Source organism: Heterocephalus glaber, unplaced genomic scaffold, assembly GCF_053883595.1.
Source record: "Heterocephalus glaber isolate CG9 unplaced genomic scaffold, H.glaber_assembly_v1.0 deba00001509, whole genome shotgun sequence".
NCBI classification, from domain to species: domain Eukaryota; kingdom Metazoa; phylum Chordata; class Mammalia; order Rodentia; family Bathyergidae; genus Heterocephalus; species Heterocephalus glaber.
The window spans coordinates 49230099-49302187 of NW_028258325.1; the positions used below are offsets into that span (position 1 = coordinate 49230099).

Consider the following 72089-nt stretch of genomic DNA (forward strand, 5'->3'; position numbering starts at 1 on the left):
TCTAGACCTATAGCCATAACTGGGGTTTTGAGAGCCCTAGCCAGAGCTTCTGTATTCTGGCTTTGACGTGTCAATTCAAAGGTCAAATGTTCCATGTTAAGCTTTTAATTGCCTCATGTCCTACTCTCTTAATAGGAAGAGGTTTACTAGTAAAACTGGGGAAGGGTCTCCAATGGTGTCAGATAACTTAGAAATAAAATACACTCTCCATTCCCCATGAAGCCCTCAATCCTAAAGAAAGGTTAAAAGAGCCAACCAGTCCCTCAAATGAACTCTGAGAAACTTTACCTAGAGGCTTCTGAATCTTGGCTCTGATTGTTACCAATAGCCCTCAGGAGAATTCAAAACAACACCCAAACTGGGTAAATATAAGTCCACTTGAGATGTTATATTATATTGCAGGCCTTTTCTATCTTCTGATATGCTGGTGGCCAGGTCTTCATGATTTTGACAGATTGCACCCAGTTGTTGAACTGGTTTTGCCCCAGCTCTATTTTCCTCCTCAATTTTTAGTAGTCTTTCATCTCACAATCATAATGCCTAGATTCTTGACTCCACTTGTATTTTCTTAAAGTGTTTAATGAGAAAAGGTCTCTGAGGATAACCTACTTTTATGAAAGAAAGATGATTTTATTTTCTGGTTTTCCCTTCATCTAACTAGGGAGGACAGCTAGAAATATTTCTTCTTATGACAGACATTCCTATGTAAGAGGAATTTATCTAAACTATTTTACTTAACAGGAATGTTAGCAAGTCAATATCAGAGGGATTCAGCTTTATGTTTTCAACAGTGATTTGTTTATCACATTGAAATTTCTTTGATTTCAGGGTCAAAAAACCTACTTATCCATATAAACCTGTGCTCATTTTACATATCCATAGTATATACACTATATTTAATGAACAAAAAAGATACTGTTTGGTTGATCTGTGTTCTAAGTGTACATTTTACTTGGACAATCTTTCCCAGTCTTACATTCCTGCTACCTGCTCAATCTCAGTGTCTGTTAATCTTATTTTCTTCAACATCTTAACAGCATAAGACAATGTTTGGCCTGTATATGTCTGTGTATATGCTATAATGTTTGAAACACTCTTAAAACAGCAATTAGTAACTGACAACCCAAAAAGGGACAAACACAGCATGTATCCAGGTACAACAAATACATTTATATCTACCATATATCTACCATAAACAGCCTCGGAGGCAGGGCTGAGTAACATTATTTAGAGGCTTTCTGTGCACAATAACAATAGAGATGGCCATTGTAGAACAACAACTTTATAGAGGTATAACAAAAGCTGTCAGTTCAAGTGACTTTATTTTATATATTGAAGGAAGATACAGTAGTGATTAAATGAACTAAGACTACATTTTCTCTTAATGTTCGATAGTCTACTTAAAAAAACTCTCAGAAAGTTTATATATAGAATATATTCAGCTGAAAAAATGCTGTAAAAATTATTTTAATACAATGATAAAACTACTTGTAGAGGAATTAGAAAACATTTAATTACCCACAAATTATTACTTTATAGTAATGAAAATGTCTATTATAGCTAAAAGCCTTCTCAGTAGCAAATATTAACAATGAGAATGTGAGCTCTGACAGCAACAAACACAGCCCATGTTTTTAAAAAGATGTGTTTTACAGAAAACTAAGCATGTTTTTGAGAAAGGAAACATGGAAAGAAATCATCATTTAAAATATTTATTCTCATGTCTTATAAATAATGAGTATATTTGACAATGTGAGTTGATTTATTAAGATCATTGGTAAATATAAAACTAGGAGATTTAATGTAAAAGATATTTTTTCCATTCTTTTCACTTTTTCTGCTAAGAATTTAAATCCCATGAAAATAATTTTATTAATATAAATATTCAGATATAGAAGAGAAAGAAAAAAATCTTTGCCCTTTACTTATGAAAGTTCATGATTTAAAAATATATTATTTAATAATTGGTTGAATTTCTTTTGTTAACTTCAGTACAAAAATTGCAGAACTTAATTTTTGGAATTTTAGGTTAGCTAATTCTGGCAACTTTACAAGCCTATTGAAAATACATTCAGTGCTAGTAAATGTATTACTACTGGTTGTATATGTTCCTTCTAGATATTTTTCCTTCTCTTTGACAAGGCTTTTTAGCTACAGGACAAGGATTTATGTCATCACAGTGATTGCTAGTCTGATTGTGACAATTTCAGAAATTACAATATTTTTCCCAAAATGGAAGAGTAAGTCAGTGAAAGAAGATACTTTGGTGATATATGAAAAATTCAAAAGAAGAGCCTACAAGATACGATTTGCCAACTCTAATTTTCCACAATAAAAACATAAATTTTTGCTAGAAAGTCTGTTTTCCCAGTTGATTAATACTATAAAGATTATCTAAAATCTAACCATTGAAATTGAATTGACATTTATTTGTAAAAAGAAAATTATAGTTATAATGGAAGCTTTAACAAAATGGTATTAAAGTTTGTTTTGTTTTCTAACTTATTTCTTGGGACTGCTTTAAAAAATGAATGAGTAGTTTTTCCTGCAGAGAGACTATTACTTTGACTACTTTTATTTAATAAAAACGCAATTTAACAAATAGATTACATCTGAAATAATAATGTAAATGTATAGGTTAGGTAAATTACCTCTAAAATTATCAAGTCCATTTAACCTATCTAAATATCTGAGTAGAAGTTTTTGCATTAGAAGAAAGAAAATATTACTGGCAGTGGTGAATAACTTTATTAGCCTGGTCTTATGGCTTGTGTTTAGATGTTCCCCCAAAGCCTCATGCTTTTCCAGAGGTGGTTCAATCTAGAGTGTGATTGATTTATGGTGGGGTTAGGCCCAAGGGCACTAGGATTAAGGGTGTGTTTTTAATAAACCACTACACATGAGTGATTGGTTTGGCATTGCCCTACTCCTGGTAATCTGAATAAGATAAAAGGAGCAGAAAGACACTATTAAGGCCCCTTGTTGCCTTTGCTACCTGTGCACACCATGTTGTTTCTCTTCTGTGATGCCTGCTTGCCATTCCTGCCTTGGAGCCAGCCAATTCTGGACTGAAACCTCTACAAACTTTGAGCTAAATAAACTCTTTCCCCTTTATCTCTTGGTGCTGGGCATTTTGTTTCAGCAGTGAGAGAAAAATAACTAACATACCTGGAACTAGAACTTGAGATAATGGAACCTATTTTATCTGGAGCTTATAAACATATTTCACATGTCTCCAAAGGAAGAAAATTGAATACTTTTTACATTTGAATATTAAAACATTTTATACATATTTAGTTTATGGCTTTTTTACAATATATATAGCTTTTTCATTTCAGTGAACTCTATACTTTAAATTTATCTGCTTTTCATAAAATTTGCCTGCATTTTAACAAAAAGACATGAGCATTCCCATCCTCAAGTAAAAATATTAAAAAAACTGCTCTACCTGTTTTCAGAGTTTACAGTTACTGGTGAATATTATATACTTAATAAGGATCTGTGAAAGAAAATCAGTGTGAGAGAAAGGATGTGGTTACCAAGGAAATTTACATTAAACAATGAAATAGAAAAACTCACACAGCAATGGACACACAATATACATTTAGGAAAAATATTACATTTCTGAAATAGAATGTGAAGTGTGAAAATAATAGATAAAATCTCCCACACAATATTGAAATCCTTTTGATTTAATTGTTGTTTCATAGTAAAACTGCTTATTTTATATTCAAGCTCTTTGGTATAGTGTTCATATAGAATTATTATAAGGAAAAGTAATTGCCTTCCTTTTAAGTGATACACTACAATGCTCCTCTACATTTGAAAAGTATGTATATTTAATATAATTTGTGCCTTCAAAAAATTAGCTTTCTATGGAAATATATAGTTTCCCAAAAGGTAGATTACTAATTTTACATATATGCAGGTTATTTTTTCTGAGCATCCAAGTTTTTATTATACCTGCTTTGTTTTATGACTGTGATTTATTTATCCATCTGAGTACTTAGTAATCTGATTTAAAATCAGTCCAGTGATTTTATTCAGAAGAGAAAGAGGTCTTTCCTTTTGGGAAAACTTGGGAAAATTTGTCCTTGAGTATGGTGATAATATGTAGTCTATATTTTTTCCAATCATGTTTTTATTCACTTATTTGTTTTTCTAATATTTTTACCAACAGAAATAAGTTATACATAAAATCATACATAAGATCAAATATTTGAAATCATTTGTAAAGATGATAAAATTGTGAACTTTTGATATCAAAAAAACTTTTACATGAAAAAACACAATTTTCTTACTCTTTACTATGACAATTTTTACTTTTGCTGTTACATTTGGTTATGCTACTGAGTTAATGTTTGTACACATCATCAATTTTTTCTGGGAAATTGTATGCCCGTAAAATGTAAAATGATTTGATTGTTTCATTAGAAGTTCTCATTGTGTATTTCCCCCAGTGGGAATATGGTAAAGAGATATAGATACTGAGTAAGTAAATGTAAAAGTACATGACAGTAATACCTTAGCCATTGAAAAATAAATAAAACCCAAACACAATTTTATGAATTTTTGCTGTATTGAAACTATCATATTATGAAATAATATGAAATAAAAATTAAATAATAGTTGCATTCATTGCCACTGTGTTTGGTGTGTGTTTGTGTGTCTGAGAGAGACTATAATGTGATAAAGTTTAATGCCATAACCTAAGGTTCAAAGACTGCCTAATGGAGCTCCACAAAAGTCTGCAGTGAAATGAATTAAAGAGAAGAAGACAAACAGTGAGGCAGCAGGTAGCAATTCTCTCACCTGAGAAAACAGACAAGCAAAATGTATATCCAACTGTGATGGCTTTAGCAATCATGGGTTCTTTGATCTAAAGAAACAGAAAAGAAAGTAGAAATGAGGAATTTGGATAGTAGTGAGGCTCACAAACCTGTGAATATGTGATATTTGCCTGGAAATTGCTTTCCATACAAAGAAAGAAGTCTGGAATTAAATCCTTCTTCCAAGAACATTCTGACTGGCACTATGCAAATGATCAGCCCTTTTAGCTGATATGTTCAAGCTGGAGATGGGAAAAGACAGCAGCCCGATTCCATTCAGGAGTGCTGGCTCAGGTCATCTCTTCATTCTGTGGCTGTAAATACTGTTACACTATTTGTCTCTGTGTGTGTTTTTTTATGTGCTTGCATGCACAAGCATGCCTTTGTAAAGATTAGATTATTTGGATTTGCTAAACCTAATTAGTTTTCAAAAGTCTTCCATAAAGAAGTATTTTTTTTTTTTTTGAAGTATATAGGAAAACAAACCTATGGTAGTTTTCAGCTGGAGTGGTGTAAGTTTGGCATTGTCTTAATTGAAAACATAATAGTATCGGTAATTTGAACTCTCAGGGCAATGCCTTTTCATTTTAGATATGTACCCATTTTTGACAGATACTTTGAACTTTTCTTATCAGAGATTTTATGACCATCCATGATTAAGAAACAAACAAAAATTGCCAGAACCTTCTAGTACCTTTCATGTGCCTCAACAAATATGTCAAGTTCTAAGTCACCAGAATCCCTGATTTGAAAATATTATTTCATTAGTTTACATTTTCTAAAGTAAAATAAAAAAGAAAAGAAACATATTAAGAGCACATAAGTAAATTGAAAACACTGAAATAAATATCAGATCATTCTCATAATTAAAGGATTTAAGCTCACAATTCATTTCTATAACTAAAAATAATTTAGAACAAAGATAAAATTAAAAGAGCAAGTCAGTTAAATTAGCTCTTATCTTGTGATAAACCCATATATTACCTAAATATTTTTGAGTTGTTGTGAGGTAGATAACATGTTTATCCTTATTTTTACACTGGAAAAGATCTGTTTCAAGCATATAATACTTCTAAATTTGATACCTGAAAGAGAAAAATACATAGTTCCAGATTTTCAAATAAACATATTTTACATAAATAATAATGATATGGTACAGCACCTCTTTTCAATTATATTATTAAAATTTCTTATTCTACTGTTATAGAGATGAAACAGATTTGATGTGTTCTTCAACAGAGCTTCCAACAGTTTGCGCCCATTTCAGGGAAGACAGGCAAATAAATAAGGACAAGCATAGAGAGAAACTGAACTTTCCTTTATCTCACTGAAAATGGAAGGCATTTTAGAAGATGGAGATTCTAATAAAAGATAAAAATAACCAATTAAAAATGTTTAACTGTGTGAAACCTAGAAGAAGACTTATATTTCATTTCCCTGAATTTACTAGCTGGGTTTTTTTGACCAAGTTGATTAGAACATGTGTGCTTCAATTCCCTTATGAGTGAAAAAGGGATTTCTTGCAGTTTTGTTTTTAGATTTAAATTTATTTACATAAGCATTTTACTTAAAACATTGCCTGCTGTAGAGTAATAATCACCAAAGTAGTTTCTATTATTATTATTGTCACAGATATTGTTCCAGACATGACGTGCACTAAATACTTACCATCAAAAGCATTGAGTGAAGTCAAGGGAGAAAGATATGCCATGAAATGTTTATGGAGCCCTAAAAAATGCAGGCAGACATACCATGACTAAAGTCACAGTGATAAAGGCCCAAGTCATAAATGTAACCCTCTAGGACTTTAGCTTTGTAATGAACACTGAAGAATCCGAAAATCTAATATGGGAAGATTTTATACTTTTACACATTGCTGTGGGTTAAGATGGTTGAGCTGACTATAAGACAACCAGAGGCACAATATTTGGTTAGATGTCAAGATTAGAAATAATGAAGACTTAAATCTATGCAGTGGCATTACTTACAGAGAAAAAGGGAAGCAAGTCATACATGGTGATGAATGCCTGTGATCTCAGCTATTGGGAAGACTAGCAGGAGGTTTCCAAGTTAGGGGTTATCCTGGGAAACTGAGTGAGATTCCAACTCAAAATAAATAATAAGACAGTGCTAGATTTGAAAATATAAATTTAAATACTTTGGTGGCATGTGAAGGAAAGAGAGAAACAGAATTCCTGTAAGCTTTTAATAACATTAGCTAAAAGGAATAATAGAAAAAAAGAATAAGAATATGCAATGCAAATCAAATTGGTTTAATGTGTAATGAGACTGAAATTCCAACATAGAACTGCTACTGGCTGAGAGGGTTCCCTTGGGTTTCTTTCCAGATTGTTGGTGCCCTGAACAAGGAATAGAACAAGACACATAGAAAAGGCCTCAAAGGTGGATATTTGTTGAAGGTGAATAAGAGATGTACTCTGTATGGCAAGAACAGACCAGTAAAAAGACTCACAGTGCCACAAGGCTAGGGGGAAAGGAATCTCACTTGGTTTTCTATCAAAACTCACTTGATTTCCTACTAAATGAAGGGTCAGAAACATGCTTTGATTGGCTGGGCCCACATATACATGAAAGACTGAACATAGCATCTTCTAATTGGTTTTGGGAACAGCACCAGATTAAAATGAAGAGTTGAGAATATTGCTTTCTAATTGGTTCCATGTACAGTGTTCAGGAGTGTGGAGTCATTTTTAATCCTGTGTTCTGCATATGTCCTCTGTTTTGAGAAAACATTTCACTCAATTACCATCAGGTTTTGAAAATTCTGCCTAATTATCTCGTAATTCAAGTTAAGAAATAATTTCAATATCCACTTGGATAACAGACACCACCCTGAAGCTGTCTTTTTTGAGTTATTTATAGGGGTCTAGATTTATGCTTCATGGTTTGTTACTTATAAGTGCAAGAAAAAAAAACCCTTATAAGTGCAAAAGTACTTTTAAGGCTGCATATATATTCTTTTATATTTTTTTCAATTATTGATAATATGATTAAGTGCCAAATTCTATATTATGAAAACTCTTGTTGTTTAATGAAAATAAACAAAAAGCATGCAAATAGTGCTTCAGAATAAATATTTTGCCTACATAGTTGACTGAACTTTTAAGAAATGTGCTTTTCCTCTACTCAATTTAGGAACAGACAAAAAACAGGCATAAAAGTTTTCTGAGTCTGCTCATACAAGAATTCTTTTTTCCAGTTGAAAATTCCTCTAACTTCTCATTCCATTTTAGTAAAACAAGTATTCAACCCTTCTGGTATGAAGCACATTTTAAAAAAATTTTTTTATTCTTTTCACAACTAATAAAAAATGGAAACTTTGCATCTATGTTTTGGTTACTACTTGCTGCAATTTACATTTTGTGATCATTTCATGATTCAACTTGATATCAAAGAATGCAAATGAAATGAATAAAACAGCATCACTTTAATAGCTCTGTCTTTTTGTTGTTGTTGGTGGTGGTTTATTTCTTTCATTGTAATCAACTTTTACTTACAGAATTTGGCCAGAATTAAAAGTGCTCTAGTGTGTTCTTTTGATCTTTTATGTATTAAAATCCCTGGCTTCAGATTAATTAACTTTGCAAATCCTTATCATTGTTTTACCTGGCTTGGAACTGGAACTTCAAACACATTGATAAATGAATCAGAAAGTTTTCTGGCTTCTCCAAACTTCATGAAATTACTTTGTCCCTTACTGAAATAATATCTTGCAATTTTCTGCTAGTACGTCCCTAGGGAAACTACAACTGTTATTTCTATGAATTCCATTTCTGCAGCAATAGCTCTATTTCCCTTTGCTCTCTGTTAGTAGAGATACATTGTTGTCAAATAGTTATAATACTCTGAAGCACAAATTTTTGTATTTCATGCTATAAGATTATGCATTACTGATGAAAATTAAAACAAAAGGTGAATTGATTTGTTGGTAATCATTGAGACATTGTCAGGAAATAACTCTTTGCAGATACTGCAGTTCTAATCACACGTCCTTGTGGAGACTCCATTTATCCTAACATCTCTTTCGCTATGTTTGACTTCCACAGTGCTGAGGTAGGAGATTAGGGCTGGGCAAACTGGTCAAAGAACTGGGAGGAAACTTTCCAAGTCACGGAAGTCCAGTGGACAGAATCCAGGATGACTCTGCAAATCCTGAGCCCTGTACATAGAACCAGTCTTCAAATCTTCATTTACATCTAGAGGAAAGCCAAGAGAATCTTTTCAGAGGTAAGTTTAAATCTTTTGCCAGGCCAAGTGAGATTTTGGTAGGACAACAGTCCATCCCAATTCTTTACTTGCTGGCGGGAGAAACAAATCAAGGAATTCCAGATACAAGGCTCCTTTCTCTTATCCTTGTCATGCAATGGGTCTGTTAACCAGGCTTCTCTTGCTTTGCAGAGAATATTTCTTTTTTAACTTCAATGAGTGCACAGCCTTGCCACCTTTTTTGTGTGTCTTTTTCAATTCTTTATTCAGTAGAGCAAGAACTTGGAAAGAATCTTCCCAGTACTCCTCATTTAGCAACAGTTACATGGATCTAGGTTTCTATAAGAATATTTGGTCTTGGGTAAAAACCTCTCTGTTCAATCAGTATAAAATAAAAAGCCTTAGTTTAGCTTTAAATCATACTTTTAAAAACTATGAATGCTATTGATGACATGTTGCAGTTGAACAGGGTGAGATGACAATAGGTGACGCCTTCTGTAGAGTAACACTGACCCAAGATAAAGTTGAAAATATTGTAGACAGCTAAGTTAATTAGAAATATTAGAGGCAGGCAGGCAGGGCTGGGCCCTCAAAGAAGTCAGTATAGAGGACAACTGTGGCTAGAGGCACATTCACTGTAGCCCAAGCTTCAAGAAAATGAGGTCCAAATATACTCACATACTTCCCCTAGAGATGGAGAGCAGTGATTGATTTTTAAATAGTTATAAACCTAAACCCATCCCTTCCAGGAAAGGTCCCTGACCCATCCCTTCCAGGAAATCCTTGTTCCTTCCATATGCACTTGCTACATGACTTGCTTCCCATTTAATCATTCTTGTTGTGATCTTATTGTAATCTTATTGTTGGCAATAGTTTTAATCTTGTAATCTTATTGGTTGTAATCTTATTGGTTGGCAATAGTTTTGTCCCACCCCACATCCACCTTGTGATTTCCTAATGGATCAATATTAGCTAAGTGATTATACTTTTAATTTTGTTCTTTGACTATGGTTTGTCCCACCTTGAACCTGTCTCATCTTGTGGCTTTGCTCAAAAAAACACCCTAGAGAAGCAGGGTCGGTAGGCAATCTGCTTTCTGGACCCATTTCTGCCTCTCTTAGTCAAAAGCTATCTTTCTCTCAATAAATTCCCCCTACTTTTAATCTCCATTGTCCCTAGAATTAATTCTTTGATTTTGGAGTACAAGAACTTGGCATGTTGAATATCTAGCAGGTTGGAAGTTACAATATTTCCCTTATATTATTTGGAGGTCCATATATCATACAATCTATATCAAAATGTTGAGTTGAATGGGTGAATATACGGATTTTTCTAGCAAATCTACTAAATCCACTGGTTGGTTGGCTTCAATAACAAATAGAGGCTTTGTACAAATATTGCCTGTTTCATTCCATTGGAAATTCTACCACTCACATTGCTGTACTCTTTCATTCAATAGATATTTACTGAGAAGCCACAAATCAACCCATGCTTCTCTAACCCTTGGAGATTCAGCATTTAACAGAAATGTAGAAAACCCCATATCTCCCTGGAATTGTATTCTAGTGAAATGAAAGTCAATGAACAACAAATAATTAAACATAAGTGCTAAACAAATCAGCCTATGGAGCAGAGAATGACAAGAATTTATTACTTCAAATGGACTAGTGAGAGAGTATCTCTGACTTGGTTACATTTAAAGCTGAAACATTCTGAAAAGAACAAATCCTGTAGATAACCTGGAAGAATAATGCTTTAGGGAGAATTAAACCAAATTACAAAGGCTTTGAGGCCAAACTGGAGGAATAATTGGTACATTCCAGGAGCATCAAGAAGAGCCTGGGTCAAGGATTTAGCTCAGTGGTGCCATCGCCTGCCTTGCAAATGAACGGTCCTGAGTTTGATCCTGGGTACTAAAAAAATAAAAAATAAAAGAGCATGAGGTGTAAGTTAAGAGGAGAGTAGCAGTAGGAGAATAAGGAAAACCAGATCATGCAGTGATTGGTGGCCAAGAGCAAGACTTAGGCTGAGGGTTAGAAGGGGAATCTACTGAAGGGCTTTGAGTAAAATGACATGTCTTTAAAGGATCACTGACTACTGCTGAAAGAAGCAAAACTACAATTTCAAGTTTAGCTTTGGTTTGTATATAGGATTTTTCCAGATACCAAGATGAATTATTTTTTAAATTTACTTTGTAATTTCTATTTTTATTATCTAGAATTAGAATTACAGTTTAAGATTTTAAACTAGATAAAAAGACATTAATTGTATCCTCATGGACTATAATGTCTGTGTATCTACACAGCAGATCATTTCTCAGTTGGGGCCACAATTTTCTGGGTCTTGTTTATGGGATATCCTAGAAAATCCACAATGAGGAAATGCTTGAGCCCCTTGACAATCACATTTAATTTAACTTAATTATTTTACTTCCAAATTAGAGTAAAACCAATTTTTTTTTACACTTAAGTAACTAGTGTAATAGAATTGTAGAAAAGCAGGGGGGAAAAAGTAGAGAATATATAAAAGTTTCTTATAAGGACCAAATTGCTATAATTGTAAGTCATCCTTTATGTTTTCTTTCTATGAAATAATAGTTGGGAAACTTCTCAACAGACTCCACAATGAGTTCAAATGTTATAATATGTATTGTTATGGCTCAGAATCTCTGTCCCAGTGTAAGCCATAGGAAAGAAACTCACACTCCTTCTTTATCAAATCCCACATCTCAGCACCATTTCCTCCATCTGAAAGTATATTGAATGTTTCCATAGAAGCCTCAAATTACCATTCAGGGAAGACTAGTTCATGAGTATCAGATATTACCTTCAATAGAACATTAGAATTATTATGATAGAAATTGTATGTTGTCTCCATTTTGTTTGTAAAAGATACAGATTAGAGCTTGGCACATGATACATGTCCTAAGCATGTAAAGACTACATTCTTCAAAGAGCTAGTGTGGCCACATAAAGGGCTGGATAATGTGATGTGATGCACACTGATGAATAAAAATTTCAAATACTTCTTTTAAAAGAGCAGGCACACTAAGCTTTCCTTTTCTCTCAATTTTCTTGTGAGTGCAGGTGTGACAATGAATCCTCTCAGACCATACATATAAAAGGGGATTATGGTTGGGGAAGGCAAAGCTCCAAAGTATAGTCACTCTTCCCTGACACCATGATACTAGCCCATCATTGTTGGATGGAGGACTCTCCTAACACTCTATTAGAAAGAAATAAACTTACGTTTTACTTAAGCCACTTTTATGCAGGGCCTTTATTGTAGGATCATGTTTATAACATCTTTAAAATGAAAACCAGTGGAATTTCTTTAAAAAAGTGCATTCATTCTTTCAATAAAAACAACTACTATGAAAGACAAACCAACCTTAAGTACAAAAAGTTCATAACACTTTTTCAACTTTAAAATGAAGGTTAAGAAAATGTTATTACTTTCTTAGTACCAGGAGACCACTTCTGCAAGGTAAGAAGCATTCTTGGGTTATCTACGGTGTAGCCATACTTTAAAAAAACTTATGATACTATACCGACATTAGAGTCTATGAAGTCAAAATTATACATACGAATAAGTTTTAAGCAGTTGTGTATTTCCCCTCATTGATTCACCTTTGGGACTTGAACTTGCCTCAGACATTTGACTTTGGTTAGACTCAAAACTTTTTTAAAAAGTTTAATCAATAATTCTTGATCAAGAAGAATTCTTTTTCCTATTTAATCTTTTAAGCATGGACCTAATTTTTAGCAGAATGAAAGTACTTTAAAAATATTCATTTAAAAATGTTTCAAAACTTTCTGAATGTAATGCCATTATTCCAGTTTACTGGGCACAACTCAACTCCCCTACGATTTGTGCCAGTGAAAAGTATATGTAATATATTGCATTGATCTCAATTTCATTTTCAGTTATGAGGACCTGACAGCAATTTATAACCTGTGGATTTCTTTCTTGTCCTAATTAACACCTCAGAAGGCTCTCTGTTTCTGTCTCATTCATACACACACACACACACACACACACACACACACACAGAAATACAGATGAACAGATTTTATAGTTCTATCTACACACCTGTATGTAGGCTTGTACTTGTGTGTGTGCATGCCCACACCTACACGTGTGTGCATTTAGGCCTGTGAGAATGGAGGAGCTTGTATTTTGATCCCCTCCCCCATCCCATCACACTCACTGTAGTACTTGAGAGTAAATCACAATAAACAATTTTCAAATTTAATATAATTACATTTCAAATCCTTAGTTAAAAAAGCTCACAAACTATTTTGGCTAAATTTAGGAACAATGCTTAAGCAGATGAAATTCATTTTATGTATTAAAATCACTGTTCATACACAAAAGTATGAAAAACTAAGTTATTCTTATGTGAAGATGCTATCATCGGGAACAATTTTCCTGAATTAGTTTTAAGAACCCAGTTATTCTGTTAACTTGTCTAGCTCTGCTAAATAGTGTTCCCTAAGAGAGAATAAGTTCTTTCATATGATAACTTTAAGGGAATTCTGTGAAGTTTCATTCCTGATTTTTAAGTATCCTTCATAAAACTACATATATATATATATATATACTGACACAGGGGAAGGAGAATTGACATGAAGTAATTTCTTGAAAAATAATAATTATTTGCTCATAATTATATACTTTCATGTATAAGCAACATAGACTTCATTATTTAGGAGAATAGAGTAATATTCACTTTTAATGATATTAACAAAGAAATTGAGATGTAGAAAAATTTATTGATTGTCCAAGAACAAATATGCACTTGAGAAGACAGCAAGAAATTAATCAAGTAAACCAAAACAAAGCATAAACAATTGTCATTTATTAAGCATACACTATAGTCCAGGTAGCATGTCAAATACTTTATAAGGAAACACTAAACCTTTATCCTGGCCTTCCCATCTCAATGCATGACACTGCAACAGTTAATCTTTTTCTCTCAGCTGCCTCCTCCATAGATTTCATATTAATATTTTATTTAGTGAATTATTGCTGGCATTGACTAAGTGAACACATGATATACTTAATGTTAAGCATATTATCTGTTACTCATATTACCAGTTATTTGATTCAAATAGGTATCATTTAATGTTAAAAGCAATAATTGAATATATTATTTCAAAATATAAAAATACTGAGGCTATGAAACACTAACATGGTTAAAAGCACAAAATGTATATGTGTTTCAGCTGGAAAGTAAATGCTGTTTTAGCTCCAATGCTTTTTTATAGAAAAGAATCAATCTGCTAATTTGTGCTCTCTTTACCTCAGGCTATTTTCATGAAAGTGTCCTTTGATCTGAATTATGTAATTAATAGATTTATTTTCATGGAAAACAGTTTACAATAGTCGAACATGATAATAAAATATGATACTGAACACCCATATTTCTCAAACTGCTGAAAATAATCTTATGCATTTAAGTATTTTGTTTTCTTTGAGGCAAAATATTAAAAGGAACTTTCAGTTTATTCTTGTTCATTTGTTTTTAATTACACTGAAGTTTTCTTCTGATAACCAAATGTTCTATAGCTAATACAGAGATATTTTGCTATTAGAATTAATATTATGCTGACAAATTTTTTGTTAAAATTATCTGATTTACCTTTTGTAATTTATCAGCATTCATTCAGTAACTTTCTTAAGTCAATACAACTTTGATGATTTGAGAACCATTTACTGACAACAATTGCCTGATCACTAAGTAGGAAACATACATGAAAATAAAATAAAGTGACTACACAATATATATTAACAAAGAATCAAGTCGTTACAAATAAATTCTCCTTGTGGATCAGTATGACAGTTATTGCTAACTTTTTATGTTTATCAAATAAAGCTTCTTAAGAATAATTTAGAACAAAGAGGAGGTAATATCCTGTTGGCATAATTTTAATAATTCAAGACAGTTCATGAAGTTTCACCTAATTTTATTGGAGTCATTGTATGTAAATACAGGCATTATTTAGAGACACAGCTTCATAAGTGAAGCAATGGAGTGTAATGAGAAATTCATCAGAATGATCCCAAGATCCCTTTCAGAGAAAACAGGAAGAATCAATCATCTCTGGGATTTTATCATTCATAAAATTAAGAGCAAACTAGATGCTACTTCTAAGTCTTTTCCTTGATAAGCCAGGAGAAATTTAATCAATCAAATTGGAGTAATTGCATATTAAAATGTTTAAAATTAGCTTGTTTTTCTCAATTTCATCTTTTTAATATTTGACCAAAAGTTATAGCAATTTTCATATTTAAATTCAGGAGGTCAGTCTGAAACATGTATTTTACTTTTTTCCAATTCATTATATTATTAGTAATAAAAGTAAGTAAATTTTTGAAGTTTTAAATGGTATGTTTTTGAAGAACATTTGAGACATGATAATGGGAAAGTTGATATTTAAAATCAAGTGTATTGATCAAATTTTTGACATATATACCTGGGGATTTCACATAGATTAGTAACAGTAAGTACATTCTAGCCCCCTCAGCTAAATCTAAAATTTTAAATAGACTTATTATTACCATAAGAATATGTCCCTTTTCTAGAACATTAATACACAAAATGTTTTGTAAACACTCAAAAATGAGGAAGGTAAAAATAGCTAAAGAAAATATGTGGGATGGTGCTTTATTTTGTAATAGGGCTTCTCGGGACATTCTAGATTGAAAGATGAACTATTATGTGAAAAGTATAAATTACTCTAGGTTTCAAGGTCATTAATGAAATAATTCCAGGTTTTTATCTAACTGTCTCCTCAGTCCTCAGTAAGCCTCCTTTGGTTGCCCAGTTTATTCAGCTTCTTTGCCATCTCACAGAGAGCTATGTGCTGAGGTACAATGGAGAATGGATTTAAAATCCCAGGATTGCCTTCCCAATCCTTGGAATTGTAAAAGTTACCATATAGGGGAAAAAAAGGTATTTGTAGATATGCGTAAATGAAAGGAGTGGACTGGAATTACCTAACTGCAGCCATGTGTGCATACAAGGAGTGGACCAAGGAGCACTGACACAGGAAGGTCAGGTAACCAGGAGGCAGACTTGGAGGGGCAAACCCAGGAATGCCAGTAGCATGGGAAGCTAAGAAGAAGCAGCTTATTCCCTCCAGCCTTCAGGAGGAGGGCAGTCCTGCTCAAAGCTTTTGGCCCACAGATATTAATTTTGGACTTCTGACATGAGAAGAGATAATAAATTTCTGATGTTTTGAGCCAGAAGTTTGTGGTAATCTGTAACAGAGAAATTAATACATACATACATGCATACATACGTACATACATACATACATACATACATATACCCTCAGTCTCATTCCTGTTTCTTCTTTTCACTGAAGCCACCTGTTTCTCTTTGACAACATCAAATTGTGTGTGTTCTACAAGACTCATTCATCCTGGATGCACACTGGCATTGGGGATCTGCCATTAGTCATCTTCAATTATTTCACCATCTCTCATTTTTGGAAAATACTTGTTTTGCCACACAAATGGCACAATCTTGTAATTCAGGGAATTACATTAAACAAATATTTCTCAAATTTTATTAAGCTTGCCTTCAGCTTATAATGTGTATGTTTTTCCATGCAGTTTATGCTTTCTACACTGTTAACCATATACAAGGTATTCAATATATTACATCTCAATCAAAAGGCTTTCCACTTTACGCCATTCTTCCAATCTTTTCTCTTTATGCCTTTTTCCTTTTTTATGATTGCACATTTTCCTCTTCATCCTATCCTCTTATCTTCTATTTTAAATGACAATCTTATTTTTCTTTTTTGATAAATAATGCTTTTGTGGGTTGTGAATTACATAACTGAATCTGAATTCTCAACACTGGCAAACTAGTCAGTAATGGAGAGGTTATGCATATTCAAGAGAATGCAAATTTGGATGGAAACCCACTCTGCTTTGATTGCAAACATATAGCTGGCATTGGGAGACTGTCTAAATCTGCGGCCACACAACAGTACTATTTGTAAGTGAGCTACATGTTTTAATCTTAATTGGCTTATTTAGGTAGAAAGACTTAGCAAGAAACAAAAGGATCACTTTGAGCATTGCTCCATACACATTTTTTCTGGTTAAACGAAGGAATCAGACCTCTCAACCACTTCAAAACATCAGTTTCTATGATAAATACACCAATTGACATGGAATGTAGATGTTCATGAAGTGCAATGATTCCAGATAAAGGAAGCTAATCTTTTAGGAGAATAAAAAATTAATCTGATATTTGAGATAAAACAGCCAAGCTCTTTGAATAAATTTCATTGTTTCAATAGGTCAATAGTTAAGAAAGAAGGAAAAAAAACCATGATTTGGCCAACTGCCATCACTCTGACTCTACATATTATATAGTCAGTACATTTGGTATATTTTCTACACATGCAATCATGAACTTAGTATTATGTAGTTTGTTTCATTTATATTATTAGTTTCCCTTAGTTCTTTGAAAAGAAACTTTTGTGCTATTATCTACAACTCTTTTTTTGGTAAGAGAGTTTTCTGTCTGATTTGTAGTTGGAATAACTACTTTGAAGATAATGATACAAAGTATATTAACTGTACTTATTCTTCTAATATTTTGCTCTGAAATTCCATTTTACTTTCACATAAAATAAAAAATATACAATAAATACACAAACATGTGTTTACTCTTCACACACCTACCCACATATAGCACAAACAAATAATATGCAATTTTTGCAGCTTATAAAGAAATAATGAAATAAACTAATATATAGAACTTAAATACTTGTAGGTAAGGAAGAAAGTTTTTGCTTTGTTCTTGTGTAATTATCCATCATTTTTCTAACTAAAAAGTATTTAACATCTTAAGCATAACAGAAAAGAAAGGAAGACTCAAAACAAATTTTGTAGAAATGTCAAAAAACCATCAGACAGAGAATCGTGCAGAATGGGGCACTATGTGACATATACAAATAAAAAAACTGAGAAAAAAAATCTCACTTCACTTAGAGCAAATGTGTACACAAACATATCGTGGTAATGAGGAAAAGTCAGATTTGCAGAGAAATATTTTCAGACACCAGCAGGACCAATGATGCACATGTTACAAAATTAATGTTTCTCTCCACAAAAGTTATTTTGATACCTCCCAACCAAAATCCTTTTACCTTACTTCATCAGGTTTTTTTTTTAGTATTTCTCATCTGTTCTTTTTCTATTTATGAATCTTTTGCAATTTTCTGCTACAACAGCTTTACCCATGATGTTAAAAGATAAAATGTAATTTCTGAAATTTTATATGTATAAATGTACATTAACTGTTGATTTAAAATTCATTACACAGCAACCAGAAAATATAATTTAGCACACTATGGTGTTCTGACTTCAGAAATAATTTTTCTGTGATTAGTCTATCCCCTCCGTTTCCTTTTGTGATTGCTGCAAATGCACATAAACTTCTTGGTTATTTGGTTCAGAAGTTTGGACATTCTGGTTGTCTGTAGCTGACCCATCTCTTCCACTTTTGTAGATGAGCACCTCATCTATAAGCATGTTCACATCATTATTTATGTTTCATTGAACAGACGCACAAATCTCTCAGACCCTGAGTTCTTTCTTGAATCATTATGTTGCCTCTGCTAAGCAATATTTATGTTATCACTCCTAATTCAGACAAATTGCTTCTGCACATCATGACCTAAAATTCATCTTATCGGAGGTGTCAAAAAGGGAGAGGAAAATGTAGTTTCAAAACATAATTTTCATTTTTAAATGAAATGCAGGAGGTTGGCCTTGCTGGTCATAGGAAAACAAAATCACTCTCTTGAGTCATATAAGACATCCCCTGTAAGAAATCTCCAGTCAAACTTTGCATGTGTGGATGAGAACTTTGTGGAGTCTTAGATGAGATGTAGGAATTTATGGTAATAACAGTGCTATCTTATCAACTCTAAAGTAACTTTCATTTTACAGATTATTCAGAGGATAAATTGAAGCCATGAAAGGGAGAAAACTTTAAGCTGTCACCTTCTCTGTGTCTAAGTGAAATCTCTGTGCAATAGAAAATCTTTTCTGGTAGTAACTGCCGACTTGTCTAGCTTATGTGGGAATAGTAAGGAGACACTGAGCCCTGTAGGAGTGAGGTATCTATTCTTTACTGACACCTCAGGGTATTCATGAGTTTATGTGATGCCTCAGTGTGTTTCTGTTAACCACAGTGTAAGCTTTAGGCTAGATTTTCCTTGTTTACCCACCATAAAGAAAAATTTAGAGTGACTTACTGCCTTGTTCTAACCCCTCCCACAACTCTTTCAACTGTCACAAGGACACCCAGTGTCTGCCTGGAAAGGGGTAAAGAAGGAGACAGAGCAATGATCAGAATCTTAGCAGATTGCTGAGGAGGAGACAAGAAGAACATTTCTACTCTGCAATGTCTCATCTTGAGTGTCCTTACCAGATATCTCCGTCCACGTCTCAATTCTGTACTGCTCAATTTTCTGGCTAATCTTGTTACATTTGTCACACTTCACCTTGTCAACTCTACAAACTTCAATATTTCTTTTTCTTTCTCACTTTACTTTGGCAATTTTTTAAACAATCAGATATATTTATTTTTTATTGATTGATTGATTTTGATACTAAGGATTGAATCCAGGTCCTCGCACACGTAATTAAGGTAAGCACTCTACTACTGAGCTCTTCCTAGTTTTTATTTTGAGGTAGGATTTCTCTAAATTGCTCAGGCTGACTTTGAACTTGGAATATTCCTGCCTCAGCCTCCCAAGATGACAAATGTATGCCACAGTGCCTGAATATTTATACTCACTTCTATCTGTGGTCAGATATTTCCATTTTACAATTTCCAATGCCTACTTAACTTTGTCTTTAAATGAAGCAGAAAGTTTTGCTCAAAATTGAGACATTAACCAGGTAGAATATATTATTTTCATTTAAGGAAGTGTTATTTTTATTGTTATTATTTTTTCATCTTTGTCATTGAAGATAAAAAGAAAGTGGCAATTGGAAGAGAAGTAGAATTTAGTCTAAACAGAACTAATGTAGCTTTTAACATAACCTTGGGCTCAGGTTCACTGAGCCCGAAGAGTTTCTTTGTTCTAGTAGGAATAAACACTGAATATATGTAAAGGAGAAGAAAGACACTTATATATGTGTTATGAAGGCAGTTGGCAATACAGCTTTACTGAATTTTGAGTTTTCCTGTATAAATTTTGTGAAGCATTTTTTATGGGATTAATTTGAACCTATTCAAATCATGTAAAAGATTTAAGTCACTGCAGAGATGAATGAAATGAAAGCTGAGAAAGGTAAATGTGTTACACTATTAAATGTAGATAAATTCACCCAGTAGAAAAAGTAAGTGTGAAGTAAAGCCACCTCAGGGTAATGCTTTATAAATTTAATTTTGAATGTTTTAGCTTTAGACAATTAGACAATTCTAATCATTACAATCTACTCATTAAAGATTATAATACATGTTTATTCTTTTCAAATTGAATTATTGATCACTTAGTTTTAATCATTTATTATTTATAATTAAAAATTATTTGCAATTGACTTTCCATTTTCCTGTAAGAGAAGCATTAACCATGGGCATGGATCAGTTTCAATTTGAACTGAGTGAACTTTATGTGTGGATATGAAATAGTTAATTTTCATGGAATCTGTTATCATTGGATAAAATTGTTGAAGATTCTACGATTGTTAAATTTTCTGTTTCTATTGGTAGCTGGCTAAAAAATAAACTGTATATAATACCTGATACCATCCATGTTTACACACACACACACGTATCCATGCACATTTTCCATACATCAGTGGCAATTTAAATTTTATTAACTAAGCTGGAAAGAAATTACATGGAAAAAATCCCAAATGAGGCATCTATTAAACTACAGATGTATTTAAAGTAGTATTCTCAAAAGCTTTATCTCTACATTAAAACAATAAAACAATCTCTAGGTAAAAACACAAAGAAGAAACAAGTCTGGCATTGAGATTTCCCAGGTTTCTCTGAAGTAGAAGTGAAATTCGTTGCTCTAACACTGAGTTATTGTTTATCTGTTCCAAAGCTTTATAATTTTCTTTTTATTAAAAGCCAAAAGGGAGATGTTGAAGAAAGCATTTTAAATGATGCTGAAATTTTAATTCAAAAGACTCATAGGGATGTATGGGCATGAAAACTCAACCTTAATTATCTACTTGTAAGATAATTGGAAAATTAAATAAAACTTAAAAATAGATCACAGTCTCTAGGAGACAGGAATCCTTTTTGAAAAACAATTCGCAGCATGATCATTTTATATCATCACCATATAACGTTTCGCACTGCTCTGTGCTTCTTTGAACATTCCTGACAACTGTGTGCCGCGTGGCCAAGCGACTGCAGCATAAAACTGGTACTTTAGAACAATTTCATACGCAAAGTTGTCTCTTGGTAACCTTTTATTAACCTATTCATTAAAAAGTCTTCATAGTCAGAGACAATTTGTTCCAGCTTCGGGGGATTTCTTACAATCTTTAGAGCTACGAGGATTTTTGAACTACCATGGTTCTTTGTGTTACATTTTTATATAAATCCTCATATTTTCATATTCAGCTATAAGTTAATGAAGGATTAGTATATCCTCTCTTGTTGCTGTTTAATTCTCCAAGTGGATTTGAAAAGCATATTCGATTATTTTCTCCAAAAAATAGAAAATATTTTATCCTCGGTAGAAAGAAAAAAAAATGGTTGTTTTATTACTTTACTCTGTAGTTTTTCCTGAACCTTTTATTATAATTTTATCTAAAAATGTGAGGTAATTAGAATTTTAGCTGATACATCTGTCTGACCAAGATTTATTCAAGAAACACCTAAAATTAAATAAAAACATCATGAAAAGAGTTATGTTTACAAATGAAAACATAGTTGCAATGTTCAACATATTTTATTTTAATATCTCTTACATAGGTTAATGCATTAATAAGATTCTTACATCAATTTTATTTATATATGATAAACTGGACAAGTTTCATACCAAGAGTGATCAATTTTTAAAGTTGTATATATCATACACATTGAAATTTAAAACATACAGGAAAATGTAACCCATACATCAATTATCTGCAAAGTTCTGTTTTATCCCATAGTCAACGCATCCCTGTCTTCCCTCGGAGTAAACCACAGACACAAATTCTATTGCCTTCATTTAACTTTCCTGTTCTAGAACTCCTGTGAATGAAATTATGCAGTAGGTATTTATTTGTGTTTCTCTTGTTTAATGTGTTTTGAGATTTATCTATGTTATTATGTGCATGTGTGGTCTGCTGAGTAGTTTTCTACATTTGAATACATCATAGATTATTTATCCATTCTTTTGATAGGTATTTGAATTGTTCCAGTTTTAGATACTGGAAATAAAAGTGCTTTAAACATATTTCTACACAAGGCTTTTTAATTAAGAAATATATTGACTTGTCATGGACAAACTTCTGAGTATGAAACTGTGGGTCTTAGAATAGTTTTATATATAATTTTGTTATTTGAAACTATGACATTTTTTTTCAAAATGTTTTTACTTTTCTAAACTCCCACCAGCTGTAGGTAGACGTCCCGCATTCTCTACATTCTTCCCAATGGTTGGTATTATTTCAGCCTTTTCCATGTACTTGAATGATACTTCATGGTAGTTTTAGTGCCTCAATGATAATTGAGCAAAAATTTATATGCATATTGGGCATTCTTCTACATTTTTTGTGAGATCTATCTCAAGTTTTTGTCCATATTTTTTAATTGGAATAAGTATTATCTGGTTTCCAAAAATAATTCCCAGTGAATACCTTTCCTGATGTTCATGCCCTGAATAGAGGCCATGTACAATGAAGTCTGTAATATATTTTAACCAATCTAGTGTGCCAAAACTAATGTTCTTCCATTTAACCTAAGGAAGACCTGACCTAAGGAAGGCCTGAAATCTACTCTGTTGCTCTGGGATTCCAAGGGCAATGTGGAAAGAGAGGTCTGAAGGGCAGGATGTCATCCTTAGGGGCACTAAGGATCAGACTTGAGTTTGAGCTCTTTCTGGCGTTCAAACACAGTTGATTTCTATGGTGACTGAAGCTCCTGCTGCTAAGGCATGGAGAGCTTCCCATTTGATTACAGTCCCACCACAGGTTTGAGAAATAATTAAGCAATCATTGTTTTAAGTCCTCAGGCTTCAGGATTTTTTTTTACATAGAAAATTAAGTTATTATTTTTATCATAGAGATATAATTATTCTTTATATATTCTTGGTATAAGTCCTTTGTCAAATATAATTACTGTGAATATTTCAGCCAGTGGTGGCTTGCTTTTTTATTTTCTCACTGGGAACTATAGATAAGGAAATTTTCAATACTGATGAAGTACAATTTATTATTCTTAACAAATGGTCACACTTTTTGTATCAGAGAAAACTTTACCTTTCTCTCCACAACAGTAAGGTAAAAATAATACATATATATTTTCTTCTGATATTTTATTTTGCTAAATTCTTAATGTCTGAACTAAAACACTCTTATTATTAGGTTTTTGAGAAACTGATAATAACATTTCTATGTATAATATGTGATAGAAATTGAAGTTTATTTCTTCAACTAAAGATACTGTAGCAGGGAAATAGAGACTTCCACTATGGAAATCAGTATGGAGATTCCTCAAAATACTAAAAATAGAAATTTCGTTTGACCCAGTTTTCACCTTCTAAGTATCTTCCCAAAAGTAATGAAGACATTATACCACAATGAGGTATGCATACCCATGTTTATAACAACACAATTCATAAGAGTTAAATCTTGGAAACAGCTTGTATGTCCATCAACACATGAATGGATAAATAAAATTCAGTATGTATAAACAATGGAATACTACTCTGCCATAAAGAAAGATAAACTTCAGTCATTTATAGGAAAAACCATGAGACCATAATGTTGAAAAATGGTATTGTAATCAAACCCGATGTATCTAAAAATGTACCTTAAATTAGTACAATTATCTTACATGTTTTATATGTTTTCTGACCTATTAGTCTGGTTTTCTCTCTGTTTATATAATAATTAACTTATAAGTTCTTATGAAACAAATAAATGATCTGATGCAAGAAAAATGGAAGGGGGTAGAGGGAAGGGGAAAAAAGAATTGAAATGTGTTATGTAAAAGTATCAACTCATCAAGATAAATGTAATCACTACATACTCCAAACATATATTAATAAAAGCAAAGAAAGTATACATTCTGTAAAAAAAGAGAAAAAGACCTGGGGAGAAATGAACATTGTGGGAAGATGAGATTTTTCAGAGTGACACTGGTCCATGAGGGAAGGAAAGTGAGGGGAGAGTTTTAGTCTCCCATCTAAGTACTATCCAGGCCCAACCCTGGTTTGCTTGTTAGATCAGGCATAGTCAGTGTGTTATGGCCATAGATGAGGAGAACATTTTGGCAAAAGAATGTTCAGTAGTCAGGACAGGCAGCCAGGGAGAAGCCAGGCCAAAGTGGGAGTCCAAAAGATTCAGCAAGGGACAAGATGACCTGCACCAGGACTCAACTAATAAAGGTCTCATTGGATTGGCACGATTTTCTTGCCCAGAGATAAGAGAGACAACTCGTACCATGAAATCTCTGTCCATACCTCTCAGAAGAGTGCCTTTGTTCTCCCAATTTTAAAAATGTTGCAATTAATGGTGCTTGCAAAAGTATGCTTGATTTATTCCCTGAATTCCTAGAGGCCCACTTCTAAGTCAAACTTTCCTACTTGTCACCCCATTGGCTGAACTTAACTTGGCTGAGATGTAGAATAAAACCCCTTAGGCAAAGAGCTCCTGTGACAGCTCACTCAGGTCACCTCCCAGGTTCATCGCACAGGGGCTTTCTGCTTTCTCTTTAAGACAAATATTGCTTTTTGCTCTTGCTCTACACTAAATACCTTTGTGCATCCCTCTGTTGGCTCTCTACCTTGTAATTCTTTCGGGGTTGAAAGAAGAACCCACCAGCCAGAAGGTAACAGATATGATGTGTGTTAGCACTGTTCTTTTAAAGCTTTGTAATATCTTCATTAAAATAACTTTAGATTTTGATAAAATGTTATCTAACCCCCTTTTTACAGAGCATATATTTTATGGCTTTCTGTTGGTCTAGTTTCTCAGAGTTTTCATATTTCTTAAAAGATCTTTATTTTTCAGTTTCTTTGGTATGCATGTTTCCATTGGATAAAAATTATGAAATGAGAGTTTCTTTTTTAAGTTTTGCTTATGTGAAGTTAACTTTCAGTCTTACTATTATACACTCTATTCATATTTATTTTGTATATATGTATGTCTTTTGCCTAAACATTTTGTTTTTTATTTTGACTTTTTCAACATCATCATATTTAGTGTGCGTGTATGTGTGTGTATGCAGTAATAGAAACTTTTAAAAAAGTAAGGATTGTTATGGGCTAAAAATGCATCCTTTTAGCTATAAATGTCTCTAGTTTCTCATTCTTTATGGCTGAGTAGTATTCCATTTTATAAAAAAACCACATCTTCTTCATCCAATTTCCAGTTGATGGGCACTTGGGCTGTTCCCAAGCTTTAGCTATTACAAACTGTGACACTATAAACATGGGTGCACATATATGGCTGTGGTACGATTCTTTTAATTTTGGGGGAAGATACCCAGCAAGGGAATAGCTGGGTCAAATGGGACCACTAGCCCTAGTTCTTTGAGGTATCTCCATTCTGATTTCCCCAGTGGTTGCACCAGTCTGCACTCCTACCAACAATGGAGAAGGATTCCTTTCTCCCCACACCCCAACCAGCATTTGTTATTGGTTGATTTCTTGATAGTAGCCATTCTTTCTGGGGTGAGGTGGAATCTCAGTATTGTTTCACCTGCATCTCTCAAATGACCAGTGACGTTGAACATTTTTTCATATATTTATTTGCTGCTTTTACTTCTTTGAGAAATGTCTGTTCATTTCAGATGGCCAATTTTGAATTGGGTCTTTGAATTTGGGGGGGTCTGATTTTTTTCAATTCTTTATATAATATAGATAGTAAACCTTTGTCTGAGGTACAGGTGCTAAAAATTTCTTCCTACATTTAGGTTGTCAGCTCTGTTGGTGGTTTCTCTTGCAATGCAGAAGCTTTTTAATATGATGAGATCCCAGTTGTTGATTCTTTGTGCTAGTTCCTGTGCTACTGAGGTTTAGTTTATAAAGTCTTTTCCTATGCCAATGTCTTCAAGAGTTCTACCTAACTTATCTTCTGAAAAGTTAAGTGTTTCTGTCTTAATGTTTAGATCTTTAATCCACTTTGATCTAAATGGATTCGTATTGAGGCCATACTCTTAAATGAAATAAATAGGACACACATGTGTAAATACCGAACAGTTTCTCTAGTGTGAGAAAACGAAAGTGTAAATAAGGATTCAAATGATTAAAATGAATAATTGATAATTTGAAATAGGAAAAGATCCAAAGGTATAAGGGTGGTGGGAGGGGAAGGGGAAAGGAAAGAAGGGAAAGGAAAAATTATGAGAAAAGAAAAAAAATGGAAATGAAATCTATGTAAATACGGAAGGTTGGAGGAGATGAAGGGCACACCGATAATGGGGAAAAAAAATAAGAATCAAGATATATCATGTACGGGTACAAGCACCCAATTATAAAGGTAAATGTATCATCTACCTAAAATGTACCAATTAAATAATTAAAAAATAAAAAGGTAAGGATTGTTATTTTGCACTATTTACTTCTATCAGATTATCCTTTATTTTCAGTGCTCTATCCAATGCATATTTTGACAATTAAGTCAGGTTGCCAATTTGATTGGCGTGATAGCTACCTAGCAGGTTAACAAAGCTCACTTCTTGTGGTGTCTCGGCGGGTCCCTGATCTGTCACCCTGGATGCTGTCACTGGCCCCTGGCACTGTTGTTTCTGAGACTGTCCCCCTGCTCTGTGTCCTTGGCTCCATGAGCCAGCTTTTTCCTACCACACCCTTCTGTCACGATATTCCTGCTTGGAGCTACCTGAGATTGGACTGAAAGCTCTGAATCTGGGAGCTCAATAAGCTATTTTCTCCTTTAACTTGCAAGTGTCAGATATTTTATCTCAGCAAACAGAGAGCTAACCAATATAAATATATTGAAAATTTTAAATTGTCATTTAGGTCATTGAAATTGGTTCAAGTTTTAGCATCAATTTTCCTCTATATTTTCTTCAGTTGGGTAATTTTTATTGACCAATATTTAAGTTCATTGACTCTTTCTCTATAGTACCAATTTTGGTGTTGAGCCAGTCAATGTTTTTTTATTTTGTTTTGTTTTTCTTCAGATATTGTACTTTCAGTTCTGAAACATGCGTTACATTTTAAAAAATATTTTATATCACCTAATCATTCTTTTTGGTGTCTTTTCTATAAGGGATATAATGAAATTTTTTTTCTTATATGTTAGTCTTATATTTGAAAATATCCAAGCAAATAAGGCTGGCTTTCTGTTGATATCATTAAATTTAGTGTCCAGTTTATTTTTATGTAATTTAAAACATATTTTATACTTTTCGTTGAAGAAAAGTTAAACTTGAAAATTGTTTTCTATATTATGTATTGCATTGAACACAATTTCTTTCACGTATGCACCAGTTACTTGAGCAAGTAATTGCTCACTCCAACTGTATCAGTTTGAGTTGATTTTAAATGAGGTGTTACTGTGCCAGGGATTTAGCTCAGTGGTTCCGCCGCCTGCCTCACAAGCACAAGGTCCCAAGTTTGATCCCTGGTACCATAAAAATAAAAAAATTTAAAAATGAGGTGTTACTGAGTTTCCCTTTGGATAGCCCACTCCTAAACTCATGCAGAACTCAAGGAAATTTGTTGATTTATTCAATATTGGCAAATGTTGTACTCAATCAATCAATCACATTGTATTCATTCATTCAAATCACTAAGTAGTTAGAAGTGGTCATTATGTGCTGAACATTGGGAATTTAAGAATGAATGGAAAAGATGAAGGTGTTTCTCTCTTCAGGGAGTTTATATTTTAGTGAAAACATGAACACAATCATTCTAGATACTGTAGTATTAAGGGTGTGATACGACATATAGAACAATGTCTTCCTTTATGTTTCTAAATCTTTCTTATATCAAATGATCTCAACTCCTTTCTTTTCATTTTAAAGAATAAATATGCTTTCATCTATTTGCATCTGCTCTTTATCTTTGCATTATTGGTTATTCACCTTTGTAGCATTTATCATTACTTTCCTGGGGTCCTTCAGAAATGTCTATACACATTTTCCAAGTTCCCTTACATTAAACAAAAACAAACAAACAAAACTTACATGGAATCTCTTTTCCAATCTATTGAGTATTTCATATTTCTTAATATTTTCAGACCCAAGGGACTTGAAAGAAACGGCCTAGTTTCTATTTCTTTACTTCTTAAATATATTCTTTTATGCTTCAGTAGAACTTCTGCCCACAGGAATTAAACTACTCCCCCAAAAGTCACCAACAACATGTATATTATTACCTATCCAAGTGCAACCTTTCAGGTTCATTTACCTAATCTTTCTTTAAAGTATAGAACTCCTAGTGCCTTATTCTTTGAAATTCTTCTCCCTTGGGGATGTCAGAAATTCATTCTCTTCTATTCCTTTATTCTAGTTCCTTTGTTGGTTCCTACTCTACTGCTGGCTTGCTGATAGCCAGTACAGTATTAATTCCCATCATTGGTTTCAGTGGATCTCATTGTAATACTTACCTTCACATCTTACTCTGTTTTTCAGATTTCCTTTCTCAGTTCAAAACTATATCAAAACACACACTGGACATTGTCATTTGGATAACACATGCCATTTCTTATCTCTTCAGTTGGATAAATCTATTGTCACTTATAATAAATCATACTTCTAAATCATACTTCTATGAACTGACCGATATTCCTCTTTCAATTAGGACATTCTCTCCTGAAATCTGACATTTAACTCTTTTAAAACTTAGAGATTATTTCCTTAATTTTTTGCTATTGTAGTTCTTTCTTCTTTCTTTCTTTCTTTCTTTCTTTCTTTCTTTCTTTTTCTTTCTTTCTTCCTTCCTTCCTTCCTTCCTTCTTTCTTTCTTTCTTTCTTTCTTTCTTTCTTTCTTTCTTTCTTTCTTTCTTTCTTTCTTTCTTTCTTTCTTTCTTCACAACTATTGAAACAGGCCAAGAAGTTAGACTTTAAGTTATAGAATAAACCATACTTTTATCACTCCAGTCTTTGCTTCTTTATAACATGGTACATCCCTAAATGTTTCTGTGTCAAGTTATCTTTGATTAGCTATCTTGTAAGGACACTGGTTAATGGATTTAAGGTATACTCTAATCCAATATGACCATGTCTTAATTTTATTCTACCAGATATTTTATTTCCAAATAATATCACATTCACAGTTAACAGCACTTAAAACTTTAACTTCTCTTTCTTGAAAACTCAATACAACTAATAACATATAAATAAAACAAAATTCTCTAATTATATAATTAACATAGTTTTTTATCAAATAAAAAGTCATATAAATGTTTTCACTTTAGAGATGTATTTTTAACACTGCTGACACTTTACAGTCAATGTGCCACCTCCAATCCCTAGCTCCTACCCATCATTTATTTGTTGTTGGTATACATTTGCCTATTCTTAAATGTCACCTTACTGGGATTGCATGATATACAATAGTTTATGTCTGGATTTCTTTATTTAACACAATGAATTTAAGACTCATCAATGTTGTTGTTTATATCCGAAACAAATGTTACTAAGTTTTCATGATAAAAATCCACCACAATATGGCTTTCTGTTTTAGGTAAAAATTATACAGCCTACATCCCGGGGAAGATCTCTATGGAAATTTTGGACTGAGGGACAGTGGTGACATTATGAAGTGCATGTTACCTTTTTTAGTGTAATAACATCTTTTTGCTTTGTTCTAGAAATCTTGTATTTTCAACAAGTAAGTTTGGAACAGTGACAAGCTATTAGTTTGTAAACAGGGTATAAACAGTTTCTTTTAAAACTCCTTTGTTAATTTGTATTCCACTGTCTGATTTCCCAAAATGAAATCATACAGGATTTATTTTTGGCTTTATGTTTTTGCTGTTTTTTTATATACTGTTGACTTTACATGAAATGTTTTGGTAACTATTGTTACACAAATAACTTTGAAGTGTTTAGACTGAGTTTAGATATTATTCTTTAATTCTAAATCTGAGTAGTATATAATGTACTGGACTCCAACTCTATTTTATCAAAAAAAAAGAAAGAAAGAACAGTAACCACAATTAAATTTATTATTTATTCTACATTCCATGGTCCAGAACCTAAAAATTCCACTGGCTATTTCTGCACGTATTTATTTAAAGGTTTTGTTACTGAAGTTACTTCTAATTATTCTCATAACTTCTTTATAATTAATATCTTTTTATTTCATGCTTTTTTAATCCTCTATTTTAACAAAATAATGTCCAATGTTGTTGTGATACAAAGAATAGGGAATTTGATAGAAAAATTGATATTTGGAGAATTATGGGGGATAAGCTTCATTGTGTCAGGTTGATTAGCTTGGAAGCCACCCAGAGAATTTGGGGCACACTATGGTGTGTCTATATGTGGCCACAAAGTTAAGAGAATCCATGCACTAGAGATCCCAAGGATCCAGTTGTTGGTCCGCCCCAGAAGCTAGAAGTTGTAGAACAAGGAGGGCCAAAGATACAACACCTGTCTGACCAACGTCCTGGAATCTTCCTGTTCAATCACTGTTATGCATCTGTGTTAGAAGGCCGAAGAAATGAGTCTGAGTTTCACAGGTGAAGGCAGCAAAAGATGTACTCACTCAAACAGAATGGAGCTGTTTGAAATGCATGCCAACTTTATTTTTCCTCTTTGGACTGCTCCTCCTCTTCTTCCTTCTCCCCCTTCTCCTTCCCCTTTATTCCATCTTAGCTATAAATTTATTGGTTGGTACCACCCAAAACTGGGGTAAGTCTTCCCCCTAAGTTTGCTGGTTTTGATGCCCATCTTTTTTAGAAAAACCCTCCAGACACAGTCATTTGCTTTATGAATCTGCTAGGGATTTATTAATCTCCTAGTCAAGGTGACATATTACAATTGATCACAGGAATAAATTAATATTCTGTTATCAGAGGATAAAGAATCAGAGAAGGAGGAAGGGAAAAAAGGAGTAAAAAAGAAAGAGGAATTTGAGATTACTACATGTCTGCTAGAAATGATGGAGATGGGCTAGAAGATAAAAGAAATAAAAGAAATTGTTATAAGGTTCTCTTTATAATATATAAGGAATGATGGGTCATATAAGGAAATGCATGCTATTTCCTGGTTTTTTATACTCATTTTTTCATTTACTTCTGATCATAAAAGTACAGCCTGTCACAGTGGTGAAAGTCTATAATACCAGCATGCTATAGAGGAGGCTGAGGCAGAAGTACTCCAACTTCAAGTCCAGTCTGGGCAATTTCACAACGTAGCCTATCCTTTTCTCAACTAAAAGGAAAATGAGAAGGGCTAGGGATATAAGTCAGTATAAAGGACCTGGTTTCAGTCTCCAGCGCTGCCCAAACACACACACACACACAGACACACACAGACACATGCACACACACATGGTAGCATCAATCTTGCTGTGCTCCATTGGTGGAAAACAAAATTCAAGTTATGCATCCAAAGTCACATGAATATTAAGTAATAAAATTGGAAAAAAGGTCTAGATGATTCAAAAGTTTATATTCTTTCATCTCATTATATCTTTAAAAATAAAAATCAATGTCTTCAAAAGAAATTATTAATTCACATTATATCACATTTTAGAAAAATAATTTTAAAAAATCATATAGAAATAAGGTGAAACTATAGTAATTCATTGTATGTTTTCATGAAAACAATTTTTAAAATTGTTAGTGAATTGCATTATATTATATGCAAATTCTAGGTGTGTTTTATCATGCTTTAAAATCAATACAATAAAAATAAAATATTTTAAAAGATTAATTGAAATACCACCTTTTATATCAATGTTATGTTGTTTAATAATAATTTCTTTTTATTGCTTCATAATATTCTATTGTTTTCATTTGCAGAAATCTCTCTAATTTACTCTTGGTGGATATTTCAATAATTTTGAATTTCTGACTACAGGACTATTCCCATGAATATTTAGTTATAAGAATCTTGGAATATTTGGACATGCTATCAGCTGTGTATATATGTAAATGAACTTGTTGATTTATAGAGTGTTGTCCTCTTCCTCTTTGCTAGATAATGCCAAGTAATTTGTAAAATGATGTTTTACACTTGATCTTAGCCAAAAGGCCGAGAAGCGATGTAAAATGATGTTTTAAATATTTACATTCCTTCATGCACTATATAGAAGTTCTCACTGCTTCATATCTTCATCAGAGTTTTATTAGGATTTTACCTTCCTTCCTTCCTTCCTTTCTTTCATTATATCTTCCAATATTGGCCATTCTTTTAAGTATTCACTGGCATTGCGTGGTATATTTTGGAATCTAGATAATTTGACTACAGAGTCAATAATTTTTCCCTACTTATAAGCTCTTTAGAAACATTTGTTATGAAGAGACAGTCTTTTAGCCTTTTTAAAATTTGGTTTTTGATATTTGTCTTCCTTTAAAGAATGCTTTGTATAATAAAAGATTATAATAAAAGATTGTAGTTTATTTGGGTTTAAACCAATGTATTTTCTACAATTGATTAAGTTACATATTTACTTTCATTTATGTATTGGTGAAATATACCCCCTAATTTTATCTAGTTAAATTTAGGAATATTTTAAATAAATATCAATTATATTTACTGTTTTTCATGTATACCATAATTATCTTACTATATTTGAATTACTAATACTGTCTTAGACTATTCACCTCAGTGTTCTTGAGTATATTAGTGTGTATATCACTAATGAGTAAGTGTTTTGTCTCTAATGTTTTTATCCATATTTGGTGACAAATTTATTTGAACCTCATTGAATGATTTGTGGAAGGCTCTTTTTTTTTTGTTCTAGAAGACTTTGCAAAATTGGCAGAACTTGTTATTAAATATTTATGATTCAAGGGTAAAGCCAGATACAAAAATAGATTTAAAATTAGGGATGAAAATGCTAAAACTGAAATTTATGGCAATTTAATCCCTTCATAGAATTGGTTTTTTTGTTTTTTTTTTTCTTTTGTACCCAGGATCGAACTCCAGACCTTGCACTTGTGAGGCAGGCTGCGGCACCACTGAGCTAAATCCCCGGTCCTCTTCATAGTATTTTTTCATTCAAGCATTTTCTAGGAATTTGTCAACTTCACCAGGTATTTCAATGTATTGTCATATAATTGTTCATAATTGTCATTTACATATGTACTCCTTTGCTTCCTGCTCTTTTATTCCTTTGCTGTCTGGTTCTATATTTGAATATATGAATATAACTGATTTCTACTATTGTTGCTTTGGTGTGACTCCTTTTTAAATATTCCTACTCTGGTTCAGTATAGGCAAACTAACTTTAATGGAAAGGATTTGCTGACTATGATCTCATCTACCTGTGAACATAGGCTTTTCATGACTCTGACATTCCATGAACATATACTATACCATCATATTTACAGTATTTTATTACAGATTTATGTATTCATCATATATCTATAATTAAATAAATATCTAATTCTTCACCTTATTTATCTTATTAAAATTTTCCATCACATAACTTACATAACTGTGTAAAAATATTGACATAACAGTGGAACTGATAATAAAATATTCAATTTTAATTTCAGTCATTCTAATCATTAATATAAAACTTACTGACAGGAGAGGGCTTGGTGTATAAAAAAGATAAATACATAAAAATGAATCACATTTCCCTGCCTTTATTCCCTGCTATTTCCCACTTTGTAACAACCACTATTGTCATGCAATAGTTTAAAAGCTAGTGAGGAGGGATTCAACATGGCTGCATAGAGAAGGAGCCATGTTGGAGCTACTCAGAGAAAAATCAACTAAAAACACAGGTAATTAGAAGAAAGAGAGGGACATAAATGATGCCAAAATCAATCTGAAATAAGAGATTTGTATATCAAACAAAACATAGACATAGGACTTTATAAAATGATTATCCAGCCCATGAGGCTGCAAGTAGGTCTACCACCTGCATACAGAGCAGAAATCTCCATTCTGGGAAGTTAAGAAAAAATTCATGAAGGGCCAGGGATTTGGCTCAGTGGTTTCATCGCCTGCTGTGCAAGCGCAAGGACACAAGTTCGATCCCCAGTACCAAAAAAAAAAAAAAAAAGAAAAGAAAAAATTCACGGAAAAACTACAAATGTGTGTGGCAAACCCCTTCCACACAGATAGATTTGAAATATAAGGCTCCTTGCCTCTTTTGCTTTCCTGCAAACAGAAGACACTGAAGCCTGGCAAGAAATTTCTCAGGAACAGACAGGAGTGACCAGGAAGCTGCTCCCTCCCCAGTGGGCCACCTGTTTTGTTTTGTTTTTTCCTGTCATACTTATAGTGGCTAACTGAAACATCTAGTGACATCAAGGTTAAGGACTGCAGTGGCAGTGAGGATAGTGAGTGGAACAGAACGACCCCTCCTGCCCTACCAACAATGTGAGAGAGGGACCAGTTCAAGCTTCCTTGGGTAACAGTGCCAAGAAGTGGGAAGTCAATACCCCTATGCCCTGTGAGCAACACAGGAGAAGAGCCAGAGATGTGGAACAGAGGAGGCTGTGCAAACTGGGCGGGGGGCACACACCTGCACACAGGAGTGGGAGAAGACATGAGCTTTTGGTCTGGGAATGCTGCAGCAAATTGGAGAGCAACATAGAGACAAACTAAGGAGAAGTGGGCAGGCCATCCAGAAAGCTGCTGGCTGAAGACTGGCCCAGCCCCCCCATATTCAGAGGCCGAGATCAACCCCACACCCAGCAGTAATCTTACTACAGACTTGGTGGGGTTACTCAGAAGAGATTTGGACTCGTACTTGAACACTACCACAAAACTATGGGCACCAGATGATTTTTTTTTCTTCTTTCTCTCCTTGTTTACTAGTTTGTTTCATATTCCGTTTTCTGTCACTTTTTTGTGGGGGTTATTTAGACTTTGACTTTTATTGTTTGGTTTTGTTTTGCTCATCCTGTTTCTCTTTTTCCTCAACTATCTTTCTTGATACTTTTTATATTAGCCTGTGAATGAATATTGTCGCTAGTCTTTCTGGTTTGCTTCAAATATTCTTTTGCTTTCTCCTCCATTCTTTCTCTCTCATCCTCTTCTCCAGTTTCCCAAAGCTTACATGATTATCATTTATACTTCAGCCTTCCTTCTATTATACTTTTCTTCAGTTATCACTATGTTTTGTTCCCATCCTTCTTAAATCCCTCTCGCAAAGGGTGAAATCATTCCACCAGGAGGAAACTCACTGCAAACAAGTTCCTGATTTTTATTGAATGTTCTTATAAAACTATAGATCTTGCTTCTATGGATAAAGGTACTAAATTAGCAGTTACCACGGTTTGTCAGTTTCGAGGCTATGCTTGATGATATTGTTGTTGCAAGTTGTATTACTCTAGGTAGGATGCCATACCTATTGTAATCAGTTGTTCACCATTATATGACAACATTGTGACTGTCTGGGGTTATAATCATCATCATAGTTCAATACCACAGAACTGGATGCTGAGCCAAATAGATAGCAAATTCTCACCACTAATAAATTGGGAAGGTAGGATTTTGGAACAGGCACAAAGACCAAGAGCAAGCTACACCTAGATGACATCTCTGAGGAAAAAACATTTCCTAGGTAAGCTTCAATACTAGTGATAAAGCTGCCTAGCATAAGCAATTTACAAGCATCAAGACAGAAAAGAAATTAAAATTTTTAAAAATAGAAAATGAGAAGACACAGAAGCAAAATGCAACTTCAGAATTCCAACAAACCCAGAACAAATCCAGAGGAAAGAGATTCAGGAAATCAGAACCCACCCACCTGAATTTTCTGAAATGATGGCAGCAGAAATAAATAAATAAACAGATGAATGAGACTATAGTGACAACCTGAGAAGAAATAACCTCTCAGGTACAAAAGAAGAGATGATGATCATAACGAAGGTCCTGCTCAACAAATCTAGAGTAGACATAGATTCAAAAAAATAGAGAAGTTTAGGAAAATGTTGGAAAAAATGAATGCCTAACATAGGAAAGAAATGGAATCCATGAAAGAGATTCAAACATATACCCAAGATATTAAAAATTCCACTGAAAGTTTGCAAAGCTGAGTGAAGGAAAGTGAAGACAGAATATCAGACCTAGAAGACAGGAGTGCAGTTAGTGAGCACAAAAAAGAAAGAACTATTAAAAATAGCAGGGGACCATGAAAAATAATCCAACACCTGCAAGATAATGTAAAGAACAGCATAAGATTGATTGGAGTCAATGAAAAATCAGGAGTCATTGCAAACAATATAGAAAAACCTGTTCACAGAAGTAATGGCAGAAAACTTCCCAAGGATGCAAAAAGAACTTGATATACAGATACATGAGGCATTTAGAACTCCAATTAGCCATAACCAAAATAAAACTATACCAAGGCATGTAATAATCAAGATTCCAGAAATTCAACACTAGACCAGCATATTAAAAAGCTGCAAGAGAAAATAAACAAAGCACCTATAAATAAGAAAAGCCCATCTGAATCACATCAGACTTCTAGACACTCAAGGAGAGCTTGGAATGAAGTATTTGAAGTTCTGAAAGAAAGCAACCTCCAACCTAGATCGATGTAACCTGAAAAAAACTATCTTTCAGAATCAATGGAGAAATAAGATATTTCCATGACAAAGAAAAATTTAAGAAATTCATAATCATCAATCAAGCTCTACAAAATATTCTGATTTTTTTTTTTTTCTGTGAGGTAGGCTCTCGCTAGGTAGTTCAGGCTAGCCTTAAAATGTAGCCCAGGCAGACCTTGAACTCATGGCAATTCTCCTGCCTCAGCCTCCCCAGTGCTTGGATTACTGGTGTGCACCAACACAGCTGGCCTGAAATATATTTTAGAAAGACATAACAAAGACGACAATTCCAAGAACACTAATAAAGAGAAATGACCACTGTAGGCAGGTAATTAAACAAGACGGAACCAACAAAAGTAAAATATTATAAGGATAAGCCAATACGTATCAGTTACAAACATCAGTGTAAATGATCTGAATTAAACAATCAAAAGAAACAAACTGGCAGAATGGATCAAGAAACAAAATGCAACAATTTGCTGCATTCAGAAAATACATTTAACTCAAAAAGAAATTTATAGCCTGAAAGTCAAAGGATGGAAAACAATACTTCATGATACAATGACCCAGAAAAAAGCAGATAGCTATTCTATTTGCATACAAAGTGAACTTCAAACCGAGACTGATGAAAAGAGACAAAGAAAGTCACTACAAATTTCTTAAGGGAAAACTCCAAGAAGAAGAGATAACAATCTTAAATATACATGCACCAAATACTGGTGTATTCAACTATATAAAACATATTAACAGACATGAAAAATCAGATAATCACTAAGACAATTGTAATTGGGGACCTCAATACCCCACTGTCACAAATAGACACAGATCAACCAGACAAAAATCAAAAAAGAACAAAACCTGAGAACAAATGGACTTTGTAGATGTCTACAGAATATTCCATCCCCTTGAAATCAGAATCCACATTCCTCTCAGCGATGCATGAGATATTCCCCCAAATAAAACACATACTAGCTCATTGAACATTATTAAATAAATCCAAAGGAATTGCAATTATCCCATTCATACTAGCAGACAATAATGCAATGAAATTAAAAAGCAATGGAAAAAAGAAACCACAAAAACTATATAAACATGTGGAAATTAAATAACATCCTCCTGAACAACCAATGGGTCACAGATGAAATTTAAAAAAGAAATTAGAAAGTTTATATAATTAAATGATAATGCTGACACAACATAATGGAACTTATGGGATGCAATGAAAGCAGTCCTACAAAGGAAATTTATAGTGGTGAACTCTGACATCAGCAAGAGAAAGTGCAAATAAAGAAACTAATGTTGAAACTCAAACTTCTAGAAAAAAAATAAGTTAGGCCTAAAGCTCATACAAGGGAGGCAATTATAAAAATTAGAGCAGAATTTATTGCAATCAATACTAAGAAAGCAATACAAAGAATCAATGAATGTAAGAGTTGGTTCCTTGAAAGATTAAATAAAAACTTTGTTTCCTTTAAAAAAAAGGAAACAAAGTCTTTGTTAATAGGGAGGGATGGAAGGGTTGAAGGGAGGGCAGGGGAAGGAGGAAAAATAAGAACCAAGGGAGTATGTAAAGGTGCATATCTCCAACGATGAATGTCATTATATTGTACACCTAAAATGTACCAATAAAAGGATATACAAAAAATTAATTTAAAAAAAGAAAGATTAGATAAAATTGATAAACCCTGAGCTAACCTAATCAAAAGAAGGCAAGAAAAGACTCAAATCCATGCAGTTATGAATGAAAAGTATGAGGGCTGAGATTTAGCTCAGTGGCACCATGCCTGCCTTGCGAGCTCAAGGTACTGAGTTCAATCCCTGGTACAAAAAAAAAAAAAAAAAAAAAGAATGAAAAGGGTGAAATCACAAAGGGTCATGCAGAAACCTGAAAGATCATCAATACATATTTTGAGAAACTTTATTCTAATAAGATGGAAAACACAAAAGAAATAGATTCCTAGATACATATGAATTACCAAAGCCAAATCAAGAAGATATAAAAAATTCTAAATAACCAAATATCAGCCAATAAAATTGAAGAGGCAATTAAAAACCTACCAACAAAGAAAAGCCCAGAAACTGATGGATTCACTTCTGAATTCTACAAGAAATTTAGAGAAAATCCAATGTCACTGCTCCTCAAATTCTTTAATGAAATTGAAAGGGAAGCAATGCTCCCAAACTCATTCCTAGAAGCAAGTATTATCCTAATACCAAAACCAGAGAAGGATCCAACCATAAAAGAGAACTATAAGCCAATATCCCTAATGAACATGGATGCAAATATTCTCTAAGATACTAGGAAACAGAATGCAGCAAATCATCAAGAAAATTATACACCACAACCAAGTAGGATTCGTCCCAGGGATGCCGGGATGGTTTAACGCTTGAAAATCAAAAAATGTAATACATTATATCAACAGAACAAAATACAAAAATCACCTGATCATCTCAATACATGCAGAAAAACCATTTAGTAAAGTTCAATACCCATTCATGATAAAAACTCTCCAGAAAATTGCAATAGATTCTCTTTATCTCAAACTGATAAAAGTTATCTATGACAAACAGCCAACATTATACTAAAACTGAAAGCCAAAAACTTTGATAATTTTTACTCTAAAATCAGGAAAAAAGACAAGGATGTCCACTATCAACACTTCTATTCAAGATAGTTATTGAGACATTAGCCAGACAAATTAAACAAGAGAAAGAAATATAAGGAATAAAGATATGAAAAGAAGAAGTTAAATTATCATTTTTTGCAGATGGCATGATACTCTACATAAAAGACCACCAAAACTCCACCAAAAAACTTCTAAATTTAATAAGCAAATTCAGTCACATAGTTGGATTTGAAGTCAACACTAAAAAATCAATAGCATTCCTATACACAAATAACAAACTTAATAGAAATTAGAGAAACCAGAGAAAATTAGAGACTGGTGCAACCACTGTGGAAATTACTGTGTAGATTTCTCAAAAAACTAAAACTAGAGGTCCCATTTGACCCAGTTATTCCCCTGCTGGGTATCTTCTCAAAAGAATTAAAAATATTATACCACAGCAATATTTGCACACCTATGTTTATACCAGGACTGTTTGTAATAGCTAAATCTTGAAACAGCCCAAATGTCCACCAACCAATGTATGGGTAAAGAAGATGTATTTTTTATATACAATGGAGTACTACTCAGCCATAAAGGAGGACAAACTCAAAACATTTCTAGGTAAATGGATGCACTTTGAGATGGTACTATTAAGTGAAATAAATCTGACACACATGTTTAAATACTTCATTGTTTCCCTGGTATGAGAGACCAAAAGTATAAGTAAGGACCAAATAGTACACTTGATATTGGGAAATGGGTAGAAAATGTTTCACATGAAAGGGGAACAAGAAAAGGGGAGAGGTAAAAGCAGGAAGGGGCAAGAAAAAAGAGAATAGAAGGAAAAAATGGAAACAAAGCTCTTGAAAACAAGAATGTATGAGGGGTAGAAGGGAGGGAAGGGGAATGAATAAAAATAAGAATTAAGACATATCATGTACAGGTACAAATTCTCTATGGTGAATGTGATCATTACTTATATCTAAATTGTAGCAATAAACTTAATGCTTTAAAAAATAATGAATATGTCATATCCCTTGCAATTCTCCTGAGAAGTAAATGTAGAATATGGCTTTGAAAATTTTAAATTTTCTATATGGAATAAATGAGGTTTTGTAATATCTTTATTAATCTTATTGGTTACTAAAACATGTTTACATTCTGGCATGTGAACTTTAAGAATTTTTCAGAAGAGTAGTTTATATATATATAACTTTTCTCCAAAGTTAAACTACCACTGGTCCTTTTTATGTATCCATTAAATGAAAAAGCTAAGGATTTCCATCAATTTTTATATTTAATGTTATTCTCTTATTCTAATTTATAAATAGTCATTAGTCCTTTTCTTTCAAAAATCATCTAGATGTGGAGTATATCTGAGTGAATTTCAAAGACCTCTATAGATTATATTAATAATAAATTGCTTATTTGCAAATTCTCCCTATAGTTCCTCTTTTACTATTGATTCTTATATATTTTTTATAAAGTCTTATATGGATTTTGCTTTGCTCCATGTCACTTTCCATGCTTCTGACAAAGAGCTTTTTTGCTTCATCCTTCTGCTTAGCCATATTTCATTGCCTCTCCATCAGTTTTGAATAAAGATGCAAATGCTCTGTTCTGTAACACAAAATTGTTCTCAATCTCACCATTATTTTTTAAAACCTTGTCACCTCACCTCTTCCTGTACTCACCTGTTACCTACATTGTAGACACACAGGAGAAGCAAAATCCCAAGAATACGCTGATTTCCTGCTTCTTTGCCTCTGCACTGTTTCTCTCTGGTCTGAATGTTTTCCACTTTTCTGGCTAAATGCTATATACTATTGAAAGGTTACCCTGTTGGCAGATGCCTTCCCTAACTAATTATTTTGTATCAAATATTCTCCCTATGGCTTCCCCTAGCATGACTGAATATAACTGTAAATACATAAAGGGAATTATCATGACCAGCATTCCTTCCAAAATCTTATTCAACTCCATAGCACTAGAACTAAACACAGCACTGGGAACCTCAATCACAGTGTTAAAGGAATGAGTGGAAACAGCAGTTTTGTGGACATGACTGACCTAGAACCCTTAGTATTTGGTCAGGTACCTGGTTTCCCTGTTCTTTCTCCTCTCACACCTTGCACTGTACCACAGTTACCATCCTATAGATACATGTTTCATTTATGTGCCTGTTGTGCCTTACAGAGTCTGCTGTTCACCCTCAGTGCTCCTTAGCATCTGCTAGCTTCCCTTCAGCTCCTAGTTTAAATAATGTTCCATATGCATTCTTCAAGGTTTATTGATTCTTCTCTCTAGAGAGTGCTCTGTACTTCAAGTGAAGAATTTGAAAATATGGGAATCATTAAAATGAATTCTGGTACTTTGGCCAAAGTTCAGTTATGGCGCTCTAGTTATCCACAAATTTCATCTGAGAAGCAATGTTACAAAATACAAGAAACTCAAGGCATGCTTCTAAACAACATATTAATAAAGGAATTTTCTGGGTCTTAATTTTAATCAGTTTATTTGCCACAGGAGAATAGTGTTTGATGTCAAGATTTAAAATCCAAATGCATATTAATGAAATTCATTTTCAAAGCATAGAGGTTACAAATAAAGCTAAATTGCAGGTGAAATAAACCAAGAATGTGAGGACAGACCTGAAATCTCATAGATACTGTGATGTAATTTTATTTTCTTTCCTCATAAGTGCTATCAAGTGTAAAAATCCAAAAAAAATCCCAGAATGTTAACATGTTATTATATTCAGACATTTAGATAGTAACCCTTAATAATTCTTTTTTTTTTCTAGCTCAAAACTTTACCCTGGGGATGTGATCTTTAAAAAACAATTATCCTGGTGAAATAGGCACATGATTGTCTCTTAAATGTCTTATGTTCAGGATGCTCAAAATTGAGTCTGAGTGACAACATTCTCTGCAGATTTTCTCTTCTTCTCAAAATTAATTATTCATGTCTTCATCAAGTTAGGAGATACAATATAAATTACCTACCTCTCTGGCACATTTACTGCACCCTACTGTCATCAATTTTGACCAATTCATAAGCAAAATTTTAGTGCAAAGTTAATCCCTCTACTAGAGGTTTCAGTGACGACCTAATGTTACCTGAGTAATTAGATCCATTTAAATTTACTTTGTTCTTCGGGTAAAACTTGTTGATATTCATTTTTAGATGTTCCGTCATATATATGTAGCACAATGTCTTTATCCCTTTGTTTATTAACAAATACTCAAGTTGCTTCCATATCTCATTTGTTGTAAATAATACTGAACCGTATATGGGATAGAGCTATCTTTTTTTTTTTTTTTTTTTTTGGTACCGGAGATCAAACTCGGGTCCTTGTGCTTGCAAAGCAGTCAGCGGAACCACTGAGCTAAATCCCCAGCTCAAGATAGAGCTATCTTTATAGAGTGGAAATTTTGTTTTCATTGGGTACATACCTAGAAGAATTGCTGAGTCTTATGATGTTTCTATTATTATTATTTTTTTTTTAATTTTTTGGTACTGCGGATTGAACTCAGGACCTTGCACTTGCAAGGCAGGCTGTGAAACAACTGAGCTAAACCCTGGCCCTCATGTGTCTATTCTTAATTTCTTTAAAAACCTTCCTACTATTTTTCATAAAGGCTGTAGCAATCTACATTTCCATCAAAAGTATTCAAGAGATTCCTTTTCCCATCCTTGCCTGTATTTGCTATCTCCTGACATATATGTGCCATCTAAAAAATATTCTAATATACAGAGGCAGAGATTAGTGATTTCCAAGGATTGGTAGTGGGAGGAGAACTCGAAATCCAAATTACAACATGAGGTGTAAATATAATAAAATCATAGTGTATACGGGAATCAAACTGAGTAGAGGCAGCTCTTCCCATAAAAAGGGGAGGGACTATGTAAGACGATTAATATGTAATTTCACTTCAGTATAGTAATGTTCTATCTATATGTTCTATAATATCATGCGTATTTCAATATATACAATCATTTATTTTTAAAATTTTAGAAACTACTTTTTTCTATTATTTTTCCTATTATCATCCCCTCTTTCAGTGAATCCTATAGGCTCTGCTTACAAAATGATTTTTAACTCATTTAACCATACTTATTCTTATTCCTATTATAAGACTAGTCCAGTCCTTTATATTAAGACTACTGTAATAAATTCCAAACTGGCCACCTATTATTAGTCTTGCCCATCAGCTTTGGCACATGAATCAGAATCATTCCTTATAGAATAAATCAGATAACTTTTATTGCTTATAGTATGTTCATCTAAACATAAAAAGGTTTCCCATCACACATGTAGAAATGCCTGATAAAATATATGTAAAGAGATATTTTGAATATATAAATGAGACCTGAGAAAGTTAAATAAACACCCAAAGGCCATTACACAGAGTAAGAGTAAAACTATAGCAGTATGCATACATTGATCCTTAGCTGTGCAGGAGGCATTTGTCAATTCATCACTTATCTCTATAGCCAAAAAGCTTATATTTAAAGGTTTTGGGCAAGGGTCATCACATTTTGGGACTCTACACAATACATACTTGTAATAGAGACATTCTTTTAAAATACTAAACCTCCAAAAGATACTATCTTACATGATGAAGTGTAAAATATAATTTTAAAAAGTCATCCATAAAGAGAAATAACAAGCAGACATCTTAGTTTTACCCTAAGCTTTACATGGAAAGTATACAGTCAGTCACCCATGAAAACAGTACTGACGGAGGTGTAAATCTATACTGTGATTTAGCCAAGAAGCAGGCTATGTGATTGCCAGGGAAGAGGCTGCACTGGATCTTCCTGGAAGAATGAAGTGCAAACACTCCAACTCATTTCCAGGAGTAGAATGCTGCCTAGCTGATGTCTCTACTAAAATAAACAAACAAAAATCATGAATACAACAAAAGCAAACTTCCAAACCAAAAAGCCAACAAAGTCCTATAAATAAGAATGAATAAACAGAACACGCAGGAGAAATAGACTACTCCAAGAACTTTATATAACTAATATAATAACTATCATTTGATGATCATTAAATAGTTTTTATGGAAGGTCCTCAGTTCTTTATGTGTGCTAACATTTAACTCTCAAAAGAATTCCAATGTATTAGCAATATTTCCATTTTATATACTGGAAAAATAAAACAGAGAAGTTTGGAATACTGCCCCTTTGCACATACAGAGTGTAAGTTACATATTCCAACTTTGGCATTCTTGCTTGTAAAAAACTCCATGCTGTTTTGTTTTCAAATGGAAAGATCCCCTGCTACAAATATAGTGTATAGTAATAATTAAAGAACTAAAAGATAGTCTGAAAACATCAACAAGAATGAGAATTTTAATCATACGAAATTAGTGATTTTTTTTCAGGAACAGGAATGAATTGGTTGAAATAGAAATATTGATTGACAACAAGATTAACCACTGGTGTCCTTTGTCACAAAACCAACTGAGCTCATTTTTTTCTTAATGAAAGTTCTTTAAAATTTATTTGTATATCTGGTATTACTTGATTACTAGAAGTTTACGTATGTCATACATATAGATATATGCATATATGGAGTTTAAGGAATTTATATTCAAAATAATATATAATAAAAAATAGACATTTTATCATTTTAATTTTAGTATATTAACACATGTGTGTAATCTATGTTTACTTTCCTGGGGAAGTTGGTACATGTACATAATACATCTTCAGTCTTTTATTCAGTCCCTTTCCCTTCCTCCCCTATCTTCAAGGTCAAAAGAGGAAACAGCTACAGTCATGGTCCACACTGCTTGCTATCCTGATTTTATTGAAACCAAGATTTTCTTTGTCTTCTGTAATTTCCTTAAGGTCTTTTGAGATTTTGCTATTTTATCAGATTACATAAATAATGGGATTCTACAAAAGTAAATTTCCCCAAGATAAGCCCTTGAGAAGTTAACATTCTTTCTACATTTTGTTAGTGTAAATTGCGTTGCAATGATTTTCCATTTCCTAAGAATTTTTTCAAAGCATTGGATATGAAGTGCCCTCTCATGTTTTAAGAGTCTGAAATAAATGGACATTGCAGTGTAAGGATAAAAAAACTAAACAAACTCCAACTCCCCCCCCAAACAGAAAAATCTCTGGCTAGAATTGAACATATTAATACCATGAAGGTAATAAATTTTAGACATTGTGTTGGTTACTTTTCTCTCATTGCTGAGACAAAATACCCACCATCTGAAGTCAGAGGGGAAGTTTATTTGGCTTATAGTTTGTAGAGGTTTCGGTCCACAATCAGCTGGCTCCAATGCTGGGATGGCAAACAAGCCTTACAGAGGAGAAACAACATGGTGTCCACAAGGCAGCAAAGGTAACAAGAAGGTTTAAGAGCATCTCTCTTCCCCTTTTATCTTATTCAGACTACCAGGATTAGAACAGTGCCAAATCAATCCACTCAAGTGTAGAGGTTTAGTAATCGCATGCTCTTAACCACGGCATTACACATTCCATATTCAACTACCTCTGAAAAAGAAAGGCTTTGGGGGTGGGCATTTAAAAACAAATCATATCAAACTTCAACTTTTCTTTTAGAATTTTTAACTAAGAAGGTTAAGAGTGGTTGACATCATATTAATTAATATGCTCTCTACCAAATAACTTTGGGTTTTTATTTCTTTGATACTCTAAACTTTAAAATCTTGAATTTTAACTCTCTTATAGTATGTAAAGAAGGACTAGTATACAGGGAAAAGATATTTTATTGGTATTTAATTATTAAAATATCTTCATATTGTCATTTAGTCCCATTGCAAAACATTAGACTAAGATAATATGGTTAGACTTCATTTTTTATATGAACTAGAAGAGACTTAATTTGATGTACTATATTTATTGTACTTAATGATTTAAAAGTCAAAATTTATTTTGACTATCAGAGAGAAACATGTCCTTTAAACTTGATAGATTTTTTTCCCTTTGGAGAAACTATCCAATTAAGCAAGCATTTTGTGTGTGTGTGAGGGAGCCGTTTTGGGTTCTACATTAGTTGCCTTTTGAGTGAAAAATTCTTTCGTTTTTTATAAATAAATTTTGACAGGACAAGATTGTTTACATAGAGATAGTTTGAGGTTCACTATTTTAATTTCTTGTTTCATGATGACTACAATGTCATAACAAAAATTCCTTGTTAGCTTATCAAAGAACAATATGTAAAAATGTAATTCAAATAAATTTTCCTTGGAAAAAGTCAGAATTAAATAAAGGCAGACTGGAGAGCCTAGTACCTTCCATGTCAGTTTCCTGCATTACAGGATGGAAAATAGATTCTAGCTCCAAGTGAAGAAGGACCAATTTCCTTAGCTTTTAAAGATTGGATCAATTTCCCCGTGGTCAACACTGCCTCTTATTGTGTGGTACTTTAGCTCCTCCATAAAGAATTATATTTTTTGAAAAGATACAATTACTTTAAAAATCCAAAGAGATTTTTATATGGACATATTTAAGGTTATTCTAATTTATGAGTTCTTAATTTTCCCAATTAATTCTGTGTGCATTGTTAGTCAATGGATTCACAATATAGTTTGCTTAATTCCAACAAAGTAAAAGTATTTGTATTGGCTACATTGTACATTTTCTCCTAGATAACCTATTTCATGACTGTTTTTTTCATTTTTATAAATTATAAACAGATTTTTTTAAACTATTCTACAAGACCAAACCAGTCCCTTAGACACTATGTACACTCATTTTCTTATATAAATCACTTAGAAACAGTAACAATGCCTGCAATATTGCAAATTTAGTAGGGCTCATATATGTTGTTATCAAAAATCTCTAAAACACTTGTTATGGAAAAAGTCATTTACATTCATTATAGACCAGAGGTCACCTTTCTATCTACAAATATAATTCTTTAAAACACCCACCATATTAGGTGTGAATAACAAATAAGTGATGATTAAAGTTTTAAAAATTACTACATCAAATGACACATTGACATTAATCTCCCTCAAAATATCCCTCCTATCTTTGAACACAGTCTTCTCTCATTCTTGTCACTTTAAAAAGCAGTTCTGGAAGTTCTCTTTTGTGAGTCTCTTTAGTTGCACTGTAGTAGCTACATGAATGTCTTGAATTAATTCAGAATGTTTACATTTCATGGCCATTTTGAGCTTGAGGAAGAACCAGGAGTCTCATGGTACTAGTGTGCCTTTCCGTTGGATGGCACGTGACAGGAGAATTCACTTTATTTTTAATCACAACTTGTAGAGACACTTACAAAGGAGGATTTTCTGAACTATTTCAGAAAATATCACGAAATATGGGATAACTGAGTGTGAAATGAGGAGGAGAAATTAAGGGGGGTTAATGGCAAAATGTTTTTAGTATAATTTTTTTAAATGTAATTATTCACCTTATATTTTGATCACACCTTGTAAAATTGGTAAACATATTTTTTTCAGCAAAAAAGCGTTTTTGTCTCTCTTCTTTTTAAATTTGTAATAAAATTTGGACAATGCATCTTTTTTTTTTTTTGTACCGGGCATCAAACTCTGGACCTTGTGCTTGCTAGGCAGGTGGCAGAACCACTGAGCTAAATCCCCGGCCCGACAATGCATCTTAATTAGCTTCTTTTTTTCTTTAGAAAATTGATTCCTATTGATATATTTTTGTATAAAAAATGTTATTAGCAAACATTTATCTAAGCAGATTATTACTATCAGAAAAAAAGAAGTGAGATTGATTTTAGATAATAGTTGAGTAGCTAAAGTAAAATCTAAGACACAATGAGACGTATTTAAAACTAGTTTACTCATTTTATTTCTTTGAAAATGGTAATATTAAGAATATTATTGTGTAAATTTCAGAAAAGTAAATGTTAGAGTCCGTAGTAATCTTTACAGAGGTATGGCTTATAACATTCACCCTTTACGAAAGCTTAAGTTTTGTGTGCTTAATAATGTTCCCTTTAGTCATGATTGTCATATTAGACTCATTGATTTTTTAATGAATTGCTGTAGATCAAAATTTATTAATTCCAAATAATGAGATTTTTATTACTTGACCAAATATAGTTCTGAAAGACAGAGTTTGTTCTGTATGTGACTCTCTAGGTCTGAGTTTTACTTGCATGCATTACTTACAAGTATTTATCATTTCAAATATTTCATCTGTTCCTTTGTTTCTCTTGAATTTAAAATCATGGATATTTTGCATTAATTGTTGCAAATTTGTGTAGCTAAGTGCTATTCCCCTTTTTCCTCCAAGAATAAAATGTTGGTATTGGATAAAATGGAATACATCATGTTATGAAAGTATTTTTACATTTCATATGACTTTTACTAATGGTATTGAGAAACTTCCAAATAGTAGAACATAAAGTGTTAACAAGCAATCTATTATTTATTTCATAACATTAGTAGTATTTTCTTTAACTCTTTATAAGCACTTTATCAACGTCACCAAACACATCTCTTTTTTGTACACATACATAAACAAACATGCAATGAAATTAAGATATCATGTGTAAAACACAAAGACAATATAAGTGATTTGTAGACAAAAAATGTATTGGAGAAGATAATGCATTATATATACTATATATTCATGCCTTTGAAGAATTGAGTGATATAAAAAATAAGGAAGCTTATTTATTAAGGTCAAAACAAAAAATTTTTCAATAACAGAATCTTGTAATAAGAATGAAATTTCTTTTGCAGGGTGATACTAGACATATTTCATGTTCTACGCAAATTTATTTCAAAAGTTAGTCTTTGAGAAATATTGCAACATCTGGGATATGTAACTATTAATTGTCTGAAGGTATATTTATCTGAAGAGGGCCTTTATGATGTGGTTGAGGGAAAGGAATGTGACAAGAGTATTGAAGAAAAAAGGTGATGAATATTTCACCCATGATTGTTAACCTGGTGTGATGCGGCTTCACTGGAGGTTTTAGAGATGAGGGGATCATTTTTATTTTTCATGATTATTGAGGATGCTACTCCCTTTGTTGCCTGAGGGATGAGATTCCTAATATCCTGTAAGGAACTGAATTATCTTGGTGACTGCTCCTTTTCAGAAAATGAAGACTTCTCCTTTTTACTTTTGATTTTTCTGGTTTGCAGTTTGAGGTACAATTTCATGTTTTGACACAACTCGCCAAGACTTTTAATTTCGTATCTGATCCTTGCCAGTGAAGTAGATGATCTTCCCACATTTCACTTCCATACTAGGGTACAACCCTGGCCTTCATGGGTGGTAGACATTTGTCCCACCATTGAGTTACAAAATCAGCCTTCCATGAACTTTAAAGAACAAATCAACAAAAGGAACACATTTAGTATAAGTTTTGTGATATTCAAGCTTAGCATGACAATTATAATTATGTGAATAGTTCTCTTCTCAATTACCTATAAATCATGATTTATAAACTTATTTTATATTTATAGTATTGCTATATTGATATCAAGTTATCACTTTGACTGTTAATGTGATAAATGTACACCTTTGTTTATAGCAGCATGTCATAATATTTAAATCTTGGAAGTAGTCTCTATGTCCATCAATAAGGAGAATAGTCACAATAGACACTTTGCCATAAAGAAGTATAAATTTGAGTCTTTTTTAAGAGAACGGATGAACCTTGAGACCATAATCTTCAGTGAAATAAATCAGACACACAAGCTTAAATATTATATCGTTTCACTTATATGAGACCCCAAAGCATAGATAAATTAAAGAATAAATTAGAAGATAGAAAATAGGAAAAGGAGATAGATCTTTTGCAAATGAGAAGTAGATACAGAAAAAGGAGGGCTGAGGAAGGGAAAGGGAAGAGGATGAACAAAAATTAAGAAGTGTTATATAAATCTACCGACTCATCATGATGAATTCAATCATTATGTACTGCAAGCATATACTAATAAAAATTTTTAAAATCCAAAATAAATTTCATCATAAAAAACCCCAAAATTAATGAAAGATATATATTCTCTATTTCACATAGGACAGTATATTTCAAGTAGTATAAGCAGATTCATAAGCATAGAATATTAAAGTCCAAAACAAGATATAAAAACACCCAAATTGAAAAGATATATTACATGCAAAAATGAATATTAATGATTGACCATTAATTTTTCAGTAGACAAAAGATATGTCAATGATAATAGCGATGTGCCAAGAAAAAATATTTGTTCATATGAAATCACATACCAAAATTTACTGCTTTTAAGAGAAAAACAAACCAATTTTCAAATTAACAAAGCCACTAAACAGAAGTAGGCTATAAAAAACTCCTAACAAAGTGTTTCCATGAGAAGTTTCAACTTCAAAAGTTTCCATATATTTTTGTACCATTCCCTTGAACATATAACTTGATGGACATTGGCTTTCTAGAATGCCAAAGTGGTCTGCATGCACAGACATTTGAAACTCAGCTTATTACTATGGAGTAATCATCTTTTCTATGATTCTCCCTTGCTGGATGATTGGTTTTATTATTTCCTTGGGCACCATTGATAGTTTAGAAACAATATTAAAGCATCAGGTAATTGTTGAAAGGCCAATAAAATTTAGATGATTTAAAGAAATATCTTACTTTTCAGGCCACATTTCCAGCTACAATTTTTTGCTTAAAAAATTTTAACAGCATTTTCATTCTTACTTTGTGTATATGCTTAGAGTTATGTAGCATGAAACACACTAGTAGCACCTAAAGCCAGAGAATAAGAACGATATTAATTTTACTGAATGAGGTTTTATCATTTTCAAAGGTTTAAAATGGAGCAGAAAATAAATACACATGATTTTAAGACATGTATTTTGACATATCAAATGAGATTTTCACCTATAGACTCCACTTCAAAAGAGTCATTCCCTGCTAGGCCAACTCTAGAGTGTGTTAGTAATGTGAGCTGGACCTATGGGCCTATTACTAGTAATTTTCAATGTTCAAAAAAAAATTAAAGCATCTTCACATTTAATAAAACCCCTTAATATTTCCATGTTGACAACTGACTCCAAAGTGTAAATACCTGCAGAATCAAAAATAACAATAAAAATAAACAAAAATATGCATTCAGGCTATATTTTATAGGCAGTCTCTTTACTGGGTTTGGTACAACTCTTGATTACATAATCTTATAGGCAACCCTTGATTTTGTTGAAGAGACAGACTGTAGATGTTTAATCACTTCAGATGTCTCTAGTCTGAGGCTCAGAATAATAAGTGCATATTCCAAGAAAGTATGTATTCTAATAAAGGCAAATATGCCCTAGGTTTCTCATCCATCCACAGTGAACTCCAGGACTACAAAATTACCTAGCACATAGTGAATACTGAATTTTTAAAAAATCACAGTGATACGTTAGTGATATGCCAGGTATATAATATTATATGATTAGTCAAAAATAATTAAAGTAGACTAAGTCGTAGCTATGGGTCCTTTAACCCATGCTCTATTTTCTTTTCTTCAATCTTAATAAAGTATCTCCCCTGGTGTCTAATATACATACAGCCTATATTACATATAAATACTTAGAATTTTGTCAGAATGTCCTTGGTAAATATTTTTTTGGAAACTTTCAGAGCTGTCTGACATCAGGTCAGAGTTACCTGGTTTTTATCTATCTCTATCATCAGGGAATATAACAATAAATAAAACAAGAAAATAACAAATGAAACTTATTTTCTGGCTACAATGAGCACTAAAACAAGAACTATTTCTAGAATGTCTGTAGTGTCATATTGATCCAGTGTCCTTCAGCTAAATTGTTCTATTATATCATATTTCAAGATGAGGATAATTAAATGGTTTTGTAATAATTGCTTTTTATGATTTAAATTCTGTTTAACTGTGAAACTTTATTTTTAACTAAATACACATTTTAGTACTGGTGCTTCGCTCTTATTGTATAAAATGCCTAAAACAGTTCTTCAGGTTTTCCTTTTACCATGCCCATGAATTTTTCGATGACACAGCAGGACTGTGAAAGGGATCCTTCATATGATAGGTAATAAGTTTATCAGATTGAACTACCTACCATATTTTTTTCACTTCTTGAAGACTATGGTTGTGTCTCATCTTCTATTGTATTTATCACCTTACTGGCCTATTATTGGTATTCTACAGATATTTGAAAAATACCTTTTTCTCTGGACTCTTTAAAAAAGTGCCTAATGTAACCAAGGTTCTGAAATTTCAGAGCTTAACAATAAAATATATAGAATACTTTACTTATTTTTACTTTTTAAAAAAATTATACTAGTGGAGAATCATGTAGCTTTTGACACATGTATATATTGCCTAAATTGTGTAATTTTAAGATTAAAGTGTAAGTTTAAACATATATCTCCTAAAATATTCATCATTTCTTTGTCCTGAAAACTCTCAGGACCATTTCTTCTTCTTTGTTGAAATTTATAGTATATAATTATGTCTAGTCATTGTACTGTGAAGAAGTAGTATCCCAACGCTTCTTGTTCCTATGTAATTGTAACTCTTTAGTCAAAGTTTCCTCCCCCCACTTCATGTCCCTAACTGTCCCTGTCTTCTGATAACAACCATAGCTACTCTCAACCATGTAGGAATTTTCTTTACTTCTCTTTCATCTAATATTATAGCATTAAGAACTTTATTAACTTGAATTTCAGCTTTTATTTAAAATGATGATTCTGTGAACACCTTAATGATGACTCATTATCTATTAAATTCCACTCCATGTGATTTTAACTTATTTAATATGCTGTATTTAGATTTTTAAAGAATGATATTAACAATAGCATTAATCCAAATATTTGATTAACTACAATACCACATTTCTCTGTCATTAAAGATAACAGATGATTTATTATTCTTGTAGTGTTATTAAAATACTAGCTAAATGAATCTACTTAAATCTAACATTAAATGCTCACTCTGGCTGATTAATATCAACTGACAGTTTCTGATGTTGAATTAATAAGTCTTAATACATTATTTTTTTCAAAATATGTAGAATATTTTCTTCTGAATATATTTGTAAAATAAGAGTAGTATCTGACAAATCAGTAACTAATAATCATCTCCATTTTCTTCTTGTCCTTGTGAGTTTATCATTCACATAAAGAGAGCCTCAGCATAATACTATTGAACCCTGCAGGTGAATTTTAACAACAGTAAATATTTCTCTTTGGGGAGAGGGAATGTTCCAGTGATCTCATGTGTAATAAGGCATTCTGGTTTCTAATACTGGAAGCTTGTGAGTAACGATGAGGTGAAACAAATAAAATAACGGCAACAGTTTGGCTGACGTTAGATGCAATAAAGAAGTGTTCTGAACCCTGAGCACAGGCTAGCACAGCATAGTATGACAAGAAGTCTTTTCTGTGTTACAGATCAACCAGCCTTGGCCAGTGAATAAATAAGTAATCAGACTCCAGCAGATGGAAAGGGCTGTTGACTGGTGTTTGATTTTCCATTTCTCTTAAAAGCAGTTGGTTCCTCTTAGTGAGTTTTGAGTAGAAAGTAAAACAATACACACACTTCGGTGCTCCAGGCCTGATACTACAGTTAAAGTAAAGAGAGCATGGGAAATGAAATGCTTTCTTAATGTGCAAAGTTCCCATGAGGATGGATGTTCTAGCACCTGTGAAATCATGTTACAAAACAGTAGAAAAAATAAATTGCAGTATTTTTAAGTTTCCTGTGGGGAGATTGTCTTTTTAGTCAAGATTATTAAAATGTTTTCACTTCCCAATACAAAGAATTTTTTTAAAATGCAGAAAATAGAGATCTCTAAAAGTGCACATCATAATTTTAATCAATACATCTGTTGAAAAGGAGTTTCCAGACTTGTGAAATTACTCCTTTTCTTATTCTTCTTATCATCATCTGTTTTCTTCCCATGGTGTCTTTTTAAAATCACAGAATAAACTATTATTTATATTATTAATATCACTTAATTTCATCATAATTGTGTCGCTTATCACATGGACTTGTCCAATTTACCAGCTAGGCAAAGACCAGTGAGAGAACTATCTGCATTTCTTTGGAACAAGGTGGAATAAAGAATTTTTGTTTTGTTTGCTGTGTTTCTCACACAGGAATCTGATTAAAGACAGAACAAAAATTTTTTTTTTGCAATATGTTTGGCCCAGAAACTTTAGTCCTAAACGCTACCTTCTGGTTCTTTTCTTTCTCTTTCTTTCTTTCTTTCTTTCTTTCTTTCTTTCTTTCTTTCTTTCTTTCTTTCTTTCTTTCTTTCTTTCTTTCTTTCAAGTTTAGAAGGAGAAACTTTAAGGAAATAGACAGTTACCTTGTTGGAATAAGGTAGGAAGCCCAGAGCCAGTGGTCCAGAGTCTTTGTTTTTAGCCTCTTTTATTATATGGCAAGAAAGGAACTTTCTCTCTTGAGAGTTTTTCTAACTTGATTGGCTATTTTAGTCTCTGAGGTGCCTTATTTGGCCACTATCTCTTTTATTGTCTATGTGTACATTTTTTAAAAAATTAATTTTATTGGTACATTTTATTGGTACATTTTAGGTATACAATTCATTTACATTTATCATTGGGCGTTTGTACCTGTACATGGCATATCTTTGTTCTTATTTTTTTCCCTGTACTTGTGCACCCTACACCCCCTCCACCCTTCCCTATTTACATAGGTTTCATTTCCATTTTTTTTCTTTTCTCATAGTTTTTCCTTTCCCTCTTTGCCTTTCCCCTTCCCCTCCCTTCACTCCTTCATCTTTGGACATTTTTCCCTATTTCAAATTATCAATTATTCATTTTAATCATTTTAACTCTTGTTTACACTATCAGTTTCTCACACTAGAGAAACTATTCTGTATTTACACATGTGTGTCCTATTTATTTCACTTAAGAGTATGGCCTCGATATGCATCCACTTAGCTATAAATGACTCTAGTTTTTCATTCTTTATGGTTGAGTAGTACTCCATTTTATTTTTTAAAAACACATTTTCTTTATCCAGTTTCCAGTTGATGGGCACTTGGGTGCTTCCAAGCTTTAGCTATTACAAACTGTGCCGGTATGAACATGGGTGCATGAACATATATCACTGTGGTATGATTCTTTTAATTCTTTTGCAGCACGGGAACTAGCAGAAAGAATCAACATCTGGGATCTCATCTTATTAAAAAGCTTCTGCACTGCAAAAGAAACCACCAACAGAGCTAACAGACAACCTACAATATGGGAAAAAAAATTTAGCAGCTATACCTCAGACAAAGGACTACTATCTAGAATATATAAAGAATTGAAAAAAATCAGACCCACCAAATTCAAAGACCCAATTCAAAAATGGGCATCTGAAATGAACAGACATTTCTCAGACAAAGAAGTAAAAGCAGCAAACAAATACATGAAAAAATGTTCAACATCACTCGTCATTCGAGAGATGCAGGTGAAAACAACACTGAGATTCCACCTCACCCCAGAAAGAATGGCTGCTATCAAGAAATCAACAAATAACAAATGCTGGAGGGGTTGTGGGGAGAAAGGAACCCTTCTCCATTACTGGTGGGAGTGCAGACTGGTGTAACCACTGTAGAAGTCAGTATGGAAATACCTCAAAGAACTAGGACTAGAGGCCCCATTTGACCCAGCTATTCCTCTAGTTCCTTTCTTTGGTTTAAAGTAATGCCTAAACAAGGACCAAATAATGTAACCTTTACAATATTGATTTCCTTCAGTATAATCAATACTGTTATAGAAGTCTGTGCTGTCAGTTGTGAGCTGTAGGTTATCCCAAAAAGAAAACAAAGCAGAGCTTGCAAGCATATCATGTGACTCTTCCAAAAAGCTTCAAGAATGCCTCACAACTCTCAGGAAGAGAACTGTACTATATTTTATGATTAAATGGTATGAGCACAAATAGGGGTCTTTTGATGGAGATTTTTGAGATCTTCTATGTAGAATATCATGTTGTCTGCAAATAATGATAATTTAACTTCTTCCTTTCCTATCTTTACTTGTTTTATTTCTTTCTATTGTCTAATTGTCCTGGCTAGTATTTCCAGAACAATATTGAATAGAAGTGGTGATAGTGGAAATTGTTTTGTTCTTGATTTTAGAGTGAAAGCTTTCCCTTTTTTGACTATTTACTATGATGTTGGCTATTGATTTGTCATTGATAGTTTTTATCAGATTGAGATAAAGGCCATCTTTTCCAATTTACCATAGAATTTTATCATAAATGGGTACTGGATTATGTCAAATGCTTTTTCTGCATCATCAATTGAGATGATCTGTGATTGTTGTCTTTGGCTCTGTTGATATGGTACATTACATTTATTGATTTGTGTATGTTGAATTATCTCTGCACCCCTGGGTTGGATCCTACATGGTCATAGTGTATAATCTTCTTGATGATTTGCTACATTCTATTTGCCAGTATCTTATTGAGGATTTTTGCATCTATGTTCATTAGAGAGATTGGTCTGCAGTTTTCTTTTTTGGTTAGACCCTTCTCTGGTTTTGGTATCAGGGTAATACTTGATCCCTCTGCTGTTTGAAGAGTCGCTATTTAGCAAAAATCCATGTCAATTCCACTGTACTGTGCTGTGAAACTTGGGCTCCTCCTCTCTTAATTACATAATTTCTGATAGCTAAAAAGTCAAAAGTAGCCAATGTTCAGAAAAAAAAATCTCTGAAAACATGTATGAGAAAAAGAAGAGGTTAAGGGATAAGTGAAAGGGGTACAGAAGGGAGGGAAAAGGACTACAAAAAAGGAATAAAGATGTGTTATATGAATGCACCAACTTCCCACGAGGAATGGAAACATTTTGTACTCCACACATTTGTTGATAAACTAAAGTAATGAAAAAACATACAGACATGGAGGGCAGGGGGAGGAAGGAAAGAGGGAAGGGGTTGAAAAAGTTATCAAGGTATGTTATGTACATGTATCAACTCCCCATGAGAAATACAATCATTATGCACTGAAAACGTATACAAATAAAAATAAAAAATTTTTAAAAAATAACAAAGTTTATACTTTGATTCACTGAATCTTGCTTTCACCCATGACCAATACTACTGAAGGATTTGAATTGACATTTTTCCTGGAATTTCTTTCCTCCCATAGTTCTTAGATATTGGCTCAGTATCATCCTTCCAAATTACATTAGTTTATATCAAACATACATAGACTATTAGTATTCTATTTTTAATTTCTTTCATAAATGTTGTCAAAATAGTAATGCATATGATGGCGTTTTATGAATTAAAGTGAATATGTACTAGTTTTTATTATATTTGTTTGTAGTACATACTGTTAACATACCTTCTGGGGAATTGCTACTTGTACATAATACATTTTAATTCATTTTCTTCATTCTCTTTCCCTTCCCTCTCTTCCTTCTCCATCTGTCTCTCAATTTCCTTCTTTTTTTGTACCTTTGCAATATGTAATATTTACATATTTTTGTGCAATTGGCACATGTATATAAAAGATCTTAATTCCTTTAATTTTTTCTTTTTTTGGTACCAGGGATCGAACTCGGGTCCTTGCACTTGCAAGGCAGGTGGCAGAACCACTGAGCTAAATCCCCGGCCCTAATTCCTTTAATTTTAAATCTGTGAAATGAAAATGTGTATGCATGTGTACAATTTTAGTTATTACAACTATTACACATGAATTTTAGCTTGTGAAAAAAGATATAAATTCAAAAATTAAAATTTCTAGTTTTTTTATCTGTAGACAATTACTATTTACTATATATACTAGTTTCCTAAGGCTGATATAGCACAACACTGGTTGCTGATACAACATAAATTTATTATCTCACCATTCTAAAGACTTGAAGTCCCAAATCAAGATATTGGTGGTGTTGTTCCTTTGAGTGCTATATGGAAGAACCCACTCTGGGTCTGGCCCCAGCTTCCTGTGATTTGGCAGTGACTGATATATTTTGGAGTCTGCTGTGTCATGTTGATTCCACCTCTATTTTCACTTGAAAAGCTCAGTATGTCTTTCTCTAAATTTCTCCCTTTTATAAGCATACCAATCATTTTAGGCTAAACACCCTCCTCTTTCAGAAGAATGTTATCTTAACTAATCACTTTCACTAACAGGATCATCTTCAGTGACCCTATTTTGCAAAAAGTTTACATGCTCAGGTTTTGGGGTTAGGATTTCAGCATAAATTTTAGGGGAACACAATGCAACCCACAATACAACCTCATTTCACATCCCTTTGCACGTCCACTGCGCTTGACTAGGAGTAATGATTACCATAATTTACAAAGCCCAGACTCTGTGACAGTGATTGTAAATGAAATCCAGTAATTTGTCTCATTTTATGTATCCCTAAGTAGAAAATATCAAAGAGATCATTTCAATATCATCAAAATACTATTGTGAAAAAAATTAGGCATATAAAATAATTTTTCTAATGTTACATAGTCAAGTACAAATTCAGGCCATTTAAATCTAGCTGGCTATTCATAGAAAATTTATATTTTACATGGCAATTTGTAACTCAAAACCTGCAAGTCTCTCTGGTGTTATCCAGTTCTAATATAAACAATCTGGACCTACTGTATGTCAGAACTAAATGAGTTTAGCTTTAAAAATAATTCTATCCAAAAGTATTAACAAGACAAAAGAGAATCTATTTCTTTGTCCATGAACTATAAACAAAATTGGGATTTTAAGACACTCAATCCACAACTTACTAGTTGTGTCATTTAGAGGAAAAATAAATCCCCCAATAGTAATATTTGGTTTGCTGTCCTATAAAATTTCAAATAAATATCTAGATTTTTTTTGTATAAAATTAAGAATTCCATCAAGTTTACTATTTCTTATCTTATTAGAATTATATTCAGGACCATGGCACAGAATTTCAAATGACAGCAGTTGTTTAAAAGAATAAGTGTATTTAAAGAACCTAAATACAATTTAAGATATCCTATTATCAAAGTACAGAAATAACATATTAATGCAAGGATACAACACACTATCAATCAGTATTTTTACTTAGTCTTCACAGGATTTTGAGATAAGTACTCTTATTTTCCTTTTATAAATGAAGAAAATTGGGCACAGGGAGAAAAAGCACTTTGTACCAAATTATCCATATATCTGAGGTAAATTTGGGGACCTGAGTCAGCATTTATATCACTCACAACCTGAAGCTCTGTCAGCTTGACAATTGATAGTAATAATTTTGCTGAGCTGCCGCTAACAACACTCCTTGCAAATTCTTCAGTCATCTGAAGGCCAATTATCAGACTCCTAAATATGCAGTAAGCACTATGACCTCCTCTCCCTCAAAAACAGAAAACTAATTAACCAAATGTACACTATTATTTAAGAAACGGAGAGCTATTCAGATTTTTTTTAATTTATCCAAAAATAAGGAGTGTATTAAATAGAAATATGGATAAATGTATTTGTTCTCCATACAGGATTTCATAATTACAATAAGAAATCAACCAACATATGGTTTAAGACAGTATATACTAATTTTATAGCTATTTCTCCTAAGTGACAAATAAATAATTGAATCAGAGGTGATAGAATGCTTAAGTAAAGAATATGTTCCCTAATAGATTTTTTGGTATTTGTTTTGTTTTTATTAAAATTACTTATTTTTCAAGTTTGATTATTAATACAAATCTTGAGTTTTAGTACAGGCAGAGTATCCCTTATCCCAAATTCTTGGGACCACCCAAGTGCAGTGGTATTCTTCTCCTAATCCCAGCACTTTGGAGGCTGAAGTGGAAGGATCATCTTAAGTTTGAGGCTAGCCTGGGCTACTATGTAGTGAGTTCAAGACCAGCCTGAACTATATAGGAAGACCCTGTCTCATAACCAAACCAAACAAATGAAAACATTGATACCAGAAGTATTTTGGAATATGTACCTGTACAGAAAGTGATATGTTTTGGATGGAACCTCAGTCTAAGCATGAATTTCACTTATGCTTCATAAATGCCTTCCATACAGAACCTGAAAGCAATTGGATACAGTTTTCATAATGCCAATGAATCATATTTGCATGGTGTGGAATTTTCCACTTGAGCATTCTGGATTTTTGGATTAGAGATGTTAAGCCCATAGTATGCCAAGGTAAGGTAGAAACATAATCTTCTGTAGGGGGAATTGAACCCAAGGCCTTCACACTGAGCTATATTATATCCTCAGTGTAACTTTTTAAATTATCTTTTATTTTGAGGCAGGGTTTGGCTAACTAGCTAAATTGCCCAGGGTGGGCTTGAATCTGCAGTCCTCCTGCCTCAGCCTCCCAGAGTGCTGGGATTACAATAGTATGTCACTGCACTCAGCTGGAAACATGATAATTTAAAAAATTATTTTTCATCTTCTAAGCACTGTTTTATGGTAAAAAGTTACTATTTGGTCCTAAGTGTTCTTATATGCAAATAATTTGTACTGCAGATGATTTTTATTTTCCTGACATTTACATTATGAAATTCTAATCACTAAATTCTTCCTCATCACTGAAGTAAGTGCTCTTCTTTATTCTCAGGCGCCATAAATCCTCTGATGTTGAGGGGCCTCCTGCACTGAGTTTCCATTTTTTCTGTTCCTCAGTCTTGGCTTGTTGGGACGCGATGGCTTGGCTGAGACTGTTGAGAGCCGGGTCTTCCCCTTCGTTTTCACTTTCTGCTGTGTCCTCAATTTTTTTAGGGTAAGCAATTTTCTTTTTCTTCTTCTTTTCTTTCTTTTTTGGAGGCTCACGTTCTCTCAGCATGTTTTTCGGACAGGCATAACTTAAGTGTCCACTTTCCCCACATTCATAATACTTCAATTCATCAAAGCAATTTCGCCTTTGCATGAATTCAGCTGTTCTCCCATTGTCAATACCAATGCTTGCTTTTATCACTCTACCAAACAACTGTTTGTTGTTTATGGCTCTGGTGGAGTTTTGTGCAGAGTCTTTATCTAAAAATAATATAAATGCAACCCCTTTACCCTTCCTCATATCTTTGTCTTTCATTACAGTAACCTTTATAGCTTTGGCATACTTGGAAAATCTCCGGTATAAGTTGTTGTTTGTCAGGGAGATAGACAAGTTTGACACACACATTGTGCTCTTACTTGGAGCCAAGCCAGCACTCATTTCTTCAGGGACATCGGCCCCGGCGCAGCAGGGGTTCAACCCTTACTTTTTCTTGTTCCTCGCAGTAGTCTGGGCATCCCTCGCCCAGGAGGGATTGGTGGTTGGTGCAGAGCCGGGGGTTGCTGCAGGGGAAGGACCCTGTATGCTCCCTTCGGTCGGGCCGCACTGGCGGCTGCGTCCCAAATAAAGTTTTCAATTAAGGTAGAGTTTCAGAATGTAGTAATATCAGAAAAGTGAAAAGGTTTCCAGATCCATAATAATTTTTCTCATTGCTGTTAGAATTTACATAAGGACATAATTGAATATAGCCTTTGTTGACAATGAAATTATTTTATCTGTCCTTCCAAAATTGAAGTATAACTCAAATGTGTGTCAGTTATTTTCATGTACATAAAAAATAATCAAATTACATAAAACGTAGAAGAAGTAGGAAGCTCATATACCTATGCTACACTTTGAATGTCTTTTCTCTCCCAAACTCATGGAAAATTTAACCGGCAGTGTAGCAGTACTGGGAGTGGAGTCCTTCAGAGGTGATTAGAGCCATAAGAGCTCTGTCCTCCTGGATGGGTTAAATGCCTTTGAAAATTGGCTTTTAGGGGTGGCTGTTCTCTCTCACTTTCTTACTTTCCACACTGGAATGCAATAAAAAGCCCTTTGCCATCTTCTGGCACGTTTATATTGACCTTTCCAGACCCCAGAATTGTAAATCAATATTTTTCTTTATATTATAAATAATCCAATGTCAGGTATTCCATTGTAACAACACAAAACAGACTACATCAATCTGTAAATCAAGAAAATAAAAACAAAACAGAAGTCTAATCTCTACATATTTTATTTTGCCACATTTGAAAAAGACATTTGTATAATGAAATATTTCTATATTATAAGAAAAAGAACAGAATAAATGTGATGATGTAACTCAGCTTAACTTTGGTTGCGGGTATTACAACTACAATACTGGCAGTATCTGGAAAAAGACTGGAAAGTTCGAGGTCTTATGTAAATGAGGCATGCATTCCACAGCTCCTTTAGATACTGAGGCTATTATTACCAAATTATCTGACATTTTCAGATAATCTGAAAAATCACACTTTACAAGAATTCTTCCAATTTTTAAATGTTAGATCCAAACAACTGCCTGCCAAACAAAAACAAATCTACAGACTACATCTGTCCTTTAAACCTCCAATATGCAATTTCTGGAATATGGGCATTAGTTTTAAACATTCTGTAAGCTTTTGTTCAGAATGTAGAAGAAAATTTTGAAATGACATCAATCACATTCCTGTTTATGATTCAGTTGTCAAAGCTAGCCATTTATTTGTTTAATCTTAGATACTCTGATATGATAGCCAATCCATCTTCTTCGTCTCCCTCCTGTATTACTGCTTCTGCTGCCCAGCTACTCTGTCACTCTGTCCTGGCTCCCTTTTGTTTCTTCTTTGGAGAGGAGCAACTAAGATCCTGTCTGAGTATAAGACAGGGCCTACCAAGATTCAGCCTGCATCCACTAATGGGTGTCCACTGGTAGTAATAGGCAAAATCTCTATAAATTCCCAGATAATTTAACACCATTTATATTAGCCCTATTCATTTAATCATGATCATACCTTCTACATAGATATAGTTCTCACCTCCTATTAAGATTTAAAGCTGAAGAGTTCTCCAAAAGTCACAAAGATGAGATTTTTGAAAGGTTGCTGGATCATAGGGTGTGGTACTCATCAGTGGATTGGTCTATTCATGGCTTCATAGCTGAAAATGCTGGTTTGGAGGAGGTGTATCACTGACAGTGTGCCTTTAAAGGTTTTTTTTTTTTTTTTTTTTTTTTTTTTTTTGGTCTGGAACCTTCTTCTCTTTCTGGCTCTCTTGTTCTCTCTCTGATTCCTGGCTGCCTTGGGTTGACAGCCTTGTACCTGCATGCCTTTCTATCATGACATTTCTTCTGCCTTGGATCCAGCTAACAATGGAATGAATCATCAGAAACCATAAAACATAATAAATCTCCTTTTTAAAGGTTTGGGTGTCAGGTATACTGGCAGTAATGGGAAGTTAACAAGTACACCTCACTTTACTCTTTACCTATAAGTCATTTGGCTCCTTGAATTTTTTCTCATACTCTAAGTAGGCTCTTCCTTGAAGATACGTTTTATTTATTGTGCTTCAATTCTCTTTGCACATGAATCTATTGGGTCATGGCTCTCATTTCAATATTTATTCAGAATCACTCTCTAAGGCTTTTTGGCTGTCATATCTAAAATTTCAGTCCTCTGCCAATGATTTCTCAGAACAATTCTTGTCTAATCAAATGATTGAGCTTTTTTCCTTTATACCGTAAAGTAAACACATACAACATAGGTTTTTGGTATTTATTCTCACCCTGGTCTTCTTGAATTTCACTGAATCACTGAGTTATGATTTTGCTAATTAATAAATTAAAAGTTTATAAATTTTATGTAAATGAATCTATTTATTCTTAATAATATTTGAACATGATATTATGTTTTAAAACAAAAAAATTTTAAGTGAAGAAATTCAATGTTTTCTGACAATTTTACTAAGGTGACTAGATGAGTAAGTCAACCACAATTAATAATGAAAAATGATGAGTTTTTAAAGTATTTTCATTCTCCAGAAATTCTTGCTATTGCTTAAAATATGTTACTAATAACTGAAGTGGACAACTTAATGAAAAGCCAAGTTAAATGTTCAAACTAGCTGTCCAAGGGACTATTTTTATATTTTGTAGCCATAAAAATATTTCCTGAAAGTATGTTTAAATATTATGAACTGAGTATCTGATATAGTGATTAATGATGGAACATCAATCAGATTATATCATTTCTCCTTTCAACACCCTGTAAAGACTTTGTATATCACTCAAAATTAAACACTAATTTTTCACTGTAAATTCAGTCATCTCATTCAGATCTTTTCTTAAACCTTACCTTTTAGTGTCACATTCTTGATAATTCTTATTAAAATTGTAGTACTTCTAGCCTCCTGTTCTCTTCCTGGCTTATTTTGCTAAACATTTATTTACATCTTCCTACACTATAAATTTAAGTTATACAAGGGCAGAAACATTGGAGTTTTTCATTAATGTGTCCTCTATGTTGGTAACACTGCTGAATTAATTAATTAAAGTACAGATACCCAAAATCTATATACACAATCTAACATAAAAGTACATACATGTAGCTATTCATACTAATCAAGTATGCATGTAAGCATAAGTAAATGTATGAAACAAATGGAAATGTGAAACACATTTTTAAAATGAGCAAAACAATAATTTAAAAGAAGTTTAATCCTTAAATATGACAAATATTTGTTGAGTATTTTGACAAAATGCATTTAAATGCAGCTAAATTATGACAAATACAAACATTTTTAAGTAATTAGAATTCTAAACATAAATGGAAGTCGTCACTTATATAAAAAATAAATATAATTATAATCTTCAATCTATGAATTGCCTAGGAATTTTATAACATCACAACCAAAAATCAGTCACAAATTTGTTTATTCCTTGTATGAATCAGGATAAGTTAAGTGATGTTGTGGCATCAAATGAAACTCTTGGTGGGTAAAAACATTAAAAGTTATTTTTATTTATACTACATATCTAATATGGGTCTGGAATGGCAAAGAGTTGCTTCACACACAGTCCCTCATGTGAAATGAAAGGATACACTTCAATGTATTCTTTGACATTCAACTAGACAGTTGGAGGAAAGCTAGCAAAGTACAATTAATTTTGAATTTTCTGTGTTGAATTTCCAATCATATTTTATTGATCATGGAAAGTGATAGAGACATGCCTAACTTCAGAAAGAATACAGAGAGGTAATAGGATCCTGTGCTTGAAAGGAAAAGGACGTCTGTGGGAGGATATGAATACATCAATATGTATGAAGCACACTAGTGATTAGGCAAAAGTGGTTAAATATGCTGAGAAAACTTCCCCATACATGACTTCACTGAAAATTGAATTATGGACAGTAACATAAAGAAGATGGTTCAACATCTGATATATCATTGTTAACTTTTGCTGATGAAAGAAAAGTAACACATTATTAGGCAACAATGGTAATAAATAATAAATAACATTTATTGAGTTTGCTGCAACAAAAGAGAATACAACTCTGCAGCAAGTGTAGGGCATAACATAGAGAAGAATGAGAGATGTAGAGGGGATTCTAAGCTCTTGATTGGATTTGCTCCCAAGCTGGCAATTCTCAAAAGGTTAAGTCAGAAGCTACTTCTTCCTTTCACACTCTACAATAGCTCGAGGCATGCTGCAATTGGGTGGATTAGTAGTATTTGTCTAGGGTATGGGTGGGTGAAGTGAACCTTGGGTTTTCACTGCTGGAGCAGCAGAAGTTCTCTCTGTTGGTAGTATACCTCTTGTCTGTGTTGCAGGTCATTTCTTCTCACAGAATGGTCTGCCTGATCCCTTGAATTTTGCAGGCATTTTTATGGTTGGGAACATCATGTCTTGACTACTGGGACAGCCATTTCTGCTTTTCACTGAATTTAATAGCTTAGAACTTGTTATTTTAAATAAAACAGCTATGACTGCAACCAAAAAGATAAAGTTCATTTTGTCATGAAGCTAATAGATGATGCAGTAGGCTTAGATTAAGGGTCTTCCTTGGGACTTCAGCCCTGTGCTTGGCTAGTGGCAACTAAGGAAAAGAAAATTAAGGTTTGGATTGGAGAAGTGAAGACTGGTGAACGTGCGTGGACCTGAGAACTGAGGAGAGATCCGGACTTTAAACAAGAAATTATGTAACTTTACCAATACATTCACTCCTCTCTGTATTTTTCCATTGTGAAATCTTAACATTAGTAATTACTTCCATTATATGCATTTATAGCTCTGTAACTATTACTTTGTAAAAAACACAGAAAGTAAAAGTTTTCTCTAACTATAAATTATTATTATTGGTCTTTCATGGCTACTTTATAGATTCAGTCAAGCAATATATTGATATCAAAGCTAAAATATTAACACTTCTAAACAGGCATTTAACAAATTTAGATCTCTTCTCTAAAATAGCAACAGTTACATAAAGCCTCTATTCATGTCAGTAATCAACGATATTTTTTAAAAATTCTCATTAGGTGCAAAGTACATTTATCTGATTCCAACCTTGGTTAAATAATGTAAATATGACCCTTAGTGATGTTAATGACACACACTGGCTTCCAGAACCATGTAAGAATACATTTCCATGGACTCAAGCTCCAGTTTGTGTTGATTTGTAATGGCAGCCTTGAAACATTCAGATATCACACATGAAATTGGTTTTAACATATCCTAGAACTCTATGTCAATATCTTATAAAATTATGAGAAATCTGCTATTTTGACCTGTCATTTCCAGCAGAGATGGTGTTGGAATAAGCAAAGGAAGTGGCCTGACTTCTTTAAAGATATGAGGTTCCTTTCAGGCAAAGTGTGTTTTTATAAAATTATAATAAGTTGATTATATTATTTTTGAAAAAAATAAAATCATCATGATGAAAATCTCATTAATTAATGATTTCTATTTGGAAAATTTTTCTTTTTCCCAAAAAATGAGTTACTGGGTGACATCTCTCCTCATACTCTTTTGTGTATGTAATAAAATGATGTTTATTGTTTTTTATTTTTTTATTAGTACATGTCTGTGATACATAAAGAAGACATTCATCATGAGGAATTGGTACATGTACTAATTGCTTTTTAATTCTATTCATTTCCCCTTCCCCTCCTCCCCTTCCCTTTTCCCTCCTTTCCTAGATCCCCTTTCCTAGATCCCCTTTCCACCAGAAAAAGGTCTATCTCTCTCTTTCTCATAATCTATTTCTTATAAAATTAGGTTTATTCTTAAGAAAACTAAGAGAAGACACCATGAATTCCTACATCATAAGATCTGGATGAGTTGATGAAGTCTTTTTGAGTTCTTAAAGCCAAAGCCTAGGAGGGGTTATGGTTGGGTTCTTAGTGACAGTTTTTCTTTGGGTCTTTTTATCTATGTTTTAGAAATTAATATTATTGGTATATTTTAGGTATACAATATAGTGACATTCATCATTGGAAATTTGTACATTTACATAATCTATCTTGGTTCTTATTTTTCCCCCATTCCCCTGCCCTTCCTTCAAGCCCTCTACCCCTCCTTCTTTACAAAGACTTTATTTCCATTTTTTCATTTTTTCATATTAATTCCATTCTTGTTTTTCCTTTCTCCAATCCTTCCCACTTCCCCTTCCCCTTTGGACCTTTTCTTCCAATTTCACAATATTTATTATGTGTTTTGATCCTTATTTACACTTTTCTTTCTCAGACAAAGAAGTAGAAATAGCAAATAAATATATGAAAAAATGATCAACATCATTAATTATTCAAGAGATGCAAAAGAAAACAATGCTGAGATTCTACCTCACTCCAGAAAGAATGGCTGCTATCATGAAACCAACCAATAACAAATGCTGGCAGGGCTGTGGGAAAAAAGGAACCCTGCTCCACTGTTTGTGGGAGTGTAGACTGGTGCAACCACTGGAAATCAGTATGGAGATACCTCAAAGAACCAGGATTAGAGGTCCAACTGGACCTATTTTCCTACCAGGTATCTTCCCAAAAGAATTAAAAGAATCATTCCACAGCGATATATGTGCACCCATTTTCATAGCAGCACAGTTTGTAATAGCTAAATCAGGGAAACAGCCCAAATGCCCATCAACTGGAGACTGGATAAAGAAAATGTGTTTCTTAAAAATAAAATGGAGTACTACTTGGCCATAAAAAATGAGGAATTAGAGACATTTATAGCTAAATGGATGCCCATTGAGGCAATACTCTTAACTGAAATAAATAGAACAGACATGTGTAAGTACCAAATAGTTTTTCTGGTGTGAGAAACTGAAAGTGTGAATAAGGATCTCCTCATATTTTAAAAAGTTGTGTATTTCTGAAAAGATGCCAACTTAATTATCCTTATCCTGTGTCCTTGAAAAGAAAAGAGTATTTTAAAATATTAATGAATTATTGATGCTAAAGTGCTAGGAAATGGCCACATTCTCATACTAAACAATTAGTGCTCTACCTGGCAGACATGTTCCTGTTTAATCTCAACTAAAAGAGGATTCTGGATGACAAGGCTATCATTTAATGACAGGCATAGGTAGATGGAGAATTACTTTGGGGGCATAGTGAAAAAACTATTTTTTGTCATAAACATAATGGTAAAGATCAAAATTAATTTACAAAGTGTTCAACTTAACATAGCATAGTTGAATGCTTCAGACAGAATATATAAGTTGAGGGAACATTAGTATGTTTATAATTTCTTTTAGCACAAGGAGGAGACCATAAAGAAGAGAAGGGGGCCAGTTGTGCAGAAAACACTGAATCAGCCCACTGAAGACAGGCAGGTCTGAGGACACAGTCTGGAGGTCTCCAGTTGCACTGAAAACACCAGATAAGCCCATGCCCCAGCAGCAATCCACTGGAACCCCCACCCTGCTCCTTTGGCCTTTTCTCTGTACAGCCACCTGGTTCCACACTACAAAGACTCAGAGGAAACCGGACCACCAAACCACTGTACTGGAGCTAATCAAGTTCTCAGCATTTAAAGAATTTCTGAACAGAGGTAGGGGCTTCTGAGCCACCGTCCCACTGCTCCTGGTCCAGAGGAAGGGGCTTCCGGGCTGCCCACCAGTACTGGCGTAGAGGAAGGGACTTTCGTGTCACCATCCCTACTGCCACTCCCAGCCCCTGGCCCACCTCTCCCAGCTCAGAGGAGGTGAGAAGCGCAGGCACCAAGAGCACACCCCTGCCCCCCCCCAGTCAAAATGAGAAAACACGTAAATAAGTCTCAAAACCAGACTTCCAGATCACCTACAGCAACCCCAAGGGGAAATGAGATGGAACACTCTAATACTCAACCACTTGGACACACTGAACAGGCAACAGAAGGGGATCTGGAAAAAATGAAATCCGAAATAATTTCTCAGATAACAGGAGAAATTGTGCTTCTAGTGCAAGACATGATTAATAAATCTAGAGAGGAGCTCAGGAATATAATGGAATCCCAACATAGGAAACAAATGGAATCCATAAAACAAATGCAAATAGATTTCCAGGAGATGAAAAACTCCATTGAAAGTATACACAGGAGAATGAGCCAATGTGAGGACAGAATTTCAGATATAGAAGATAAGATTGTAATTAGTGACCAGGAAAAGAAAAATTGCTTCAAAATTATAAGGGAACATGAGAAATCAATACAGCAGCTGCAAGACAATGCAAAGAAGAATAACATAAGACTGATTGGAGTGAATGAAGAAACAAGAGAGAGTGCAGATGACATAAAACTGTTCACAAAAATGATGGCAGAAAACTTCCCAAGCAGGGGAAAAGAACTTAACATAAAGGTAAGTGAGGCATATAGGACTCCAAATAGCCTTGATCAAAAAAATCTACACATAGGCATATAATTGTTAAGATTCCAGAAACTCAACAGAAGAACAAAGTTCTACAAGCAGTTAGAGAAAAGAAACAAATTACATCCAAAGGAAAGCCCATCAGAATCACAGCAGACTCCTCAACACAAACCAAAAGGTAAGAAGAGCTTGGAGTGACATATTGCAAGCTCTCAAAGAAAACAGCCTCCAACCCAGATTGATGTACTCTGCAAAACTATCTTTCAAAATGGATGGAGAAATAAGATACTTTCATGACAAAGAGCACCTTAGGAACTTTGTGAATACCAAACCAGCACTCCAAAGAATTTTACACAATATCCTAGGAACAGACATTGAAGACCACAACCACAGGAAGCAAAGCAGAATGAACCCATCTGGCATGACAAGAAATTAAATGTAAAGGGGGAGAACCCAACAAAAAGAAAAAGTCATGGCAATGATAAGTCAATATGTTTCAGTTATAACCATCAATGTTAATGGTCTCAAGTCACCAATCAAAAGAAATAGACTGGCAGAATGGGTCAAGAAGCAAAATCCAACACTATGCTGCATATAAGAAACACACTAATTCAAAAGGAAACTCATAGACTGAAAGTTAAAGGGTGGAGAACAATACTCTATGCAACAGGAACCTGAAAAAAAGCAGGAGTAGCTATCCTCTTTGCAGATCAAGTAGATTTCAAACCAACACTGATTAAGAGAGATGAAGAAGGACACTACATCCTTGTAAAGGGAAGAATCCAAGAGGAAGAGACGACAATCATAAATATCTATGCACCAAACACTAGTGCACCCAACTATATAAAACAAATAATAATGGACATGAAAAGTCATATATGCACTAATACAATTGTAGTGGGGGACCTCAACACCCCACTGTCACAAATAGATAGATCAACTAGACAAAAAGAAAGAAATTAAATGCTAGAACTCAATCAAACTCTTGAACAAATGAACTTAACAGATGTTTACAGAATCTTCCAACCCACAAAATTGGAATACACATTCTTCTCAGCTGTACATGGATCATTCTCCAAAATAGACCACATACTCACACATAGAACATGTTTAAGTAAGTGCAAAGGAATTGAAGTTATCCCCTGTATATTATCAGACCATAGTGTGATGAAATTGGAGATCCATAGCAAAAGAAAGTGGAAAAATTTCATAAACAGGTGGAAATTGAACAACACACTTCTGAATAACCAATGGGTCACAGAAGAAATTAAAGAAATCAGACAGTTCCTTGAATTAAATGACAATAATAATACAACATATCGGAATCTATGGGACACAATGAAAGCAGTCTTATGAGGGAAATTCATAGCAGTGAATATGTGTATTAGGAAAACAGAATGAGCCCAATTAAACAACCTGATGCTGAATCTCAAGCTTCTACAAAAAGAAGAGCAGGACAACCCCAGAGCTCATACAAGGGAAGAAATTATAAAGATCAGAAGAGAAATCAATGCAATGGAGAATAAGAGAATGATACAAAAATATCAATGAAGCCAAGAGTTGGTTCTTCAAAGACAAACCCTTAGCAAACCTTATCAGAAAAAGGAAAGAAAAGGACCAAATCCATGCAATTAGAAATGAAAAGGGTGAAATTACAACAGACCCAGCAGAAATCCAGAGGATCATCAATACCTACTTTGAGAACCTATATGCCAATAAGATGGACAACACAGAAGAAATGGCCAGATTTCTAGATACATATGAATTACCAAAGTTGAATGAAGAAGACCAAAAAATTTTAAACAACCCAATATCAATCAATGAAATTGAAAATGTCAGTAAAAACTTATCAACTAAGAAAAGCCCGGGCCCTGATGGCTTCACTGCTGAATTCTACAAGATGTTTAGAGAGGAACTACTGACACTACTGTTTAAACTCTTCAATGAAATTGAAAGGGAAGCAATACTACCAAATTCTTTCCTCGAAGCAAGCATCACCTTGATCACCAAAGCAGAGAAAGACC

At 33.3% G+C, this 72089-nt stretch overlaps 1 protein-coding gene and 1 long non-coding RNA gene across 2 annotated transcripts; one reads left to right on the forward strand and one right to left on the reverse strand.

Annotated features, from left to right (window-relative positions):
* Positions 1 to 19400: 19400 nt before the first annotated feature.
* On the forward strand, positions 19401 to 57622 carry LOC147825166 (uncharacterized). The gene is made up of 3 exons (XR_015441388.1): positions 19401 to 19740; positions 33327 to 33446; positions 55625 to 57622. It is a non-coding gene; the product is annotated as an uncharacterized LOC147825166 (long non-coding RNA).
* A 3354-nt stretch (positions 57623 to 60976) lies between these two features.
* On the reverse strand, positions 60977 to 61624 carry LOC101715917 (zinc finger CCHC-type and RNA-binding motif-containing protein 1). The gene has a single exon (XM_004849676.3). The coding sequence runs from the start codon at positions 61622 to 61624 to the stop codon at positions 60977 to 60979; it is 648 nt and encodes a 215-aa protein (XP_004849733.2).
* Between the last annotated feature and the right edge of the window lie 10465 nt (positions 61625 to 72089).

What these genes read in the sequence shown, in the direction of transcription:
- LOC101715917 (XM_004849676.3), bottom strand. Translation starts at nt 61,624, where the DNA reads ATGAGTGCTGGCTTGGCTCCAAGTAAGAGCACAATGTGTGTGTCAAAC.